This window comes from Vulpes lagopus, chromosome 12 (assembly GCF_018345385.1).
Source record: "Vulpes lagopus strain Blue_001 chromosome 12, ASM1834538v1, whole genome shotgun sequence".
Classification (NCBI taxonomy): Eukaryota; Metazoa; Chordata; class Mammalia; order Carnivora; family Canidae; genus Vulpes; species Vulpes lagopus.
This window is the reverse complement of record NC_054835.1, coordinates 36,293,058-36,363,053: the sequence shown is the minus strand read 5'-3', so window position 1 is coordinate 36,363,053 and position 69,996 is coordinate 36,293,058. Positions and strand designations below refer to the sequence as shown.

Genomic DNA, 69,996 nt, shown 5'->3' with positions numbered 1-69,996 from the left:
ACCAGTCCCTACATGGATTCCAGAGCTTGTCAGCTCCGGAGCCCATTGGACCACACACACACTACCTGTCTGTCCACTCACCCATCTATCTATCTACAGATTTCTCCCCAGTATCCAAAAAGTGGAGGGATCCTGTGAAATCTTATGTAAGCCAAAACGGCACAAAGAGGCAATTACCATTAATTCATATGGAAAATTAGTTCAGGCCTTTCTGTTACCTTAGGACAGTTCTCATGAATTAATGCACAAAATAAATGAAGATAAAGCTCAGATTAAAACAAAACAAAACAAAAAAACAAAAAAAAACCTGGGCAGCCCATGGGTGCCCAGCGGTTTAGCGCCGCCTTCAGCCCAAGGTGTGATCCTGGAGACCCGGGATGGAGTCCCACATTGGGCTTCCTGCATGGAACCTGCTTCTCCTTCTGCCTGTGTCTCTGCCTCTCTCTCTCTCTCTCTCTCTCTCTGTGCGTCTCATGAATAAATAAATAAAATCTTTAAAAAAAAAAAAAAAAGCTTACCGACAGTGCAGAGCTGTGGACAATTGGTGCTGAGATGCTGAGTGTGGTTGGGAGGGACAAGAGGGAGGCTGTGGCTGGAGGGGCCACTCTGGTGCTGGGGGTACTTGCTGCCTCAGCAACCATTCTGCTCACTGCAAAACTAACACTGAGCAAGGGCTATTTTCACTCTTTTCATAAAAGCGAACGTCCTCTTTGGATTTCCGTGTCTATGGAGCTGTCAAAGATGGAAAGGAAGCAACTGGGCAGAGGCCAGAGCCGCGGCGTGTGGTGTGAGACTGCCCTCTAGGGGTTGCGCCAGGAAGGTGCAGGTGGGGAGGCCCGGGCCCATCAGGTCACCAGGCCACCACTCCCTCGCACCCACCTGTGCATGCACCTGTATGAGGCACCATGCACATGCTCTGAGAACAAAGGGTAACATAAACAGGAATAAAACTCAGCCATGTCCTCCAGAAGGTCACCATCTCGTTAGTGGCAAACATATAACATATGATTATAGCTCGGTGCAAAGACTGCCCTGATTAGCTGTGTGAACCAAGTTCTATGGGAGATCAGGGGTATGAGAATAAGATTAGAACAATAGGGGAAGGCATCCAGGAGATGTGACATATAACTTGGGCCTGGAAGGATGAGTAAGAGATGGCCAGGAAACACTGGGAAGGAAAGGCATTCTGGGCAGGGGAGTCTCATGAGCAAAGGCAATACTCTGTAGAGGGGCAGGCTTGTTGGCAGCCACTGAGAGGTGTGGTGTGGCCAGAGCATGTACAGTATGGAACAGTGCAAGACTGATCTACAGAGGCAGGCAGGGCAGATGGGGAGAAAACTCCCATTTGAAAAACAAAAGTGGGGATCCCTGGGTGGCGCAGTGGTTTGGTGCCTGCCTTTGGCCCAGGGCGCAATCCTGGAGACCCGGGATTGAATCCCACATCGGGCTCCCGGTGCATGGAGCCTGCTTCTCCCTCTGCCTGTGTCTCTGCCTCTCTCTCTCTCTGTGTGTGTGTGACTATCATAAATAAATAAAAATTAAAAACAAAAGAAAAACAAAAGTGTAGGGGGCACCTGGGTGGCTTAGTCAGTTAGGCATCTCCTTTCTGCTCAGGATCCCAGGATCCTAGGATCGGACCCCAAGTCAGGTTCCCTGCTCAGCAGGGATTCTGCTTCTCCCTCTGCCTCTGCAGCTCCCCTTTCTCATGCTCCCTCTGTCTCTCTCAAATAAATAAATAAATAAATTTTTTAATTTATTCATTCATGAGAGACACACATACAGAGAGAGAGAGAGAGAGAGAGGCAGAGACACAGGCAGAGGGAGAAGCAGGCTCCATGCAGGGAACCTGATGCAGACTCGATCCTGGGACTCAATCTTGGGACTCCAGGATTTTGCCCTGGGCCAAAAGCAGGGGCCTAACTGCTGAGCCACCCTGGGAACCCCAATAAAATATTTTTTAAAAATAAAAAGGAAAAAAAAAGAAAAGAAAAAGAAAAATGTGATGCTTCTGGCCAAACAAGAGGGAGGCCTGATCCAGCCAAGCAGAGAGTCCCAGCAACAAGGGGAATCAAACATACCCAGGACCACAACATCAGATACTGAGACACAGCAGCTGTCTCTCAAAGTGACACAGTTGAAAACATTAGTGCTGAGCCAATGGAAGGGGGAAGGCATGTGGGAGTGGAAGATGGGACAAAGCAGCAGAGGACCCAGGGGAGCTTCCAGAGCCCCTCTATCCCCTGGGTACATCCCACATGAAATGTCATTTTTTTTAATGATGGCAAGTTGCCACAATTCCATTCTCTTGTCTTCTGCATTAACTCCCACTCCTCAGTTGTGGCTCTCCCTTCTACCCCCATGCCTCCCCAGTCTCTCTCTATATCTCTCTCATCTGAGCTCCAGACCTTCACACCCAACTGCCCATGAGAAACCTGCACCCAAAGGTCCTAAGGGAGCCTAAATCCAATCACCCCCCCCCAAAAGGAACTTTTCTGGCCACCCTAGCACATTCTCTCTGACTTGACTAATGGCACCACCAACCACCCGGGATCAGAAGGCCAAGCTAGACTTCTCTCCCCTTCTCAGTGATTATTTGGTTCCCAAATTTCCAAACACCCCTAGAACTTGCTGCCTGCTTCCACGTCTTAGGTCTTATATTGTCCTCCTCATTTCTCCTCTGCTCCACTTCCCCTCTGGCCTCCACGGGGCTACCTAAGGATGCTCTAAATCACGGGGCTGCTCTCGGCCTGCCGAAATCTCTTCATGGCACACCAACGTGTTCCAGACAAAGGCCAAACCCCCCAGCCTCATACATGAGGGGGTGAGGTTTGGGCTCTTTCAAGGATTGAGGACCTGAGCCACACTGAAGTTACTTACATAATGAGGGTTTAAGATGGGGCCACATGGGGAAGGCAGGAGGAGAGGAGTCTCAGCCACCAAACAACCATACGACTTGGTGGCCAGGAGGTGACCAAATGGTCCATTCGGCTACAGTGCCACTGTGGGAAAGCAGCCCTTTACTGGAAAACATTCCCATTTCCACAAAAAAGTGTATGAGCATCATATGGCTGAAAGTTGAAAAATAGATTTACGTGTTAGAGGAAAGAAAGTTCTGGTCCCAGAGAGCAAAAAATATCTCAACATACCTAAATATGATCCAGAAGTGGAATAAAATAGTGACTAAGTATTGCTCACAGCCAGACGGTCCTGGCTCCATCATATTATTGTCTGAGAGATTCCAAATAAATTAATTGACTGTTCTCTGCCCCAGTTTCCTTTCTATAATAATAGCATACTACCCATTCCATACATTATGGGGCAGACTAAATGCTTTACATGTGCCAAGTGTTTAGAATGGAATGTCTGCGTAGTAACCACTCAATAAATGTTCTCCACTGTGAGTCATCAAGGCAGGATGAATTCATCAGCTCGGTCATCTCATTTGGAAGCAGAGAGGACTAATGACCCCCTAAAGTGTTCTGCGTTACCCATACTCCCTTTCTTACTGTTAGTTTCTACCCTTAAGCCTTAGCAGGATAAGTGGTAGCCCCACAGGAGACCAGATTTCATTACCGTCCTTGCAGCTAGATGTCCTGGCCAGCAGGAGGTAAGCAGTGGTGAGGTGTTCAGTCTCTGGATCCCATCCTTAGAAGAAGAAAAGTTGCTGGCTCTTCACCTTTCCTCTCCGTACTGATTGAGAAGTGGTCCAGACTGGGCAATGGAAGCCACACGTTGAGGGTGGCAGGGACTCTCTGGAAGCCCTGGGCTATTCCTTCTTACCACTGCTGCGAAAGAAAAGATCTCTGACCTAAGTCACTGTGCAATGGGGCCCCTTTGTTACAGCAATGTAGTGCCTACCTTTAAAGAATACAGCATCTTTTTCTACAATAATCCTTCCCTGTTTAAAAAAAAAAGGGGGGGGGTGGGCAAAAGCATGAAGTGATAGTTTACCTACACACAAAAAAAGATCTGCAAACAGCCTGTAAACATAGGAAAATATGGTCAATTCGCTCCTTGAGAACTGCAAATTTAAAACCCATGCTGTGGGATCCCTGGGTGGCGCAGCAGTTTGGCGCCTGCCTTTGGCCCAGGGCATGATCCTGGAGACCCGGGATCGAATCCCACGTCGGGCTACCGGTGCATGGAGCCTGCTTCTCCCTCTGCCTGTGTCTGTGCCTCTCTCTCTCTATCATAAATAAATAATTTTTAAAAAAATAAAAATAAAACCCATGCTGTAATTCTATCTCATTTATCAGGCTGGCAGAGAAATTCAAAGGCTTGACCACAGAGCCTGCTGGTGAGGGAAATAGGTCCTCTCATGCTCTGCTGGTGTGACATAATGAAAAATATCTATTCAGTCTCTGCCACAGGTTCTTAACACTGAAACACTGAAGCTCCTAAAACTCTGGGAATTTCCTGAGCAGACAGGTGAAAGGGGCATCTTTTGTTATTTCAACCCTACCTGAGCTCATGCTAAAGAGGTGGTTCTTGGAGGTTGGGGCTAAGTTGTCTGAAGAAGGCACCAGATCAGAGGGTTAGAACTTTCAATCCCATGTCCCACCCCTACCTCTGGGGAGAGCAGAGTCTGGGGATGAAATTAACCACCAATGGCCAGTGATTTCACTCATCGTGCCTATGTAATGGAACCTGCATTAAAACCCTAAACAAAGGGTTTTAGGTGCATATTGAGGTTCTGGGTGCACCTGGAGAGGGCCTGGAAGCTCTGCCCCTCTTCCCACATACTTTGCCCTGTGCATCTCCTCCCTCTGACTGTTCCTGTGTTGTATCCTTCATTATAAGTCAGTACCAGTAAGAGATGTATTTCCCTGCATTCCCTGAGCCATTCTAGGAAATTATCAAACCTGACGACCAATCATCCCCAATTTATAGCTGGTCAGTCAGAAGTATAGGAGGCCTGGAATTGCGATTGGTGTCTGTAGTTGGGGCCAGTTTTGTGGGACCGAACCCTTTACCTGCGGGGTCTGCCCTAACTGGGGAGTTAGTGTCAGAACAAAATTGAATTGTAGGACATCCGGTGGGTGTACAGAGACTTGGAGAATTGGTCATTGTGGGGCAAAAGTCTGGCACATCTGGGGACAAATGTGAAGAGAGGTAACAGTTTTCCTTTAGCTGTTAGAAGTCTAAAATTAAGTGACCCCTATGGAGGAGGAATCGGTGATCTCTAACGAGATAGGCATTTATGCATTTTTTTAAAGATTTTATTTATTTATTCATGAAAGACACACAGAGAGAGAAAGGCAGAGAGGCAGGCTCCCCGCAAAGAGCCCAACGTGGGACTTGATCCTGGGTCTCCAGGATTACACCCTAGGCTGAAGGCAGCACTAAACCGCTAAGCCATTTGGGCTACCCTTTTCTTTTCTTTTTTCTTTTTTTTTAATATTTGGCATTTATGCTTTGACCTGACAGTCCCGCTTCTAGAATTCACCCTGACTACAACCCTCCAACAATATGTGGAGAAAAAAACCCAACAACATATTAACAAGGTTTTCCAGCATTATTTATAGTAGCAAAGGTTGTTTTGTGCGTTTTTTTTTTTTTTAAGATTTTATTTATTTATTCATGAGAGACACACAGAGAGAGGCATAGACACAGGCAGAGGGAGAAGCAGGCTCCATGCAGGGAGCCCAATGCGGGACTCAATTCCAGGATTCCAGGATCACACCCTGAGCCAAAGGCAGATGCTCAACCACTGAGCCACCCAGGCGTCCCTATAGTAGCTAAGTTTTAGAGACAACTTAAATGCCCAAACATCAGAGACTGGCTAAATAAATCACAGTACATCCATACATGGTGTCCTACACACAGCTATAACAAAAGAAACAGGATGTTTGCTCTGAACTGGTTTACAGTAACAGCCAGGATATATTGTTCAGTGAGAAAAGCGAAGCACAAAAGACTGTGTATGTGTAGAAGGCTTCCATTTGGGTAAGAGAAATAATCTCTGCCACAAATGGGAACAAGGGAGCAGAGCATTCTACACGGGGAGTGCCAAAGGAGCAGACCCGCTATCTAGATGCAGCCCGGAGGTAAAGTGCTTCTGGGAGGCCAGGCTTGACCTTGTAGAGACACATAATGAAAAGCCAATGGAGAGGAGGGTGGAATTAGCAGCAGCTGTAAAGAAAATAAAACAACCGGGCACCCCCGGTAGCCCAGAGGTTTAGCGCCTGCCTTTGGCCCAGGGCGTGATCCTGGGGACCGGGATCAAGTCCCGCGTCGGGCTCCCTGTGTGGAGCCTGCTTCTTCCTCTGCCTGTGGCTCTGCCTCTCTCTATCTGTGTCTCTCATGAATAAATAAATAAAATCTTAAAAAAAAAATAAAGAAAAGAAAAGAAAACAACCAAAGAAATGAGACTATTAACTCCAGGCAAAACAAAAAATTGCATAAAAAAAGAAATGTGACCATAATATACTCGGTAGCTCAGCTGGGAGTCACAGTTAATTTGCCATAAAATGGAAACATTGGAGTGTCTGGCTGGCCCAGTCAGTGGAGCGTGTGACTCTTGATCTTGGAATTGTGAGTTCGAGCCCCACATTGGGTTATATAGATGGTTTAAAAATTTAAAAACATTAAGTAAATATAAATATATTAATATTAAATAAAAATAAATGTTAAGGGGCACCTGGATGGCTCAGTGGTTGAGCATCTGCCTTCAGCTCAGGGCTTGATCCCAAGGTGCTGCAGTCAAGTCCCACATTGGGTTCCCTGTATGGAGCCTGCTTCTCCCTCTGCCTGTGTCTCTGCCTTTCTCTCTCTGTGTCTCTCATGAATAAATAAATAAATAAAGTCTTTAAAAATAAATGAATATGTTTAATAAAAAATAAAGAAATAAAACGTTAACATTAAGCCAAATATTAATAAAAAATGATGATACACAGAATATGAGAATATGCATAAAAGCTACTAGACGGTCCAGGAGATTGGAAAATCCACCTCTGTTCTTACTCTGTCAGACCACATTCTATCCCTCTGACTTCAGCAAGGTCAGCACAGAAGAAAATCTGACTGGCAATTATCTGACCATATTGGGAGATGCTCAAGCTTTTAAGACACAAAAGACTTAACTTGGGCTCCCCCAGAGGCCGACACTGAGTCCTTAAGAACTCTTGAGGACAGATGATGCTACTGGGTGTCGATCTCAGGAAGCATGGACAAGGAGGGGAGTGGGGAAGTGACGGAAGGAAGCCAACGTAGGGTCTGTGAATGGTCGTATGACTGCTGGGGACAGCTGGGGCTCAATCCTGCATAGAATCAGGCAGCCTGGGTGGCCCAGCGGTTTAGCACCGTCTTCAGCCCAGGGCGTGATCCTGGACACCCATGATCAAGACCCACGTCGGGCTCCCTGCATGGAGCCTGCTTCTCCCTCTGCCTGTGTCTCTGCCTCTCTGTGTGTCTCTCATGAATAAATAAAATCTTTTTTAAAAAAATACTCTCCTTTCAAAGGCTTAGGATGGCAAGCCCCTTGCCTTATATGGTAAGATCAGAACATGTAAGATGAAATTACTGCCTGTTTATTCCATGCACTATTGATCTTTTGAGCTCTTTCATTTACTGTTTCCCACTGTGTGTTTCGTGAAGGGAAGACAGGCCCACCATTTTACAGTGGTCTTCTGTTGAGATTACCTAGAAGGCCTCAGCTCACCCTCCATCCTAGATTTCTAAATGGATTAACTATTAATCACCCCCTTGTGGTGTCAACTTTGCCTGAAGACTCTTGGCTGCCAGGCAAGTACAGCAGTTGCAGGCATAAATCCAGGCAACAACACCCACAGCAAGTAAAGGGATCATTTGGGTGCTTGGTGGCTCAATTAGTTAAGCGTCTGCCTTTGACTCAGGTCATGATTCCAGGGTCCTGGGATCAAGCCCCACATCAGGCTCCCTGCTCAGTGGGGAGTCAGCTTCTCCCTTTCCCTCTGCCCCTCCTCATGCATGTTCTCTTTCTCTCTCTCACATATGCTTGCTCTCTCTCAAATAAATAAATAAAATCTTTTTAAAAAGAAAAGAAAAGTGATCATTTATCCATTTTGTATCTCTTTCTCGGGAACCCCTAGCAGAATTTCTCTATAATCATTGGCCAAACTTGGGTTCCATGTAGAGGGACCGACCATCCTGCTTTGCCTGGGACTAAGAGGTTTTCTGAGGTGTGGGACTTACAGGCTAAAACAAAGACAGTCCCAGGAATACCAAGCTGGTTGGTCACCCTAGTCCCATCCTGTAGTGGATGCCATTGGTGTTGCACTCAAATCCCCTTTGCTGGGTTATGGATTTTGCTGAGGGTGGATTGCTCATGACTCACGGCTATCTCTAACTCCAAAGTCTTGCGTTCGGCTGAACCAAAGCCACCTTGCTATGGAGCTTCCACCACCAGCACCATCACCACCACCACCACCACCACCACCACTGCACCTCCTCCGGGGAGCCTGTAGCTAGTGATAACTGACGGGGAGAGGAAGGAGGTACAATGGGTTGGCCCCTGGTCCCAAGATGGGAGCGACTATGTGGTAAATTTCACACCCCAGAGCTCCCCATGTGCTCAGACTGAAACTAATCTCCAAATGCGACCACATCCTCACTTCCCTTTACCCAGTTTCCTCATTTCCTGAGGGTAATCAGCCCTGCCTCAGGCTCTGCTCTAGTGAACCCAATACTTGCCCGTTGCTACACCAGTCAACAAGGGAAGTGGAACTGCTGTGATTCACTTCAGGTTCTGCCCCAGCCTTGGAATGAAGTCCCCTTCTGACACACATGACACTGTGGAGAAGGAACACCTGGTCCAAACAGGTAGACCATTAAGAAGGAAGGAGACGAAGACATGATTATTGGTAAACCCATCAAACCCAAAAAAAGAGCCTCTCACAAATAACTTTTGAGGGAAGGAAAGAAGTAATTTTGTCACATCTGGGCTACCCATTGTATAAGGAGAAGAATTTGGGGTTTTATGAAAGTTAAGGCCCCTGTGAAATAATAAATCCTTCCAATGGTTTAATAAATTGCCTTGGAGTCTGTTCCTTGTAACCAGGCAGTCCTAGATGACACAGAAATGAGAATCCAGAGGAGGGTTCACAGAAACAACCCTGGGAGGAACTATGGACTTGGGTGAGTGGGGGGATCGGTGCAAGGACAGGGAACCACAAAAAGGGAAGTGGCGGTCCTTGCCATGGGGTAGGGACGTGATTGCTTAAGTGCTTCCCTGATTTCTTCTGTGTTCTGTTCATGTGTCCTCTGTGACTGAGGCTTTGGCAAACAGGGTGCGTGGGTCATTGCTGTGGGCTGCGGGAGGGTGCTGCCAAAGACAATCTGTTACCCAGCAATGACCTCGTTGACAAAAGATGGTAAAACCCAGGGTAGCCTAGCTTTGACTGTTGCAGGCCAGATCAAAAATTAGCCTTGAGGAGCATCTGACTGGTTCAGTGGGAGGAGTGTGTGACTCTTGATCTCTGGGTCGTGAGTTCAAGCCCCACACTGGGTATAGAGATTACTAAGAATAAATGAGTAAACATAAGAAAAAGAATTGGCCTTCTCCATACCCAAGAATGAAGAGCATTGATTAGAAAACTTTAAGATCTTAGCTTTGGGAATGAGGGTATTGATGGATCCACTCACCACAAATGTATTGAGCACCTATTCTGGGCCAGGTACTGTTCTAAGCACTGTGAAAAAACAAAATCAACCAAGTAAATTGGAAGATCGAATCGGCTTTATGAAACGATTCATAATTGTGGCAGCATCCCATCTAGCCAGGAGAGGGCTGCTTCAAGGAGTTGTACAAAATGGAAGGTTTTTATAGGAAGGAGGATGGGGGAGAAACGTATAAACAAAAGAAAAGAAAAGATTGTTCTAGGCAAGGTCACTTTGCTTTAGCGGGAAGGGCAGAGGGTCCTATGCAGATTACCTCATCTTCCTTTGGGGGATGGAGATGGCCTATGCACACCTGACCTCGTTGGTGCTTATCAGAAAATTCCTGACTGACCTTTCTGGAGGGGAGGTTGAAGATGCAATTAGATTAAGTATGAACGCCTGGTTTGGTGACTTGGCCTGGCACAAGTGACGCGGTTCTAGGCCTGTTGGTTTTCCTCTGAACCGCAGAGTGAACAAAACAGGCAAAGATCTGTGCCCTTGAGGAGCTTAAACTCTAGAAGGTGAAAGATGATACACAGTCAATACAACAAACAATTACATTTGTTATAGTGTGAATAAAACAGTATGTTAGATGGTGCTAAGGGGCACGGACGGGGGCGGGCAGTCAGTCAGTTGAGCAGCCCACTATGGATTTTAGCTCAGGTCATGATCTCAGGGTCCCTGGGTTTGGGCTCTGTGCTCAGCAGGTGGCAGAGAGGGCAGGTGTCCTGCTTAGAATCCTTTCTCCCTCTGCTCCAACCCCTGGCTGTCTCATAAATAAATAAATAAATAAATAAATAAATAAATAAATAAATAAAATTTTTAAAGGTGCTAAGTACTATAAAGGAAATACTCGAAAAAACTAGAGGAGTTTGGGGAGAGTGGGGGGTGGTGGTTGCCATTTTAAATAGGCATATCAGGGCAAGATTCATCAAAAAGGCAAGCTATGAACAAAGATAGGAAAAAACAAAAACAAGGAGTGAGTTCCATGGACATAAAAGGGAAGAGCAAGAAGAAGTCTGGGTGTTCAAGCAACAGGAGGGGAGCTCTGGGGATGAGGCTTAGGAGCAGTCAGGCAGACATGGGGGGCCAAGCGGGATGGGATTTAAAGATTTTAGCTTTCGTTCTGAAAGAAATGGGAAGCCATTGCAGGATTCTGAGCACAGAGTGACCTGAAGTATGTATATCTTTAAAGGATCTCTGGCTGCCAGTGGGAGGAGGATGATGATAAAGATGCAAGGGAAGCAGAGCAAGTGTTAGGCACTCTCTACAGGGATCCAGATGAGAAACTGTAGGAGGCTGGGGCCAGAATAGTAGCCCTGGAGGTGTAGAGAAGTGGCCAGTCCCTGATGTAGTCTGGAGGCAGAACTAGCATGGTTTCTTGGGACTAGATGTAGGGTGTCAGAGAAACCAGCTTTGTTTAAAAAACAGAAACAGGGATGCCTGGGTGGCTCAGCGGGTTGAGTGTCTGCCTTTGGCTGGGGCCCTGATCCTGGGATCCTGGATCGAATCCCGCATCGGGTTCCTTGCGGGGAGCTTGCTTCTGTCTCTGCCTTTCTCTCTCTGTGTCTCTCATGAATAAATAAAATCTTTTAAAAATAAATAAATAAAAAACAGAAACAAAACCCCTAAAATCAAACTTCAGGTCTCTCCAAAGTATCTTCCATTGAGCCCCCTCTGCTGGACAAATGTGAAATTGCCTCCCTTTTAAAAGACCTTGGAGAGCTGTGGAATGCAGAAGTGCAGGGTTAAGTAACCTTCCAGGCAGATTAGTCGAGAAATGCTCATATTAGACACTTCCACTCCCCATTACTCACCATTCATACCCTGAAGCTAAGACCCTTAACTGAAGAGGAATTGGTATAGATGAGCAGAGCACCCCACCCAAGCCAGGTTCTGACTCTTTCCCAGGCCTGAGAATAATTAAAGAAAGATAAGATTTCCAGTTTGGGGGTGCCTGGGTGGCTCAGTCGGTGAAGCATCTGCCTTCAGCTTATGTCATGATCCTAGGACCTTGGAATCGAGCCCCACATAGGGCTCCCAGCTCAGCAAGGAATCTGCTTCTCCCTCTCCCTCTCCCTCTGCCACACACTCTCTCTCTCAAATAAATAAATAAATAAAATCTTAAAAATATATATTTATGGTTTGGGCTTTATAGCAGAGACCCCCAAATAAATAAAATGCTCAGGCCAGCAAGGTTTCATGGGAATTGTAGCACCAATATATATATATATATAATGCTGGCAAGCAGAGGCCTGAGATTTTTTCTTAAACCAATGTTGCTGGAAGACTCTGTCCCAAACCACATAAAAAGGGCACCAGTAATAGTAGAAAATGAATGGCACAATCTTCACAACTCCCTGTAGGACACCCTACCCACTGATCTTCTCTGGGACAGCCTTGAGGGATGCTGGTTATATAAGAACAGTCCTCCAAGCAGATAGATCATAGGGACCAAGGAATTCACTCCACTGCCCAGAGAGTTAGCTATGTGATGGCACCCGTGAGATATACTGGTTCTCATTTACCTATATGGACTTGTTCAGAAAGATACAGCACAGCCTCCAGACCAATGTACTCCAGCCAAGTACTGTGCTTTCATAGAGCCTTCCCACTAAATCCTTTATTCTTAAGGGTAGCTATTATGATTGTCCTTTTTTTTTCTTTTTTCTTTTCCACTAATGTATATGAGTAATGGTTAATGGTAGATACTTCTAATCAGAACTAAAATTGGAATTTTGTTATGGTCAGTAATACATAGAGAAATGCACCTTATAATCGACGCTAATGTGAGCATAGATGTTTAGGAATATTTTGGGTCAGGAAAAATTCAGTAAAATTAGATGAATTTTGATGGTTGCACAACAATGTGAATGCGTTTAAAGATTTTATTTTATTTTATTTTATTTTATTTTATTTTATTTTAGGCAGAGAGTGTGTAAGAGAGCACAAGCAGGGAAAGTGGCAGGCAGAGGAAAAGGGAGAAGCAGACACCCTGCTGAGCAGGGAGCTGATGTGGGACTCAATCCCAGGACCCTGAGATTATGACCTAAGCGGAAGGCAGATGCTTAATCGACTGAGCCATCCAGGTGTCCCAATATGAATGTATGTATGTATGTATTTATTTATTTATTTATTTATTTATTTATTTATTCATTTATTTTTAAGAATTTATTTATTTATTTATTCATGAGAGGCACAGAGAGTGACAGGCACAGAGATAGGCAAAAGGAGAAGCAGGCCCCCCTCAGGGAGCCTGATGTGGGACTGGATCCCTGAACTCCAGGATCATACCCTGAGCTGAAAGCAGAGCTTAACCGCTGAGCCATCCAGGTATCCCCCAATATGAATGTATTTAATACCACCGAATTGTACATTTAAAAATAGTTAAGATGGAGGGGTGTCTGAGTGGCTCAATTGGTTAAGCATCCAACTCTTGATTTCAGCTCAGGTCATGATCTCAGGGTCCTGGGATTGAGCCCCACATCGGGCTCCCTGCTCAGCGGGGAGTCGGCTTGTCTCCCTCTCTCTCTTAAATAAATAAATAAATCTTTTTAAAAATGGCTAAGATGGAGGTGCACCTGGGAAGTGTAGTTGGTTAAGCATCTAGCTCTTGGTATTGACTCAGATCATGATATCAGGGTCGTGAGATTAAATTCCACATCAGGCTCCACCCTCAGTGTGGAGTCTGCTTAAAGTTTTCTCTCCCACAACCCCTCCTCCTGCTCACACACACTCTCTCGCAAATAAATTAAAAAAAAAAAAAAAACGGTTAAGGGGCACTTGAGTGGCTCAGCAGTTGAGTGACTGCCTTCAGTTCAGGGCATGATCCCAGGGTCAGGGATTGAGTCCCACATCCAGCTTCTTGCAGGGAGCCTGCTTCTCCCTCTGCCTATGTCTCTGCCTCTCTGTGTCTCTCATGAATAAATAAATAAAATCTCAAAAAAACACTTTTTTAAATGATTAAGATGAGGAGGGGAGTGGATTTTTAAAATGGCTAGATGGTAAGTTTTGTTTGTTTTGTTTTGTTTTTAAGATGGTAAGCTTTATGTTGCATGGATTGCAATGCAATAGAAATTTTTCAAAAAAAATAAATGAATGTGTCTTCATCAACAACATGCTGGGAGTTGCAAAATTGATTTAGACGTAGATTGTATCATGTGACATTTTTTAAATCATGAGAGAGGGAGGAATTGAGCCGGAACTTGGAAGAAGTTTGTGCAAAGATAATGACTGAACAGAGGTGTAAGTTGTGGATAAACTGAAACACAGTAAACCCAGTTGCAAAAGGACTTGGCACTACATCTAGACAAATGAACCAAATGTCCACGCATCTGCCTTGATGCTTGCACCATCTGAGAGTTTTGCTCAAGGAAGGAAACCTGTGTGAGTGTCAGGGAGCCAGATTTCCTGTCGCCTCATGGGTCCTTCTAAGTGGGCTAAGAATCACATTGACATGAGACAGATTAACAGGAGAAAATCAAGTTTAATAGTGTATGAGTGGGGAATCCACACAGACATGGAACTTCCAAAGACGATCAGACAAAATGTCATTATGTCATTCCACACTATGGAGAAGAGGTTGGAATGACTATATGTCATTCCACACTAAGGAGAAGAGGTTGGAGTCTGGGGCTTCAGAGGGAAGGAATGCAATTCACAGGAGGGTGGAAGAGGTTCCCTGCCATACAGATGGGTTACTCAGATAATATTCCTCAGATAATAAGCTAATAACCCTTATTCTGGAAGGATCCTCCAGTTTAGATTCTTCTTTGCAGTTAAGGGAGGAGCGAAAGTCTCTCTCGAGCTCATAGGGTCTCCATTGCCTTCAGAATAATCTTCATGCCAAAGTGGCCATCTTGGGGTGGCCCACCCTTGACCCCTACATGAGCATAGTGTGGGGCAGGTAGACATTATACTTGTTTACTCCATAGATGACAGAGTGATATAGAGTCATACTGAAGTGAGATTGAGCCTGAACTACAAGACAAGACAGTAGTAGATTATGTACTTGGTGGGGGATCCCTGGGTGGCTCAGTGGTTTGGCACCTGCCTTTGGCCCAGGGCGTGATCATGGAGACATGGGATTGAGTCCCACATCGGGCTCCCTGCATGGAGCCTGCTTCTTTCTCTGCCTGTGTCTCTACCCCTCTCTTTGTGTGTCTCTCATGAATAAATAAATAATTTTTTTAAAAAAAAGATTATGTACTTGGAAAATAGTTACCTCATCGTGTTGCCTCTGGAAACTAGCTGGATGTGGATGATTTTAAGTTTGGGAAGATGAGTTGTAGTTATCGTGCTTAGCGGGCTCATCTTGGGCTGTATTAGGAGAAAAGTGTGTGTGTGTGTGTATGTGTGTGTGTTTGCACAAATGTGCATGCATGTACTAGACAACATGGCCTACAATATAGTAGAGAACTTTTGGGGTGTCTGCTTGGTTATGAGTCTTCACTTAACCTTTTCCAAATACTATCCTCAATTCTTGGTATGACTCTAAGTCACATTTGAAAGGGTTTTGTGTGTGTGTTTTTTTAATGTCTAATCACATAGCTTTTAATGTCTTGGTTTCTTATTTAATTACATTGTGGTCTGAGAATGTGGTCTGTGTGATATTGACTCTGGTATTTATTGAAGCTTATTTTGTGGCTCAGTAAGTGGTCAATTTTTATAAGTGTTCCATGTGTGCTTTTTCTTTTTTTAAAGATTTTATTTATTTATTCATGAGAGACACAGAGAGAGAGGCAGAGACAGGCAGAGGGAGAAGCAGGCTCCCTGCAGGGAGCCCAATGTGGGAATCAATCCCTGGACTGGGATCATGCTCTGAGCCAAAGGCTCAACTGCTGAGCAACTCAACTGCTGAGCCACAAAGGCATCTCCCATACGTGCTTGAAAAGAATGCAAACTCTCTAATTACAGAATGCAGAGTTCTATGTAAGTTAAATAAATGAAGGTAGTTAATTGTGCTGTTCAAATCTTCTATACCCTAGTTAATTATTGGCCTGCTAGATCTGTCTTTTACAAACAGAGATGTGTTAAGTCTCCCATCATGCTGATGAATTTCTGGATTTCTCCTTATAATTCTGTCAGTGTTCACATCACATGCATACTATTAGAAGCATACAGTTCAGAATTACTACAGTCTCTTTATGAATTGAACCCTTTATTGATATTTATATGATCCTCTTGTCTGTAGTAGTGCTTTTTGCTTTTAGGGATATCGTGCCCAATATTAATATAGTCACCTAAGGCCAGCTCCTCTTGGCCACTTAAGAGCATTTCTTTGGACGTCCTCCCCTTTCTCTCCTTTATCATCAGTTTTTTGCATATGTGTTGGTGCATTCCAATCAGCATAAAGTCATGCTATTTTTCTTTTTTTTTTTTTAAGAATTTATTTATTTATTCATGAGAGACACAGAGAGAGGCAGAGACATAGACAGAGGGAGAAGCAGGCTCCCCACGGGGAGCCCGATGTAGGATTCAATCCCAGGACCTTGGGATCACGCCCTGAGCTGAAGGTGGACAGACGCTCAACCACTGAGCCACCCACGTGCCCTCACTCTTCCCTTTTCCAGGAAAATTCCTCAAAACAAAGATGTTTAGTCCTCTCTCCCCATTCCCCTCTTTTTCTCATTTGCAGTCTTTTCAGTATTTTATATTCAGTATTATGTTTTTAAAGAACCTGCTATTATTCCAAAAGACATACACAAGCATTGCAGAAAATGAGAAAATGTAGGGAAGCAAAAATAATAAAATGGAAACATCATATTCTAACCACACTGAGAGTACCAATGTTAATAATTTGGTACTCCAGTAATACCTGGATCTTTTAGATATATATTTTTTAATGTATGGGTTTTTTTAATCAATGTGAGATCATGTTGATACTATCTAATAACCTCTTTTTTATCAATCATCTCTCTTTCCAAATTAGTAATTTTTCCTCTCATTTAATACCTAAGCCATAATAAAAATTTCCCAATTATCCCCATCTAAAAGGTATTTAGGTATTTTAGATGCCTTTCATAACTGCTTGTTGAAGGCATTAGCCCAGATGTCCTAACTCCTGGATTTGTCTGGTTGCTCCCCTGTGGTATTGTTTAGCTTGTTCCTCCTATCACCTGGATTTCTTATAAACTGAAAATTAGGTGTTTGGGATACCTGAGTGGCTCAGTCGGCTGAATATCCAACTCTCCGTTTGGGCTGAGGTCATAATCTCAGGGTCATGGAATTGAGGCCCACGTCAGGCTCTGTGCTAGACACAGAGTCTGCTGGAGGTTATCTCCCTCTCCCTCTCCTTCCCCCTCTGCTCTTCCTCCTCCTTGCTTGTGCTTTCTCTCCCTAAAATAAATAAATAAAATCTTTAAAAAGAAAAGACTTGGGGATCTTTGGGTGGCTCAGCAGTTTAGCGCCTGCCTTCAGCCCCAGGCATGATCTTGGAGTCCTGGAATGGAGTTCCGCATCCCTCTCCCTGCATGGAGCCTGCTTCTGCCTCTGCCTATGTCTCTGCCTCTCTCTCTCTGTCTTTCATGAATAAATAAATAAAATCTTTTTTAAAAAGTAAAGACTTCATGGTTTCAAGGTAAATAACTTTGAGTGGATATATGATGAATGATATATACTTCATACTGCATTTCATCTCACACAATATCGCATTGTGACACTGATTGTGATAGCGCTATTGGACACTGGTTCAGGGTGAGGACAGCCTAATCCTTCCATTGCAAATTACATTTCCCTCTTGTGCCTAGAAAGTACCCGTATGCTATTACTTCGGTACTATGTGAATATTCGGTTCCCTAGCTGCTTGTTCTCCTGACAGTTTCATACCAATTAATAATCCTTGTAGGAGTCAATAATTTCAGAGGGAGGACTCCTGGGTGGCTCGGTGGTTGAGCGTCTGCCTTTAGCTCAGGGCAGGATCCTGGAGTTCTGGGATCGAGTCCCACATCGGGCTCCCTGCATGGAGCCTGCTTCTCCCTCTGTCTATGTCTCTGCCTCTCTCTCTGGGTCTCTCATAATTAATAAATAAAGTCTTAAAAAATAATAATAATTTCAGAGGGTTTGCAAAATGTTGGTGCTCAAATTCTAGATTATGCAATAAAGGGTTTTTTTTTGTTTTGTTGATTTTATTTATTCATGAGAGACACAGAGAGAGGCAGAGACACCCAGGCTCCATATAGGCAACCCCACGTGGGACTCGATCCCAGATCTCCAGGATCAAGTCCTGGCTGAAGGTGGCGCCAAACCGCTGAGACACCAGGACTGCCCAAGTCTTTCTTTGTCAATTGATCTACTACTTGATTATCCTAAAATACATTTCCTACTAGAAAGACAAGATAAATGCTTATTTTTCTTTAATTACCATTTTTATTTACTTTTAAAATATTTTATTTATTTATTCATGAGAGACACAGAAGGAGCCAGAGACTCAGGCAGAGGGAGAAGCAGGCTCCCTGCAGGGAGCCCAATGAGGGACTCCAACCCAAGACCCCAGGATCACGAAGTGAGTGAAAGGCAGCCACTCAACTGCTGAGCCACCCAGGCGTCCCCCCCAATTACCATTTTTAAAATAAGTTTTAGTTGAACAGCCAGATGAAATGGTGAAAGTCAAATGAAGAGTGTTTTAAGGAGAGAGTGATCAACTAGATGAGATTTAGACTTGACTTATCAATGTACAAGCTTAGATCATTATTAATTTCACAAGAGGAATTTTGTGGATACCTGGGTATGAAAGTTGATTGGAGTGGGTTTAGTCATTTGTCACCATTTTACCTTAATTATCCTCCTACTTCACTAGCCATTCCTTCTCAGCCTTCTTTGCTAGTTCTCATTTCCCCGATCTCACAATATCGGAGTGGCCAAAGCTCCTTCCTTGAATTTCTCTATCTATACTCATTCTTTTTTTTAACCTTGAGCCAAAAAGTAAGTGGTTTTTTTTTTCTGAATCTGTATGCTATTTATTTATTGGTAAATTTAATTTTTTTTAGTATAGTTGACACACAATGTTACACTGACTTCAGGTGTACAACATAGTGATTCAACATCTCTACATTATGCTGTTCACCCAAAAGGTACATTTTTATTGTTAATTTATATATTTGATCTTTCAAAGTAAATGTGTAATATATATTATTTTGTACAACTTAGACAATGTAAAGAAGTAAAAAATAGATTAATTAAAGCATCTGTTACTTTATAACCTAAAAACCCAGAGGAAACCATGATGTATTTTTCAGATTTTTCTATTTCTCTCTGTGTGTCTAAGAGTCATGATATGCCATTAAAATATTTACACATTACTTGGATATTTTTTCCTCCATGTTGTAGTGTATATGTGTGTTGCATATATGTGTGATATACATGTATACATTTTAATTGTAGTAAAATATACATAATGAATGTACCATTGTAACCATTTTTAAGTGTACAAATTAGTGGAATTAAGTACATTTACATGGTTAGGCAGCCTAAAAAAATATTTTTGACCCTCAAAGAGTTTTCATAATTCACATGACATATAATTCACCCATTTGAAATTTATAATTCCAGGATTTTTAATATATTCAGAGTCGTGCAATCAGCACCACAGTCAAGTCTAGACATTTTCATCACTTTAAACAGAAGCCCCATACCCCTTAGCATCACTCCCACTTCCCCCTCAGCCCCTGGCAACTGATAATCTACTTTTCATCTCTATAGATTTGCCTATTCTGGAAAAATTCCATATAAATAGAATTTACACAATATGCAACTTTTTGTATCTGGCTCCTGTCACTAAGCATAATGTTTCTAAGGTTTCTCCAGGTTGTAAAATTTATTAATATTCATTCCTTTTTATGATCAAACACTATTCCATGTTATGGATATGCCACATTTTGTTTATTCATTTATTGGTTGATGGAAATTTGTATTATTTCCAGTTTATGGCTATTATAAGTACAGCTGCTATGAACATTTATGTACAAGTTTTTTTATGGACATACGTTTCCCTTTCTCTTTCATTTCTGGGTATATACCTAAACAATTTTTTTTATTATTTATTTATGATAGTCATACAGAGAGAGAGAGAGGCAGAGACACAGGCAGAGGGAGAAGGAGACTCCATGCACCGGGAGCCTGACGTGGGATTCGATCCCGGGTTTCCAGGATCGCGCCCTGGGCCAAAGGCAGGCGCCAAACCGCTGCGCCACCCAGGGGTCCCCATTTCTGGGTATATACCTAAAATGGAAATGCTAAGTCATATAGTAATTCTATGTTTAACATTTGGAGAAACTGGGATCCCTGGGTGGCGCAGGGCGCGATCCTAGAGACCTGGGATCGAATCCCACATTGGGCTCCCGGTGCATGGAGCCTGCTTCTCCCTCTGCCTATGTCTCTGCCTCTCTCTCTCTCTGTGTGACTATCATAAATTTAAAAAAAAAAAATTTGGAGAAACTGCCAAACTATTTTCCAAAGTGGCTGCAGCATTTTATATTCCTACCAGCAGTGAGTGAATGAGTGTTCTGATTTCTCCATGTCTTCACCAGCACTGGTTATGATTTGTCTTTTTGAATATAGCCATCCTAGTGGGTATGAAGTGGTATCTCATTGCAGGTTTTTTTTCATTGCAGTTTTGATTTGCATTTTCCCAAAAGCTAATAACTGATTATCTTTTCATGTGGTCATTGGCCATTTGTATATGTATTTTTTAAAGATTTTGTTTACTTGAGAGAGAAAGAGTGTGAGAGAAAAAGCATGAGTAGGGGAAGGAGCAGAGAGAAAGGGAAAGGAAGAAGCAGACTCCCTGATGAGCAGGGCTGACACAGGGTTGGATCCCAGGATCCTGAGATCATGACCTGAGCCAAAGGCAGATGCTTACCTGACTGAGTCACCCCATTTGTATGTTTTTGAAGGGGAAATGTCTCTTCAGATCTTTTGCCTAATTTTTTTTAAGATTTTATTTATTTATTCATGAGAGAGAGAGAGAGAGGCAGACACAGGCAGAGGGAGAAGCAGGCTCCATGCAGGGAGCTCGACGTGGGACTCGATCCTGGGTCTCCAGGATCAGGCCCTGGGCCAAAGGCGGCACTAAACCGCCAAGCCACCCAGGCTGCCCCTTTTGCCTATTTTTAAATTGGATTTGTCTTGTTTTGTTTTTACTGAGTTATAAGACTTCTTCATATATTTTAGACTCAAGTCCCTTACTAAATATATGATTTGCAAAAATTTTCTTGCATTATGTGGGTTGTCCTCTCACTATCTTGATGGTATTCTTTGAAACACAAAAGGTTTTAATTACATCCAATTTATCTTTTTCCTTTTGTTACTTGTGCTTTTGGTGTCATATCTAAAGAAATATAGCCTAATCTAAGATCAGAAAGATTTATACCTATTTTTCTTCTAAGAGTATTATTGTTTCAGCTCTTATATTTAGATCTGCCATGCATTTTGAACTAATTTTTGTACCTGGTGTGAGGTAGGAGGCCAGCTTTATCCTTCTGCATGTGGATATCCAGTTACCCCAGTACCATTTGTTGACACCAGTATCCTTTCCTCCATTGAGCTCTCTTAGAAAAATGAGTTGTCCTGTTGAAAACAAGTTAACTGTAAATGTAAGGATTTATTTCTGGACTCTTACTTCTTTTACAATGATCTGTCATCTGTCCTCATGCTAGTACCATACTGTCCTGAGTACTGTAGTTTGTAGTAAGTCTTGAAATTGGGAAGTATGAGTCCTCCAACTTTGTCCTTCCTTTTCAAGATTGTTTTTGCTGTTACAGGTGCCTTGAATTTTCTTTTGAATTTTAGCATTAGCTCTTCAATTTCTGCAAAGAAGCCAGCTGAGATTTTGATAGGGATTGTATTGAATCCCCATAGCAAAAATTCCCTCCTGTTCCAGTTTATTGAATAATTTTATCATGAGAGTATGTTGCATTTTGTCAGTGCTTTTTCTTTTTCTTTTTTTAAATATATTTCTTAAAATTCTTCTTTATTTATGATAGGCACTCCGTGAGAGAGAGAGGCAGAGACATAGGCAGAGGGAGAAGCAGGCTCCATGCACCGGGAGCCTGACGTGGGATTCGATCCCGGGTTTCCAGGATCGCGCCCTGGGCCAAAGGCAGGCGCCAAACTGCTGCGCCACCCAGGGATCCCTTATTTCTCCTTTTTTAAAAGTTTTTTTCTTTATTTAAGTAATCTTTACATCCAGTGTAAGACTTGAACTCACAACCCCAAGATCAAGAGTTGCATGTTCTTCCGACTGAGTCAGCCAGATGCCCCGAGACTTTCTTTTTAAAAATTTTTTTTTTATTTATTTTTGATAGTCACAGAGAGAGAGAGAGAGAGAGGCAGAGACACAGGCAGAGGGAGAAGCCGGCTCCATGCACCGGGAGCCCGACGTGGAACTCGATCCCGGGTCTCCAGGATCACGCCCTGGGCCAAAGGCAGGCACCAAACCGCGGCGCCACCCAGGGATCCCGCCCCGAGACTTTCTATTTCTTCTTTTTTTTTTTCTATTTCTTCTTAAGTCAGGTTCAACAGTGTGTGTCTTTCTAGAAATTTGTCCATGTCATCTGAATTATCTAATTTGTTGGAATATAATTATTCATAGTATTCTCTTATAATCTTATAATAATCTTATATAATAATCTCTTATAATCTTATTTCTATAAGGTCAGTGGTGATATTTCATCTTCCACTCCTAATTTTAGTAATTTGAATCTTCTGGTTTTTTAAGATTTTTTTGAATTTTTGAATTTTATTTTTTAATTTATTCATGAGAGACACAGAGAGAGAGGCAGAGACACAGGCAGAGGGAGAAGCAGTCTCCATACAGGGAGCCTGATGTGGGACTCGATCTTGGGACTCCAGGATCACACCCTGGGCTGAAAGTAGGCACTAAACCACTGAGCCACCCAGGCGCCCCTGAATCTTCTGGTTTTTTTGGTTAGTCTACCTAAAGGTTTGTCAATATAGTTCATCTTGTCAGAGAATCAACATTTATTGTTTTTGTTGATTTTTCTACCATCTATTTTCTATTTCACTTATTTTCATGTTATCTTTATTATTTCCTTTCTTCTTGCTATGGGTTTGATTTTCTCTTTTTCAGGTTTTTAAGGTGGAAGAGTGGGTTATTGATTTGAGATCATCCCCTTTTTTTAAAGTTTTTATTTATTTATTCAAGAGATACACACAGAGAGAGGCAAGACATAGGCAGAGGGAGAAGCAGGCTCCCTGCAGGGATCCTGGTGCAGAAATCAATCCTAGGTCCCCAGGATCATGACCTGAGCCAGAAGCTCAACCACTGAGCTACCCAGGTGCCCCATCCCTTTCTTTTATTTTTTTTTTTATAAATAAATTATTTATTTTTATTTTTTTATTTTACGATAGTCACAGAGAGAGAGAGAGAGGCAGAGACATAGGCAGAGGGAGAAGCAGGCTCCATGCACCGGGAGCCCGATGTGGGATTCGATCCTGGGTCTCCAGGATCGCGCCCTGGGCCAAAGGCAGGCGCCAAACCGCTGCGCCACCCAGGGATCCCCCTTTCTTTTAATATAAGTATTAACAGCTATAATTTTACCCCTAAGAACAGATTTAGCTGCATCCTATGAAGTTTGGTACTTATGTTTTCATTTTCCCTTATCTTAAAGTATTTTCTAATTTCCCTCATTTCTTCTTTGACCTACTGGTTATCTAGGAGCATATCATTTAATTTCCACATACTTGTGAATTTTTTCTTTTGTGTCAAATAGATATTTCTAGTATGTCATCTTAATTCTCCTGAGGATTTTTTGCTGTATGTTTTGAGTTATTACTTAATGGCTGCTGTGGGGATTACAATTAGCAGCTTAACGTAAAAAATCTACTTTGAACTAACACTAACTTAATTTCAAAAGAATACAAAAACTTAGGATGCCTGTGTGGCTCAGCAGTTGAGCGTCTGCCTTTGGCCCAGGGTGTGATCCCGGGATTGAGTCCTGCATCAGGCTCCTTGTGGGGAGCCTGATTCTCCCTTTGCCTGTGTCTCTGCCTCTCTCTCTCTCTCTCTCTCTGTGTGTCCCTCATGAATAAATGAATAAAATCTTTTAAAAAAAGTATACAAAAACTTTACTTCAATTTAGCTTAATTCCCCCACTCTCCTTTGTACTATTATTATTGTACAAATTACATCTTTAGAAATTACAAACCCCATTAACATAGCTTTGCAATAATCTCTTTATGTAATTTTCTTTTAAATGAGATAGAAGAGAGATAAGTTACAAATAAAAACACATTATATTGTCTTTTATATTTACCTGTGTTTACATTTGCTAGTACTCTATTTCTTCATGTGGATTTGAGTTACTAGTGTCCTATCATTTCTTCCTGAAAGGCTCCCTTTAATATTTCTTGTAGGGAAGTTCTGCTAGTAATTAATTTCTACTATAGTTTTTGAAGGATAGTTTTACTAGATATAGAATTCTTGGCTGATAGTCCTTTTCTTTCAGCACTTTGAATATGCAATCCCACTGTCTTCTGGACTCCATAATCTCCATAGTTTCTGGTGAAAAATTAGCATAAATCCTACTGAGGATACTTTGTCCATGATGAGCTGCTTTTCTCTTGCTGCTTTCAAGATTCTCTCTTTGTCTAGGTCTTTTCACAGTTTGGCTATGATATGTCTACATGTGATGCACTCTTTCTTTTTTTTTTTTTTCTTTTTTTGATGCACTATTTCTTTAATGGTCTCATCCAATCTCAGAATGTTAAATACCGACTATTTACTGATTTTATATACATATTTCAAGCCTAGATTTCTCTGGGGCCCCAGATGCATATATTCAAAAGTCTACTTGTCATCTTCACTTGAATATCTAACAGTTACCTTAAACTTAATATGGCAAAAGTGAAATCCTAATCCCACTTTCAAAAACAAAAACAAAACCATGGGCAGCCCAGGTGGCTCAGTGGTTTAGCACCGCCTTCAGCCCAGGGCCTGATCCTGGAGACCCGGGATTGAGTCCCGTGACCAGCTTCCTGCATGGAGCCTGCTTCTCCCTTTGCCTGTGACTCTGTGTGTATGTGTGTGTGTGTGTGTGTCTCATGAATAAATAAGTAAAATCTTAAAAAAAAAAAAATAACCTGCTCTAATTACAGTCAAGACTCATCCTGGAAAATCTATCATCCCATCTGTTCAGGCTAGAAACCAGTCTTTAACTCTTCTCATTCTCTCATCCTCATCATCCATTAACAGGCTCTACATCACCTTTACCGTTATTTTTTTTCTAAGATTTTATTTATTTATTCATGAGATACACAGAAAGAGGCTGAGACACAGGCGGAGGGAGAAGTAGGCTCCATGCAGGGAGCCCGATTTGGGACTTGATCCAGGGTCCCCAGGATCACGCCCTGGGCCAAAGGCAGGTGCTAAACCGCTGAGCCACCCAGGGATCCCCCACCTTTACCTTTAAAATAAAACCAAAATCTGATTATTTCTTATACTTCCACTGCTACCATCTTAGTCCAAGTCACATTATCTCTTATCTAGGTTATTACAATAACCTTCAATTGGTGTCCCTGCTTGTCCCCTTGCCTCCCTACTTCCACCCAAATATTCTATTATCAGAGCTATCCTTTTAAAACATAAATCAGGCTGTGTCACTCTTCTGCTCAAATGGGTCACCATTTCACTCAGAGTAAAAACCAAAATTCTGGGGTGCCTGGGTGGTTCAGCAGTTGAGCATCTGCCTTTGGCTCAAGACGTGATCCTGGGGTCCAGGATCGAGTGCCACATTGGGCTCCTGCAGGGAGCCTACTTCTCCCTCTGCCTATGTCTCTGCCCCTCTCTCTGTCTCTCATGAATAAATAAATAAAATCTTTGAAAAAAAATTTTTAAAAAGCCAAAATTCTTATAAGATCAACATTTCAGAGGCCTCCTCTCCCACCCCAGCTTCCACCAGCATGCTCTCTCTGACTTCATCTCCCATGACTCTCACTCTTGCTCCTTCCTCACTATTCCTAGAACTTGTGTGTGTGTTTTTTTAAAGATTTTATTTATTTACTCATGAGAGACAGAGAGAGAGAGGCAGAGACACAGGCAGAGGGAGAGGGAGAGAAGCAGGCTCCACACAGGGAGCCTGACGTGGGACTCGATCCCGGGTCTCCAGGGTCACACCCTGGGCCAAAGGCGGCACCAAACTGCTGGGCCACTGGGACCACCCACTTTATTTGAAAATTTCAATCCTAACTCCCTTTCTTAGACAGGCCCCTAACCCTTCTGTCCTCATGAAGGATTAAAACTCAAGCCTCTTAATTCCTGCAACTCACTCTCCTTTCTTGATCCCACCATATTCCCAGCCATGGCTGCTTCAGTTTAATATTACATGTTTACTGCTCTGGTTTTATGTTCTTCCTTTGTTTCAGGTCCCTAAGGACTTTCCTTACTTTCTTGTGAGCCCAGTTACACATTTAAAAGCTAGCATTTATCACCATGAGTCATCTCTCCCCTTCCCCCCCAAAAATCCCTCCTTTTATATTTGTTACTATTGCTGTCCCAGAATATATCATCACCAGCTGGGTCATTTAGTAGAGGAGGTGTTTTTTTTTCGGACTGTGGAAAATTGGTAATTTAATATAATAGAGATCACATTTTATTTTAGCTGTCAAAACAAGGCCATGCATTTTTAAATATATTTGTTTTATTTTATCTTTAGGTAGAATCTTTAGGTGTTGTGGCAGGAGGATTTTCAGAATATTTAATTTAGCCATATTGCCAGAAATGGAAACGCAGCAGTCACATTTGCGCTGTGTCCTGGCCGTGGCTGACTGGTCTAAGATTGGATACACCAACTCTCCTGTGTTTTTATACATGTTGTTCACTCTGCCTGGAATAGCCTCATCCATTCTCACCCTCTCCCCTGACATATCTAGTTAACTTATATTTATCCTCAAAACTTAGCCCAGAAAAAAAATTTTTTTTTCAAAAAGGCCTTCCTTGGTTCTCTCCATATGAAGTCAGTCTCCCCCTTCTTTGTATTTTGTAAGTCGTTTTCTTGTGGTGCTCATTAAGATGATTAGTTTCCATTATTTGTCTGCATAATTATTTTCCTGCTAGTGTCAAGTTTGTCTGGAGTGGAAACTGGTATTATTCATCTGTGGTCAAAAATGTTTGTTGAATTCTTAGTGAGGAACTGGGCTTGAGGGAAAGGGAGATCTTGTGATAAGACTCTAGGTAGAAGAGGAGAGTTTTGTTTGTTTGTTTGTTTTTTTTTTTAAATTTTTTTTTTTATTTATTTCTGATAGTCACAGAGAGAGAGAGAGAGGCAGAGACACAGGCGGAGGGAGAAGCAGGCTCCATGCACCGGGAGCCTGATGTGGGATTCAATCCCGGGTCTCCAGGATCGCGCCCTGGGCCAAAGGCAGGCGCCAAACCGCTGCGCCACCCAGGGATCCCAGAAGAGGAGAGTTTTGGAGAGTCTGAAACGCCTTTGGAAAGGGGAACCAGACTCCTGGTTTATCACTCGCAAGTTTGCTCTTTGCCACTTTCATCAGGAGCATTTCTGCCTACGCAGCAATCTTCTAGGAGTTCCCACAGCTTTTTGGCCTCCAAGATAGCTTATCTAACCCCAAGATGTCAGTTTCAGATTTGGGTTTCCCACTGCCTTTCACTTCACACACTCACTCCTGGTTTACTAGTACTTTTTATTTCAATAATTAAAAGACTACCTCCGCATATACTATCTCATTTACTCCTTATAATAATCCTGTTGAAAAAGGAATATCTCCCTTTTATAGATGGAGACTGAGTCTTAAATATTAAGAAACTTGCCCCAAATAACACAGTATTAAGTGGCAGTGCCAGGATTTGAAACCTGCTAGTTTGGCTCCAAAATTCACATTGTAAACATGACATTGAACTGCCTGATTTCTAGTATGTCACAGGATAAACTTAACAACTTTGAGTGTATGCTAGGAATAGAGCTATATGACAAATCTGTGTGAAAAAAAATACACATAGAGATAATCCCCATGAAAATATAACTTTTCTTAGAGTACGAACAAAAAGAGAGCATTCACCAACTACCAATCTATGCATTGCATTTATTTTATTTTTATAAGACATGTATTTCTATAAGGCAAATAGTATTAACTCTGTTTTACATGTCCCTTGCTTTTAGGAGGCCCAAGAACCTCCTTAGCCGTTAGGTTAAGAGCTTCGCCTTGGACCCAGATAGATTTGGGTTCAAATACTGAGTTTACCTTTTAACCAAATATGTCAAACTGAAGAAAGGTGTTCTGTGAAATGAAATAATCTGTAAAGTGGGGATAATAATACCTACTTACAGGGCTGTTATAAAGATTAAATCATCTAAGAGTTGAAGGAACTTAACACGGTGCTTGGCGTACGGTGAGGCCTCAATCAATGGTAGTTTATAACACTAAAGCCAAGAGAGATTTGGTAATCTCAGAAATATCTATATCCAGTTATATGGTAGAGCCATGATAGGAACTCAAGTCTGTGTTATCTCAAAACTCCACACTCCTTCCCTTACACCATGTTGGCAGTCTCTCTTACATCTAGATCTTAAAATATTTTTCTAAGAGTCCAGAGGTCTAACTTTCCAGATTGGTATAATTTTAAATATTTTTCTATTATATAGACTCATAGAAATATAAATCAACCTTACTACTCTATCCAGAATTAACTATTATTTTATTTTCTCCCAATCCATTGTTTTCTGGAAAGGTTTCCTAACTCATGCTTTCGCCAACAATAGTATATAGGACAGTGCCTGGCTCACATGAATAAAAATAATTGATTGCTTCTCCGCCTTTTGGCTAAGATCAAGTGTAGTATGTTATTAGTTTAATATGTGATACGTCCTGTAACCTAGGACTATATATATATATATATATATATATATTTTTTTTTTTAAGGTTTTATTTGTTCATGAGAGACACAGAGAAGCAGAGACACAGGCAGAGGGAGAAGCAGACTCCCTGCGTGGAGCCCAACGTGGGACTCGATCCGGAGACCCCAGGATGACGACCTGAGCCAAGGGCAGGCACTCAACCACTGAGCCACCCAGGCGCCCCCAGGAACAACATATTAAACGGATTTTTGTAACTAGGAGCTTCTAGAACGGGAGCTTGCTTCGTCCACTTGAGGCATAGACCTGGTATTGCAGTAATTCCAGGAACCGTGCAGCTCCTCGGGCGAATAAAGGTTGTCCAAAAGAAAGGGGGAGGGGGGAGAAAAAGAAACAAAAAACTATTCTTCTCTTTGATAAGTGCCAAGTGATGCGCTTAATCTTCTATTTCTTTGATGAGCTAAGTTACATATCCTTTCTTTTAATTTCTATTTTTCTTTTTTTTTTTTTTTTTTTAAATTTCTATTTTTCTTTAGCGGACTGCCTATTCCTATCCTTTGCTCGTTTTTCTATAGGAGTATTATTTTACCCTTAGTTGTTTTTTTACAATTAAAAAAAAAAAAAATCTGGCTGGTAGTCCAGGGCTGCTGAGCTCTGCCCGAGGCCAACAAGGCGCTCGCCCACTAGCGAACTTTCCAGGCCAGCAGGCGGCCTTTATTCTCCAAGGCGGAAGCAAGGGTTCCACGAATCAGGAGAGCGCGAATTGCTGCAAAGGCGTTGGCTCTCCCGGCCTCAGGAGGAACGTCTCGCGGGATCTCAGCCCTCCTTGGGGCCTCTGACCCGACTACAAATCCCGTCATCCAACGTGCCTGAAGGCCCAAGCGCCCGAATGAAGGCGCAGGTCCAAGGTCATGTGTCTGTCTGCGTAAGGCGTCCGGTCATCTCTCCCACGCCTTTTTTTTTTTTTTTTTCCTGCAGCTTCCACCTTGGCCGCCATTTTGTGCGGGAGATTCTGGAACCTCTGAGCTCCGCCGACTCTATGGTTGAGCATTTCAGGGATCGACCAATCCGAAGCCAGATCTCGGAGGAAAACCCCGCCTTCGCCCGCAGGGAGGCGGGAACTGCCACGAAGCTCCTGTGGAGAGAGAGGAAGAAGCTGCCGAAAGCCAATAAGAAAGGAGGACTTGAGGACGTTAACCAATGAGGATGCGGGAGGATTGCAGCCAATGAGAGTGGGGGGATCCCGGGACACGTGGGTGGGGAGCGGAGCGCTGAGACCTAGAGCTAAAGCCGGGAGGTGAGTCAGTCACCTTGAGCCGGGCAAGCGCCGTGGTCGGATTAGGGGCCGCGGGGCTGTGGGAGTGCAGGTGACTTGGGGCCGGAAGCCAGCGATCGGCAGGGGTGTGGGCTGGGCCGTGTGGGGGGCATTTGCCCCCAGGGCCGGGAGAAGCGCTAGGTGCCTATATCCTTAACAATTATTGTTAATTACCAACGGTACTGAGCGATTAGCTGTCCCCACCGAGGCGGGCCGAGGACAGCTGTGTAAAATGGGCAGCACTCTGCCCGGCACCGACCCAGTATCTGCCTCCTAAGGCCTTCCCGGGAGACCATTCTCTTTAGCAACATTTCCTTCCTGGGGTTTGGGCCTCCTTCCTCTGCTGGAGATCTACGTGACCTTCCTTTGCAGACCCCTTTCGCGCTGTTCCTCTGACCTCTAATGCCCTCCTCAGCTGGGGCACGGTGCAAGGAAGAACGTGGTCCCGGGAGGGCGGGCGGGGTGAAGGGGACGCCCGAAGGTCGCCACTAAAAGCAAACGACTAGGCTGTGGATGAATCTTTTTTTTTTTTTTTTCTTTCCTCTGCAGACTGAGAAAATGCAGACCACCGGGGCATTACTCATTCCTCCGGCTCTGGTAAGCTGCGGCTCCGGGGTGATCTGTAGTGCCAGGTGTGGGACCTGTCGATGTTTAATGAATGAACTGAGAGGAGCCTGGCATCCAGAGGACGTTGGCTCTTTGGGGAGGCTGTAGTGATGCAGCTAGCCCCCGGTTTATTTAGACCTGTAAACCAGCCTTTCTTGGCTTTGGAATGCGGTCAGATCTGGAGATGATCTTTACCCCCAGTCTGGCTTGGCGGTAGGTAGCAAGGCAGCCTACCTAAGCAGTCCTGCTCAACCTTGACTAGTAGTCTCTAGATGATTCCCATGTTCAGCCATGTTTGGGAACCACTGCATCAGGTTGACATATTTCAAGGAAGCCAGGTTACAGGGGGCTCTACTTAGTAGATGGTTGTTGGAGGAACCTCACCAGGCTTACTGGCCCTGTCCATTCAGGGTGTGTAACAGTGAGTACACTCCAACAAAAGATTTCCCCTTTCTGATTCTTTTGGTGATCTGGGTACAGACCCTTCCTGTACCTCCTTTCGTATTAGCGTGGGTTCTTGTTCCATTCTGGGATACTGATAAGGGCTGTGCCCATAAAAATGAACTTTGGTACCTGGTTTTTAATGGGAAAGTTGCCACTGCTAACTACACCTGGGTCTTAGGACAACTGTCTTCTGGGCAGGCCTAGCTGGTAGAAACAGGAATGCATTAATCGACCTTGAAATACTTTGAGTTTTTTTCTTGATACGGAGGAACATGTCTTTCTGATTTGACAGATCCGCTGCTGTACCAGGGATCTTATCAGGCCTTTGTCTGCCTCCTTCTTGAGTAGGCCAGAGATCCCATCTAAACAGGTAAAGGAATATGGGCCCTCTTCTAAATTTCCTCAGGGGCACCTGGTTGGCTCAATCGGTAGAGCATACGACTCTTGATCACAGAGTTGTAGGTTGTACACTCCACATTGGGTGTAGACAGTACTTACAAATAAAATCTTAAAAATTTCCCCAGCAAGGGATTTTTCAAGATAGTGGCCTGTAGGCCCAGGTGGGAGGACAGTTACAGAACCTGTAGTGCTTTAACAGTGCTAAGTACCCCAAGGTGAGAGTTGTAGGTGAGAAGTTTGCAAAAGTGAAGTTTCCCTAACCCGTAAAATTTCCCTGGTCCTGTCCGAAAATAGGCCCTCAGACTAATTCCCAGCATGCTCTGCAGTCTGAGCATTTTATACCTGTCCGGCAATTTGCGAAGTTTCAGCCTGGGTGGGTCAGGTGAGGGGATGGAATTAGCCACCTGTCCTTATGCCTTACCACCTCTCCTTCCCTACTTGCCTCTCTAGCCATCCTACAGCAGCTCCCCACTCCAGGTGGCCCGACGGGAGTTCCAGACCAGTGTTGTCTCCCGGGACATTGACACAGCAGCCAAGTTTATTGGCGCTGGGGCTGCCACAGTTGGTGTGGCTGGTTCAGGGGCTGGTATTGGGACAGTGTTTGGCAGCTTGATCATTGGCTATGCCAGGTAAGTTTGGGGGGTGGCCTAGAGCATCCCCTACCACAAATTCCACCCCATCTGGGAGAAGCCTCAGCAGGAGCTCCCACTAGTTTAGGATTGACTTCATTAATCTTTTGTTTTCTCCAATGATCTCTGGATCAGAATTTAAATATTTCCAACCTGGCCCACTTCTCCCATGTTGGTATTCTGCTTACCTGTCCAAATCCCCAGGATATAGGCAGGCTAGGCCCTCTCCCAGTTTCAGCATCCCCACCCCAGGCATTGACCTAACCTATCTGTGTCTTCCACCACCCGTTCCCTTACCCCTTCCTTTCCCCTGCCTGGCATCGATCTCTGTCCCTGGCAGGAACCCGTCTCTCAAGCAGCAGCTCTTCTCCTATGCCATTCTGGGCTTTGCCCTGTCTGAGGCCATGGGGCTCTTCTGTTTGATGGTCGCCTTCCTCATCCTCTTCGCCATGTGAGGCTCCATGAGGGTCACCTACCCGTCCCTGCTGCTTCGACTTCAGGCCATGCCTGGTGCTGGAGTGTGTTAAGCTTTACCATTAAACACAACGTTTCTCTAAACCCATATGCCTTCGCCTCTGTCCTTTGCCCCTGCATAGGGCCTTGATGGAATGGGGCGGGGGGGGGGGGGGGGGGGACAAGGGAATGGGAATAGGTCAGCCGTTGGTGGTTTGGAACTCCTGGGCTGAGAAGTGGCACTGCCATAACCTGAGAACATGGAGGGTTCCCTTTATTTCCCAAAGGGAGCATGGATTTGTGTAAGTAATGATAATTGGTGCTTTTTTCCCTTCAAATTTAATATAATGAGATAAAACATTCTTAAGGGGCTTAATTTGCACCAAGCTCTGTTTTATGTTTGTTACTTCAACAACTTTATGAATGAGGAGTACAATGGTTTATACCAATTTGCAAATGAAGAGACCAAGGCTTAGGGCAGCGAAATAACTCATCCAACATCACAGAGCTGGGAAGTGGAAGAATTGGGGATTCCACCTCAGGCTAGCCTAACCCATTAACTGCTGTGCTGTCCCATCTGTTTTCATGATGGCACCTCAAATAAGGTGGCACAAGTAGGAAAACAGTCCCAAAGAAGTGATGTAGCCAGTTGGACATAGTGGGCCCCCATCGGCCTGCATTTAACCCCACTTGCAAGTTTCACTTTCATCCTTAGATGAAAGAATGAAAGACTCTTAAGAGCGTCTAAAGGCCTAGAATAAAGCAGATATGGTATAGTTCCTGTTCTTGGAGAATTTACAATCTTAGCCTTGCTAGGGGTAAAGAATGAGGTTTTTGGGATCCCTGGGTGGCGCAGCGGTTTGGCGCCTGCCTTTGGCCCAGGGTGCGATCCTGGAGACGCAGGATCGAATCCCACATCGGGCTCCCGGTGCATGGAGCCTGCTTCTCCCTCTGCCTGTGTCTCTGCCTCTCTCTCTCTCTCTCTCTCTCTCTCTCTCTCTCTCTCTCTCTCTGTGACTATCAAAAATAAATAAAAATTAATAAAATAAAATAAAAAATGTTTAAAAAAAAAAAAGAATGAGGTTTTTTTGGTTGAACCAACTAATAAATTGCTTAGAGAGCCTCATGCAACATCTTCCTTGTGGTCTCAGTCTGTGCCCGGCAGGCTTCCCAGCTTGGCTAACGTGGGGCTAATAACCCAGGGAAGAGAGTGCTAGGCTGATATATCCAGTCACTGCTCCTCTGAGCCCTAGCACGAGGAAACCGTGACAAAATGAACATGGAAGTGCTGGTTAACACAATCTGTCTCAAACTGGATGGTTTCAAAAGGAGTAAAAGTGGGATCCATTTTGTGAAAACTTTACCTCAACTAACTTCAAGACTTTTGTGAAATAGCGAAACCAAGAATATTCCCATCCAGGTAAAAGACAGCTAGCAAAGAGGGTTAAAACATGAAAAAAAAAAAAATATATGAGTTAATAAGAATGGGTTGAATTCATCTGTAACATAAGGGCAGAGATGCCTGGTGGCTCTGGTTGAGCATCTCCCTTTGGTTCAGGGAGAGTCTCCATATCGAGTCCTGCATCAGTCTCCCTGCATGGAGCCTGCTTCTCCCTCTGCCTGTGTCTCTGCCTCTCTCTGTGTCTCTCATGAATAAATAAATAAAATCTTAAAAAAAAAAAAAAAAAGAATAAGGGCAATCTGCAAGTATTTAGGAACTAAGCATCCTCCTAGTAGTCTTTGTGAAGGCAGAGAAATCCAAGATCCTGCCCTTAAGGAGTTTGGGGCATTAAGAGTGGAGACCTTGAACTATATCACACACTGAATGCGTGGGTCCAGAAACCATGTGCTATAGATGAGGAACAGCAAGGACACTACTGTGGTTATAACCTCAGCTAACGTTTGAGCACTTGTGGGTCAGGCACAGTGCTAAGCACTTTCTGTGGATAGTTTCTGACCTCTCTACGATGAGATAGGTCATTTTATAGTCCAGGAAAAAGAGGCTCAGAGAGGTAAGGCAACCTTTGAAGGTCACACAGCTGATCAGTAAAGCTGGAATTCAAACTTTAGAATCCGTGTTCTTATCACTCTGCTGACTCACCTATGTTTCACACAAGTTCACTGACATGCCCGATTATCACACAGCAGGCCAACGATTCCAGCCCCAAGTCCATCTGACATTCAACAGTCATGGTCTCAACACAGGAGTTTTCAACCTTGGCACATTTGGGGCCAGCTATCCATTGTGGTAGGTTGTCCTGTGCATTGTATGGTGTTGACAGCATCCCTGGCCCCTCAACACACTAGATGCAGGTAGCCACCTTTTACCCCTAAGTATGACAACCAATTGCTGAGTACCCGATACTGACAGATGTCTCCTGGCTGGAGGCGAAAAAAAAAAAAATCACTTCCAGTTTAGAACTACTGGTCTACCATAATCTGTTGGGGGTCTTTTTGTTGTTAGCCTCTTTACCTTAAGTAACTCTCTCAAGGTTGTGCACGGTGAACCAACCAGTGATAGAACCCAAAGCAGAGCCCAGGAATCTTAGGGGCAAAGAGAAAGAATGGAACTCAGGTTGAACTGGAAGCTGAGGTATCTGCAAGGCAGCAGTGGATTAACCGGCAATGTTACGAAAACGATGTAGTAACCATTCAGAATGTCAGGCTGGCATCCTTGCCAGGCCACTATCCTCTAATGCTAAGTCAAGGAGCAGCCCCCAGGGAAGGTGATTCCCTTTACTTTCTGTGAAGCTCCAGGAATCTAGTTTTTGCCAAGGGGCTGGCAAGAATTTCCATGATCATGAGCTCCAATTGCTCATGATCATAGCCTTCGAATTGCTGAACTTCTAAATCCAAATCAGCAAGGTTGGGAATATAGTTGGGCCTGTGGAACCCTAGAGAGTTGAGAGAGAATGCTTCCCCACACCAAACAGGGCTAGTTAGTCCATGACCATGGAGATTCTTCAGGTTCTGTGATCCATGGGTGGATGGAACCATTTTGCCTAGTGCAAAATAATTGTGAGTAGATACAGAGGTGTATTTTTTCGAGAGTATCCATTGTTTTCATACATTCTCAGAGGTAGTGACCAAAAACAATTAGTAAGGCTCTTTAAGAGTTCAGTGTGGTAGCAAAGAGCATAGTCAGAGGGGAATGCAAGCACCATCCCTGCCACTTCCTAACTGGGTAATTCTCTATCCTGAGACTTGAATTCCTCATCTCTAAAATGGGGATGAGAACAATTCCTGGGGCAGCCCCGGTGGCACAGCAGTTTGGTGCCGCCTGCAGCCTGGGGTGTGACCCTGGGGACCCGGGATCAAGTCCCACATCGGGTTCCCTGCATGGAGCCTGCTTCTCGCTCTGCCTGTGTCTCTGCCTCTCTCTCTCTCTCTCTCTCTCTCTCTCTCTCTCTCTCTCTCTCTGTGTGTGTGTGTGTGTGTGTGTGTTTGTGTCTCTATGAATAAATAAATAAAATCTTAAAAAAAAAAAAAAGAACAATTCCTGGTGGTTGGGACAACAAAGTGAGATGATAATAGGGCAGCCCGGGTGGCTCAGCGGTTTAGTGCTGCCTTCAGCCCAGGGTCTGATCCTGGAGACCCGGGATTGAGTCCCATGTCGAGCCCCCTGCATGGAGCCTGCTTCTCCCTCTGCCTGTTTCTCTCATGAATAAATGAAATCTTAAAAAAAAAAAAAAAAAAAGGAATGTATTCAGAGAGATGTAATAACACATGTATTGCTAAATTCTTTAAGGGGGTACCTGGCTGGCTCAATTGGAAGAGCATGCAACTTGATCTCCGGGTTGTGAGTTCAGCTCCACATTGGGCGTAGAGATAACTAAAAAATTAAACCTTTTTTTTTCTTTTTTTAAAATATATCTAGGGGATCCCTGGGTGGCGCAGCGGTTTAGCGCCTGCCTTTGGCCCAGGGCGCGATCCTGGAGACCCGGGATCGAATCCCACGTCGGGCTCCCGGTGCATGGAGCCTGCTTCTCCCTCTGCCTATGTCTCTGCCTCTCTTTCTCTCTCACTGTGTGCCTATCATAAATAATAAATAAATAAATAAATAAATAAATAAATAAATAAATAAATATATCTAATATAGGTATTATTACTTTAATCAGAAGTCTCGAACCCTCAGTCCGAGTTCTGATTTTTCCTTTTAGTTCAGAATTTATGACCTGGATGGGAATTCATCATCTCTCCCTGGCATTGAGCCCAGAACAAAAGGTTGGAGCCTGTAGGGGAAGGACAGCTTCTAAGGGACACAGAACTTTGGGGAAGGGGAGAAAGATCTTCATGATTTATTTCTTTATTTATTTGTTTTTAGAATTTATTTATTTGGCAGAGAGAGCACAAGTAGGGGGAGCAGCAAGCAAAAGGAGAGGGAGAAGCAAACTCCCCCCGGGCAGGGAGCCCCATGTGAGCTTGATCCCGAGACCCTGGGATCATGGCCTGAGCCGAAGACAAAAGCTTCACTGACTGAGCCACCTAGGCACCCCATAATTTCTCTTTTTAGAGAGAGTTGAGGCATAGTAGTCACCTGCACTTTAAAGCACTTGCTGGCCTCTGTCTTTGGGGGAGGATACTTGCCTTGTTGCCATGAGCAAGGGGCTACCAAACTTTTCTGCACCCAGAGATGGCTCAAGGCAGGCAGTCCAGTGCTGTGTGGGAGAGAGAGGCTTGGATCCAAATTCCTGTAGGAAGATGGCTTAGTTCTGTCATCCATCCCCAGAGGATATGGGAGAGGCTCCAGAAGGCATACTCCTGCCCTCTAGCCAAGCTGCCAGAAAAGCAGCCAGGTGTTGCCTTGAAAAAGTCAGTAAACACTGGGCTAAGTAATGCCAGCTTCTAACATTCTGCTGCTAGCCTCTCCCTGGCCCTTCCTCTTCCTTGGTTTAGAGGCTTCCTGGAGTTCCTTTGGGAGGTGGTGAGCTGGTCCTTTAAGCAGCTGCTATGCTCTACAGCCCTTCAGGCCTTGACTTGCAAATTCTTCGCACAGGCTTGGCTGAGCCCTTTGGAAAGAAAAATAAGCATATGCGTTTGGGTGGCTCAGTCAGTTAGGCATCTCAGGTTGTGATCTCTGGGTCCTGAGATCCAGCCCAGCTCAGCGGGGAGCCCGCTTCTCTCTCTGCCCCTCCCTCCCTGCTCATGTTCTCTCTCTTTCAAGTAAATAAATAAAGTCTTTTTTTTTTTTTTTTTTTTTAAGGCATATCTGAGGAGGAGGAGGAGGAGCTGAAATTCTAGAGATCCATAGCCAGGGGAAGGGCAACTGGTTACCATGGCCTCATTTCTGTTCTGTTCACCCTGTCTGCAGCACTCAATGAATTGTCAGTTCGAGATGAAAGATAGGTGCTCCATGTTTTCTGCCCTAGAGTATGTCACATGTAGTAGCTAGACAGGTAAGTAACCACACCAGTAAAATAAGAAGTAGTATGTGCTACAATGAAGGTATGAATTACTCCAGAGGATGGAATAATTTTAAATGACTAATTAATAGTAGTAGTAGTAATAATAATAATAATAATAACAATACGCCTGGAGGTGCTAAGGTTTGGCAGAGAAAGTAGTATTTCAGCCTGCCTTGAAGATGAGTAAGAGTTAATAATTATTGAGAATTTACTTTGGCCAGGTATTGTGCACATTATTACATTATCTCTTTTTTTTTTTTTTTTTTAAAGATTCATTTATTTACCCTAAAGAGAGACAGTGTACATGGGCAGGGGAAGGAGCAGAGGGAGGGAGAGAATGCTCAAGCAGACTCCCTGCTGAGTGCCAAGCTCTACACAGGGCTCAGTCCAAGGACCCCAAGATCAGACCTGAGCTGGCTGCTTAACTAATTGAGCCACCCAGGTTCCCCACATTATCTCTTCTTTAAAACTACTATCATTTAAAAAAAAAAAAAAAAAAAAAAAAAAAAAAACTACTATCATTTTACCAATATTACTGATGAGGAACAGAGCCTCAGAGTTCCAATAACTAGGACTCCTGCCAGTATAGTAGAGGGAAAGACTAGTCTAGTTAGAGAAAGTATGAGCAAAGGCCTGGAGGAGAGATGGTATATGGGCAAATAGGATGTCAATTATTTGGACAGTGCTTGCCACTCTATGAAACACTTGTGTTGTTGTCACAGGAGGATTAAGGTTTCTCTTAATCCTCAGAGAAACCCTAGAGATAAGAATTATCACCATTCTATGGATACAGAAATAAGCTCAAAGAGGATATTTGCAGAGTGGTACTGATCAAAAGCTGGAACCTCTTTCTCCTGGATCCAAGGTAACTGTTTTCTGTCCATTGAAAACAATAATCCAGTAGTAAGGAGAGGAACACACTGAGGAATCTTCTCCCCTCATGGGCCATCTTTGGGCCTCTGCAGTCTGGAGCCATAGAGCAGCCATGGAGTCATGTTTTCTTTGTGTGAGGTTATCAGTGAGCTTACTTTTGACCAGCTTACTAAATAAATAATATCTAAACAAAATTCCAGTATCCTTTAAAAATGAATAAAACCTAGTATTAATAGACAATAGATGCGTAGTACAATATTTAAAAGGTACATGTACAGGGCAGCCCCGGTGGCGCAGTGGTTTAGCGCCGCCTGCAGCCTGGGGCGTGATCCTGGAGACCCTGGAGTCCCACGTCAGGCTCTCTGCGTGGAGCCTGCTTCTCCCTCTGCCTTTGTCTTTGCCCCCTCTCTCTCTCTGCGTCTCTATGAATAAATAAATAAAATATTAAAAAAAAAATTTTTTTTAAAAGGCATGACATATACACCCTTTGGCCCACCTTGTCAGGGATTAAACCATCCAGAGGAAACCAATTACCAGTTTTTTTGTATATCCCTTCACAGATATTCTGTACCCTTACTATTATAGAATGGTAAAATGCTATACCAACAGGGGCAGCTGGGTGGCTCAGTGGTTTAGCAGCTGCCTTTGGCTCAGGTAGTGATCCCCGAGTCCTGGAATGGAGTCCCACATTGGGCTCCTCTCAGGGAGCCTGCTTCCCCTCTGTCTGTGTCTGCCTCTCTGTGTCTCATGAATAAATAAATAAAACCCTAAAAAAAGAAAAAACAAAGAAAACACTTTACCAACAAAACATGAAATCTGTATAAAACATTGCGTTGAGTCATTTTTGCTTCAAGTTAAGTACCTAAGCTGCACCAAGCCCTCTGCTGGATTCAGACAATACCTGCTCAAGAGCCCCCGAAGTACATGTGTGGTGTGTGTGTGTGTGTGTGTGTGTGTGTTGTGGGATAGGGGTTGGAAGCAATAGGGAACAAAGGACCACATGAAATAAATCCAGTAAATGTGGGAGAGCTCCAAGCTGTGATACTATCACATAGTAGTTAGAACTTTTTCTCTGGTGTTAGACAGATTTGGCTCACATCCCTGAATCTGTTGCTTGCTCTCAGTGTGACCCAGGTTAAGTGATGGAACCTCTGTAAGCCTGTTTTTCCATCTGTCAGAATACACTAATAATAGTACTTACTTCCTAGGGTTGTTGGAAGGAATACATAAGACAAAGTATACAAAGTGCTTGGCACATGCTAAGCACTCAATAAATGTCAGCTGAAGAAACAAATTTTTAGCTCAGCAAGTGTTGGTGATTACCCTTATTGGAAAAATCAGGAAGCAGTGAAAGCTGGACTTTTCTCCTAAAAAACAATTTTTTTTTTTTTAAATTTTTTTTTTTTTTTTAAATTTTTATTTATTTATGATAGTCACACAGAGAGAGAGAGAGGCAGAGATACAGGCAGAGGGAGAAGCAGGCTCCATGCACCAGGAGCCTGACGTGGGATTCGATCCCGGGTCTCCAGGATCGCGCCCTGGGCCAAAGGCAGGCGCCAAACCGCTGCGCCACCCAGGGATCCCCTAAAAAACAATTTTGATGGCAGAAAGTGTAATACCGAGTGAGGCTATTTGCTTGGCTCGGTAGGACTATTCATAAATGTATCCAAATGAGGATGAATATTCATACAATCTGCTGTCGAAACATCAATGTTTGGTTACTGGGTGCTGCCCCAGACCTTACTGGGGTGTTCCTCTCAATTCCGAAACACATCTGGCCAAGAGTTTCCGGACATGATTATGAGCCTGTGTTTCTGCTAGGGAGAAAAAGGAAAAGTCTTTTTTAGAAGGCAGTTTTTCTTAGTCCATAGAAATCCCTGGAAAGCCCTTAAGGAATCCTCCCAGGATTTAAACTCACAGCCCCTTGATTCCTGTATATTCAAGGAAGTGTGGGAAGAAAAAAAGGCTGAGCTTGGAGTCAGGAGGCCTGATTTTCTTCCTTTTACCAAGCTTCTCGAGGTCTGTTTCATTATCCCTATGGCAACGCCTAGCAACAGAGCCTGGCATCTAGTAGCCCCTCCATAAATGTAAATCAACTCTGAAATGAGGTGGTTTTCCACTCGCAGGTTGTGATTCCTTCCCCTGGTCCTGCTGCAGGCAGGGGGCAATGGCAGTCTGCCCTCGGTGGGGGACGGTGCGGGGAGCGAGGATAAATTACGGAGGTTTCCAGAGAGGAAAGAGCCCTGAGCAAGTTGCCCCCTCTATTAAGAGCCTCCCCTAAGGAAGCTCGATCCCCCAATCCGGACCCACCGACGCGACTGGGGGGGTCTCTCGTTAAGGGTGGGGATATGACCCTTCCTTCCTCTCCTTGCCACACTGGAAAATAAAACGCTGCCGGGCGCAGAGCTCTCGGCCGCCCCGGGGCGTCCCGGCACGCTTCACAGGCTCCCCACCACCCCCACCACCCCCACCACCCCCGCACAGCGGGGGCCCGCGCAGGCCCAGTTCCCACCCCCTCTCGCCCTGGAGGACCGTGGGTGGACGCTCTTGCAGAACGCCTCTCGCTGGTCGGGCGGGGGTGGGCGGAGCCAGCGCCGCCCGGGCTGTGGAAGCGGAGGGTGGGGACACTCTGGCCCGGCTCTCGGTGGTGCGGGAGCGGGAGGGAGCAGCGGCCGCTCTGGTCGGCGGACGTGCTGCCGAGCAGTCCCGGAAGCGAAGCAGCGATGGCGGAGAGTCCAACTGAGGAGGCGGCGACGGCGACGGCGGGCGCCGGGGCGGCGGGCCCCGGGGCGAGCGGCGTCGCCGGTGTTGTTGGCGTTAGCGGCAGCGGGTTCGGGCCGCCTTTCCTGCCGGATGTGTGGGCGGCGGCGGCGGCGGCGGGCGGGGCCGGGGGGCCGGGGAGCGGCCTGGCCCCGCTGCCCGGGCTCCCGCCCTCGGCCGCTGCCCACGGGGCCGCGCTGCTTAGCCACTGGGACCCCACACTCAGCTCCGACTGGGACGGCGAACGAACCGCGCCGCAGTGTCTACTTCGGATCAAGCGGTGAGCCGGGGTTTTTCCTCCCCCAGCCCCGAGCTCCGGGGCTCGACCTTCCCCGCCCCCCCTTTTCCCACTACACCCCCCACCTCGCCCGCTGCCTCGCGCCTCCCTCGCGGCGGCCCAGCTCCAAGGCCCACGTCTTGCCAGCCCAAAGCGTCGCGATCCAAGTCCCCTCTCCCCCCCGCCCGCAGCTCCACACGCACCAAACCCCTCCTGGCTTGCCCAGGTCCGACCCCGCCCCTCGGCTACCTCCCGGGAGCCCTCCCGTCTCCTTGCCGGACACCCTCCCCCACACCTCGCGCCCGAAACCCGACCCTTTCGCGCTTCAGCAACACCCCCTCCCGCCCTCCGCGCCGCCTCTCTTCCCCCCTTCCCCACTCCAGCCTTGCTAGATGCTGCCCGGAGGCCCCACCCATTGGCCCCCCCTCCCCGCGTCGTCTCCTCCCGAGCCCCGTTTGTAACACACGTAGAGAGAGAGCTTGCCTTCCGTGGCTTCAGAGTCGAGGCCAACGTTTCTTTTGATTCCCCATCTCCGCAAGCCGGCTCCCCAAATCTAGATCGCTTCCCTTACATACCCGCAATCTCCCCTTGAACCACTTCTCCAGAACCCCAAAGCTATCCACTCTCACACCTGTTCCAGCAATGCAGGCTTTTTCCCCCACCCAGTCTCACTCTGGCTTGTATTATCCCACTCAAGACTTTCTTGTATTTTTTTCCTCTCGCTCATCTGGTTTAGTTTTCTGTAGCAAATATACCTAATTCAAATATAGGAACAAAGGCCCAAGTCCTTTCTGTGCTTATTTCTTGGGTGACTGATCTTAGATCCTATCATTTAATAGATAATGTTTCTGCAAAAATGCTTAGTGTAGTACTTAACTGCATAGGAAAAGAGTAATGCTTTTGAGCCGCTATTCAGCCTGAAACCTGTTTCCTGATGACCAGTCTCTGCCTCTCCTCATTCCTGCCCCCCCTCATTACAGCCATCCTCAACTAGGTGTTCTCACCCCCCCACACACACACTGCAAGTCCCTTCAGATGTCTCTACCTACCTTTCAAGGTTGTAATAAAAATTAAGCAGCACATTGTGTGTAAAGTACCTGGCCCAGTGCCTGACACAGATGCCAGCTCCATCAGGGTCACCACCTCTAACTTCAGAACCTCAGCACTCCCTTCTACTCCTGTTCTCCATCCACTTCAGTCTGCCAATCCTGATTTCTCCCTTTGAGTTCTGCCAATACTTTCTTCTGCTCTCCCACTTGTTTGCAGTTTATGTCCCTATGTGCCCTGCCGAGTCTTTTCCCACCTAGAATGTCCTTTAGACCCTAACTCACAACTGATGGATTCTATGGTAGCTACTAGATGTCATTTTTCAGATGTGGGACTCTCAGCAATTGCAGAGGGTACCTTCTCCAATCTGAAGCGATCTCTACACTGTCGGTGTTTTGGGCAAGAAGACCATTATTGCTTTTTGCTGGCTCACTTGCTTTGTGTATTCCTCTGGCCAACAGTGGCTCACTGTATGGTTTATGGGATTCGTTTTTTTAGTGGAGTTGATTATGTCTTCCCAGTTACTGAACAGTCTTCATTTAGCATTCAGTTGTAGTACCTGGGAATCTCGGAGGTGGGGAGTGAATGAATTGCCCTGTGGGAGGAAGAGAGAGTAAATGGGATGTGGCTTTTCCAGGGTGACATCTGATGCCACTGGGATCTCTGATTTTTCCCCCCTCCTCCTGAGGAAACAATGCCCTTTTGATAATAATTTGCTCTCTGCTTGCCTGACAAGTACTCAGCTGAGATTTCTCAGCCAACAAGACAGTGCAGACGTTTGTGGTACCAAGCACCACTTTCTCAAGCCCTGGCCTCATTGAGGTGTAACAACTGTCCTGCTCAAGGGATTCCCCTTTTTTCCTCTCTCTCCCTCACTCCCTTCCCTACCTCCTCTTGATGTTATACAGGGATATCATGTCCATTTATAAGGAGCCTCCTCCAGGAATGTTCGTTGTACCAGATACTGTTGACATGACTAAGGTATGTAACTTGGAGGGGGCTGGGGGCTATTGGGAAATTGGGTCCAGAAAGATTATTCAGCTCACATTTCTGATTACGTAAATGAATAAATTAAGATCCCAAGAGAGTAAGTGGCTTGCCCAAGGTCACATAGTGAGGTGGAGCAGAGCCTTGAACAGGTGTCTTTTATTCAGGTGCCAGTAGGTCTGGTTGGCTTGGAAAATCCCTGTTTATGCCTCTTGTCCCAGATTAACTATTATTAGGGCCACTCATTCACTCTCAAAAATGCTCCACTTGGGATGTTAGATTATATAGTCATCTTATTCATTTTTCTACTCCATTCTTCCCCTACCCTGTCACTTTGGACTCAAGTATGGTGCTCTAAGTCTGATGCAGAGAAGGTTGGGCATGAGGCAAACCTGAGTGAATAGAGTTTATACTCAAAGGACCTTGTTCAGACTTCTGTCCTAACTGGTTGTTTTGGTTTTTTTTTTTTTTTTACTTTTTTTTTTTTTTTTTTTTTTTACTTATTCATGAGAGACACAGAGAGTGAGAGAGAGAGGCAGAAACACAGGCAGAGGGAGAAGCAGGCTCCGTGCAGGGAGCCCGACGTGGGACCCGATCCCGGGTCCCCAGGATCACGCCCTGGGCCAAAGGAAGGCGCTAAACCACTGAGCCACTCAGGAATCCCCTAACTGGTTGTTTTTGTGGGGTTGTTTTGTTTTGTTTTGTTTTGTTTTAAGATTTTATTTATTTATTCATGAGAGACACAGAGAGAGAGGGAGGCAGAGACATAGGCGGAGGGAGAAGCAGGCTCCATACAGGGAGCTCGATGTGGGACTCAATCCCAGAACCCCAGGATCATGCCCTGAGCCAAAGGCAGAGGCTCAACCACTGAGCCACCCAGGCATCCCTAACTGGTTGCTTTTGGTTTTTTTTGTTTTAAAGATTTATTTATTTATTCATTCAGAGAGAGAGAGACAGGCAGAGACACAGGCAGAGGGAGAAGTGGGCTCCATGCAGGGAGCCCGATGCAGGACTGGATCCCAGGTCTCCAGGATCACGCCCCGGACTGTAGGCGGCGCCAAACTGCTGTGCCACCGGGGCTGCCCAACTGGTTGCTTTTGAATGTCCTTTCTGCTCCAAAGACCATTCTTGTCTTGTCCTCCATACACAAACAATTCCCCTGGCATAGATACCTAGGCCTCTCTGTCATTGAGCGCTCTACCCTCAGAAGTGAATTTTTCACTTAAACTAATGTTGGGAAGAAATCAAGATTTCCTAAATCTAATATTGTTTAAATGAAAACTCTTCCATGGTTTCATGGTTTCAGATTTCTTACGGTAAAAGTTCTGACTTTGTAGTGTAGATATATGTATTTTGTTTTGAATAAGTTTCCCTTAAATTGATTTTTTTTTTTTTTTTTTTTTTTTTTTTTTTTGTGGTTGGAAATATTTTTCCTGGGACATCTTGTCAAGTATCAGTGTTAATATGCTAGTCCCTAGGGTCCCAGAATTGATGTCCTGTTGATGCCATTTGAGCTTGCTATTCCAAATGCCTGAGGGTTGAAAGATATTCCTGGGTGCCACCAAGGGCAGAGTAGGGACTGAAGCATTGGATTGCTGGTCCTTTTTCGTCTTGCTGCTTAAATTCTGAGCAGATTTAAGTGGCTAGCAGCCTTTGTAGGAGAAGAAATATAACAGGGTCAGTTCAAATTCTCTTCCTTTCAGGAGGGGAAAGCTTGTTCAGTGATCCTGGTTGGAGGACAAAAGTTGAGTGTTCTAAGTGCTGCCGATTTTTTTTCTTTTTAAGTTAACCAACAGTGTTGGGAAGATTTCTGGTGATGGTCTAAGGGCTCCAAATGGACCCTGAGTTTTCCCCGCTTTTTTTTTTTTTTTTTTTTTTTTTTTGTATCTTTGACACAACTGGCTGCTGCCTGAGCCACATCCTCCCACAGTAGGTTTGCTCCTTTGTGGAGGCAGCAGAGATCCTAAGCCTCCATCACAACCCTCAGCTCTGCACTGTTAACTGGCACTGTGGCCGCCAATCCCTTTGCTCTCTTCCATTCATCTTACTCCCCTTTGTGCCTCCTAATTGGAGGGTGGGGTTGCCTCAGACACATGTTTAACCTAGGCAAATCCAAACAGACATGCTCAGTAAAAGTATATATTAGATTCTTAAAACTAAACGGGCTAGGATAATATTTTACAGTTGCATATTTTAGTTGGTGCAGTGGTGTTCCATGTGTATTTGTTATATGTAACACTGATCAGGGAAGTCTTAAAAAAAAAAAAAATCTATGCTGTCACAGGGAGTTTTAAGGGACATTCAGGGTGATTTTTGACTACATTCAGTTTTCATCTTGGGCTCTAACTTAGAAGTTAACCACTGAGTAAGATGCCACTCCACCGTAATGGGATTTCTTAAAATTCCAAACATATTTATTAGCATGAGTGAGTACAGGCTGTTCATTCCGCATGGTGAGGATATGGAATATGGATACTAGATGAAGGTCCTGCTGCTGGTGTGGGTAGCAAGTGGAAGCCAGGAGGGGTTGGGATGGGACATCACCTCACAATTTTGAGATGGGGTTTTATTTTGCAGATTCATGCATTGATCACAGGCCCATTTGACACTCCTTATGAAGGGGGTTTCTTCCTGTTCGTGTTTCGGTGTCCGCCCGACTATCCCATCCACCCACCTCGGGTCAAACTGATGACAACGGGCAATAACACAGTGAGGTTTAACCCCAACTTCTACCGCAATGGGAAAGTCTGCTTGAGTATTCTAGGGTAAGAGGAGACTTCTAAGTGGCCAAGTTGGTTGTTAGCAAATAATTACTCTAGGCCAGCCTTTATCAACCGGGGTTCCTCATCTGAACCACAGAACCCAGAAAATGATTGGAGTGACTGTTTCCTCAATTTTCCCCAGGATGGTACGTGATTAGTATCATTCTAAGTGCAAAAGAGAGAAGTTCATTTATGACCTACAATGGATGCCTTAGTGAAGTGGTTCTCCCTGACCAGCAACAGCACTTGGAGAGCTTGTAGCCCTACAGATTCTGGGGGTCCACCCTAGACGTACTATATCAGAAACTCTAGGGGAGGGCCTAGCAATCTGTGTTTTACAAGCTCTCCCGGTGATTTCTGGCGCATACTTCAGCTTGAGAACCACTCCCTTAGGGCATCAGGGCTTCATTCTCTCCTGAACAGGTTGAGAAAGGCTGCAGATCTGTGCCATTTAAGATTGTGGGTGTCTTGTTTCTGAGTCTCTCAATGAGTGGCTTTGGAGGCGGCGGTGGTGATGAAGATGATCATGATATTTTAACAACTGAATGAAAAACGTCTAAGGTTGGAAATCATATCAGATAAGAAATCCAAGTTTCAAGTACATTTTGTTTCTGGGTGCTACTGAGATTTTGCTTCATGCGGTTCTCACTCGCTCCCTTTTAACTGCCTTTGGGGGCTAAAAATTCAGAATGGAAACGATGTCTTCTGGATTGGAGGTGTTTGTGTGGTCTGAGTTTCCCTGGGGCAGAGGACAAGTGCAGGTTGAAGTTGGGAGAGTTGCCAGAACTGGTGATACCTTTTTCTTTCCTGTCCAGCATATTTCCACGTGTGTGTGGGGGAAAGGCAGCTGATCCAAACTGGAGGCAGGAGTTAGTTTATTTATTTATATTTTTAATCTCTCAGACCCAGAGACATGTTCTGTGGTGGTGGCAGTGAGGAAGTCCTTCAAAGGAGGTTGTCCTTAAAGCAGTCCTTTATGTTGTTAGGGTATTTATCTGGTAGGATAGTGGTAGATATAGCCCACAGTGGTGAGGATATTCACTTGTTGTTTCTCCATGACATTTGTGTGTGATAGTGTTTTTGTACTAGGTTCTCCATTGGGCCAGTATAAAACGATTTTGAACAAAACGATTTTGAACGATTTTCAGCTCACAGTAGAACCAGGGGAAGTAAGACGGCGGGGTAGGAGTAGCAGAAGTGTGTTGGGTGGGAAAGAAGCTACCCTGAAATTGAACATTAACCACAAGGACTCACAGGATAGAAAATTCCCATGTGTTCCTAGTTGACTCTTCCATCAGCTTCAGTCCTTTCCTTCCTACTTAGAAAAAAAGATTGGGGCTGCCTGACAAAAGAAATGTAATGAAAATTTACGTTGTTGGCTTGACTCCCGGAGTATGTGGAGTCTTAGCACAGGACCTGGCGTTCCTGGAGGAGCAGAGCTGAGGGGAGCAGGCTGAGAGGTTCTGAAGAGCAAGCCTTGGTGGTGAAGGTGGTGATGGTGATGATGAGCTTGCTGTGCCACACTACTTAACTGGGCTTTCCTCGAGTTAATAGGAAGAGGGAATGGGCCAGTTAACTTGAGCAAGCCAGTCATAGCTTAGATTGTGTTCCACTTCCAGATCAGGTGCCTTCTCTTCAGTTAATTGAGCTAAAAAGAAATGTCATGAATGTCCAAGCTGCCCTCCCTCTGCGGAGTACTCGATCAGGTATATGGAAGAGAGGAGCAATTTTGGTGCTTCTCTTTTATTCAGGACGGTTTCCATATGTTATTTCAGACCCTTCCCAGTCTAGAAGTGCCCCTAACTCCCCTCCCTGTCCTCTGGCAGAGTTCCGTGGTCTTCAGAGAGCCTGACATTCTTCAGGGGCTGGCTACAGAGCAGGACTCTGGGTCATCAAACCCCACCCACTGCCCCTGACCAGGTGGCTTCAGGCCACCCCCTTATGCACCACCCCCTCCGTGCCTCTGTGCTGAGCTTTTCTCCCCTCACCCCTTCACCACCCCTAAATAAGCCAGCTCCAAGATCCACAGAGCTTAACACTTAGATTGCCTTTGGTGTTTTCTTACCTTATTTCTTCCATTTTGATGAATAGAACCTTCCCTGGCTACTGTTTCTTTCCTAGGCCCAATGAAAATCCCTTCAAAGTTTTCTTGCTTGCTTTACCCTCTTTCCTTTTGTCCCACTTGATAAGAGGATTAGGCAGTTGACTGATTTCTGGTCAATGAGGGTGAGAGACAGGCTGGGAAATTCCAGAGCATTAATAGTGAAAGAGAAACGTTGACTCACTGACTCACTGAGCGGGTGCTGCCAGGGCCCAGGGTGCTGGTGCACTAGTCTTTTCTGTGGCGGCCTCTACCATCACTCTCGGCCTCACCCTCTTCCCTCCCTCTGCTGTTTTGCAGTACGTGGACTGGCCCCGCCTGGAGCCCAGCCCAGAGCATCTCTTCTGTGCTCATCTCCATCCAATCCCTAATGACTGAGAACCCCTATCACAATGAACCTGGCTTTGAGCAGGTAAGGCCAGAGGGGCCAGCTGGGGAGTAGAAGACGGGGTTTGAAGAGATCTGAGAGGTCTGCTTAAAGGTCCCATTTGTTTGCTTGCTTGTTTGTTTAATGTCACCATAGGAGAAAAAAGGAGTTAGTGTGTGTTCCTTAAAAATGATTTTTTTTTCCTTGTATGTTACAATAACAATGTCCAGTTATTTCCATTTGACTTGTGTTATCTACAAGGTGGGAATCAGTAGAGTCATCTGGACACTAATTCTAAGCCTGCTTTGGGGGCTGTAGCAACTGGTGGGTTCTGTATATGTCCATCCTCCAGTATCCCTTTAAGGTACTCCCTGTAGTGACTACTGCTCAGCTAGGTGTTCTGGAGTTACAAAGTTCTGTAACCTGAAGAGCCAAAGGAGCTAGTCATCAGCTAGGGGAAGAATATTTTAGTCAACGCTGCCAAAGAGAAGGGAGAGGAGAGTTGCATTTTCCAGGGGTGTGCTATATGCCAGCCGCTGCCAAATTTTTATATATGATAACTATGTGTGTGTGTGTGTAATATATAATATTCCATTTAAGCTTTACACTAATTTGAGGTAGGGGCAGCTGGCTGGCTCAGCTGGAAGAGCCTGCATCTCTTGATCTCAGGGTTGGGAGTTGAAACCCCATGCTGGGTGTGGAGATTACTGTACTAACTTGGGGTAAATGTTATCCCCATTTTCAGATGAGGTGATGGTGACACGGAGAGGTTAGTTCACTTTCACAAAGATACATAGATCATGGTAGAACCCAATATTGGCCTAGGAGCCCAGAGTTCTTCCATCCTTTCAAAATGCCTGCCAAGATTACTTGGGAAAGAATTCCAGTGATCATCCCCAAAGATGATAATTCTGTCTAGGTGGTTAAAATAGTTTAATTTTCGCACTATTTGAAATAATGATGCCATTCCTGGTTCATTTATCGACCGGAACAGCGGGGAATACCCTTTAAGAATGAACAACAAAAGTTATTCCCAAAACCACCTTTCCAAACAAATAATGTATTTGATTTTAGGATTAGGTAGAAATGGAAAAGGAGCTCATTTGCTAACCAAAGAGCTAATTTTAGGGTCTTTCCTTTGGGAATTTAAGAGATGGGACATTGATTCTTAGTACTCCCAAACATTATTGGATCACAGCCCCTGGTGTCTAGGTGGCTTTTTCACAGCTCCCCAGGCAGACAGAAGTGCCTGGCTGTTCTGTTTCTTAAGCAGTTAGGTCCAGACAACTTCTTTCTTAAATAACTAAAATGGTTTAATGACAGGAAGGGTACACTTGTTGGGTACCACACAACTTTGAAGATCTTGGAATCCAGTTGGATCCACCACCCTCATTACTCTTCCCTACTCTTTATGTATGCTGCTTGCTATTTACCAAAGTAGTGATTGACAGTCCAGCTTCACAAAGATAATGTGTCATTGAAAGGAATATCATGCAGTCTAAGGTCAGAACTGACCCACTGAGCTCAAGTTAGTGGTTCTCACAGTGTTTGACAGGTGGTGAATACTGTGGTTTTCCTCAAAAAGTTTAAATCCCCAGCACCCCCTGTGATCTCGCTGTGGTGCATTTTGGAAGCCATGGTGGTAAACTGAGGGTATGTTATCTCTTTCCTGTTCATGATGAATATCAGTCAGGGCCCAAGGTTCTGGTTGCTGGGTTGGTGATGAGGAGGAGCATTGAAGAGTAAAGGAGGAGTTAAGAGATTGGAAGACTGTACCCCCTTCCATTTATACCCACACATTCATAATGGCTTTCTCAGCATTGGAGTCTTCTTTTGGAAACTTCAAGTTTTACTTCAAGTAGAGTCATAGTAGTTGATTTGAGTAATGGTGGAACCCTGCAGAATAAAAGGGAGTTGGCTGGGAAGCATCCAGATATTTATAGGGTTTTTTACTGAGACTCCTATTGACATGTTTATGTTTTTGTCCCACCACCATTCTTAACATTGGGTTCTTTCCCATAGAATCTTTACTTCAGAGGCCTCTCATTTCAGCCTTAGGAAAATTTGATGCGTCTAGTTGGCTGCTTACAGGTTAAGTGACCTCTAACAGAGGATGGGTATTGGCATGCATGGGGGGAGGTTGATGATCTCGAAAATAAAAACTGAGTTGGAAAAAAAAAAAAAACTGAGTTGGATCTTCATGGATCTGCCATATAGTTGGAAAGGTACCCTTGTTTGCTTGGGTCACATACACCATTATTAATCCTGAAGCCTCCTCCTATTTACTTTTTCTTTGCCTAAATTTTGTATTTGGACACCCAATGTCCTTTACATTACAGGAGAGACATCCAGGAGACAGCAAAAATTACAATGAATGTATCCGGCATGAGACCATCAGAGTGGCGGTCTGTGACATGATGGAAGGAAAGTGTCCCTGCCCTGAGCCCTTACGGTATGTGTGTGCCAAGAGCGCCCACTTGGCACTTGGTATTACTGTTGAAGATTTAGCTGGTTCATACCATTGAGAACCTTTGAGCCAAAATCCACTGTTGGGCACCAGAGGAGATCAGAAAACGAAAGCTGTGTGGTTCATGCTTTTAAAGAGTGGTGGCTGAGGGTCACTTGGAAGTTCAGAGAGCTGTTTGATTCTAGGAGAGTGCCAAACCTAATGGGAAAGACATAGTCCACACCCTTAGGGAGACTCCAATTTGATGAGCGCCTGGACCTGTTGAAGATCCTTACTGTTCTACAGCCAAATGAGGTGTAGAGCCCTTCACAACAAACCTATTTCTCAGTGTTTGAGTTTATTTGTAACTGTTCAAAGTAGATGAACAAAGTCACAGTTATCAAAACAAACTTGGAAGAATTTTGAGTAAGGTTTGGGATTAGGGATGGTCTATGAAAAACAAACGAGATAGAGGCACAAGTTGTGAAGTTGGGATTTAAATGATCAGTATTAATGGTTATCCTTTTTTGTTTGTTTGTTTATTTCTTTATTTCATGAGACAGAGAGAGAGAGGCAGAGACACAGAGGGAGAAGCAGGCTTCACTCAAGGAGCCTGATCTGGGACTCGATCCCGGGACTCCAGGATCACGCCCTGGGCAGAAGGCAGGTGTTCAACCGCTGAGCCACCCAGGCATCCCGGTTATCCTCCTTTAATAATACCTAAGGAATATGAGAAATCACCTTCGGCCATCATCTATTCCTTTTTCCATTTTCCATTGAAAGATCTTTGTGAGGGGTGTACCTGGGTGACCCAGTCGGTTAAGTGTCCAACTCTTGGTTTCAGCTCAGGTCATGAGATCGAGCCCCATGTTGGGTTTCACACTGAGCATAGAGTCTACTTGAGATTCTCCTTCTGCCCCTCCTTCTTTTGCTCCCTCTCTCTCTCTCTAAAATAAATAAATCTTTAAAGAAAAGAAAGGGCTTTGTAGGATATCACATCCGGGCTTGGGAGCTCTATTTGATTTGGCAGTAAGTTAGATGGTAAAGGGATGATCCCGTGCACACTGTGTCCCTAACTTCAGCTTCTCTGCTTGTTCTCCAGAGGCGTGATGGAGAAGTCCTTTCTGGAGTATTACGACTTCTATGAGGTGGCCTGCAAAGATCGCCTACACCTTCAAGGCCAGACTATGCAGGTAATGCAGCCCCTTGCCACTAAGGCCAGAGGCTCTGCAGGAGACCATGTAAAATCCCCCCACAAGGATAGCCTCTGCATCTCTTAAGAGAATTCAGAGCCAAAGGGATCTTGGTTCATCTGAGTCTCTATAGCCCAGAGAGGAGACAAATGTGTCTCATTCTTGTGGAGTTGCTTCTGTCTTGGCATAAACTAGATGTTCATAAGTAGAGTCTGAACCATCCTTTGTACCTCAGAAGGCCTGCCCTTCTTAGTAGTCTTTTCAAACCAAGAACATTCAGCCCTCTCTGAATCTTAGAGATTATAATGGTGAGTTCTCTACTGGAGTTCTGTCCCTAGCTCAGAAGGGTACTCGGAGAACAAGGCCCAGGAAAACACTGGGTATGTGGTGTTATATGTTGAAAGATTGCTGTTACAGATGACAGTAAGTGGTTGTTTACTCTCTGCCTCAACCGGAGAAATGTGTATCCACTTCCAATAGGAATACAGGATTGATGCTTGTTTTAAAGAGGAGATTCTAAAAAAAAATAAAATAAAGTGATTCTTGGGGGGAGCCTGGCTGGCTCAGTCACTAGAGCATTTATCTCTTGATCTCAGGGTTGTGAGTCTGAGTCCCACCTTGGGCCTGGAACCTATTTAAAAAAATAAGAGGAGATTCTTATTAAACCAAATTGTAAATGGGCTCAAATATAAAAAAACGTGGTTGTTAAGAGAGTGAGACTCCTCCTGTCCCTAAGGACTAGTTCTTATGTTTTTTTTTGGCTCATTTACTCATGGTCTTGCTTAGAATTGTACAGACTTGGATGAGTGACTGAGGCCTCTTGAGGTTCTCTCCATTTCTTGCTGAGATGCTTTGCCCACCCAGGCTCCCCCAGCAGCATTTACTGCAGTAGCAGTAAATGTGTTCTGTCCTCAGCTGCTGCTTAGTAATAGTAGTTTCCCTGTCCTTCCTTCAAGGACTTCCCCACCCATCTGCCACATGAAAACTCAAAGGGCAAGGGCGCCTGGCTGGCTCTGTCAGACAGGCATGTGACTGTTGATCTTGGGGTTGGAAGTTTGAGCCCCACGTTGCATGTAGAGATGACTTTAAAAAACAAAACACGGGATGCCTGGGTGGCTCAGCAGTTGAGCATCTGCCTTTGGCTCAGGGCGGGATCCTGGGATCCGGGATCGAGTCCCACATCAGGCTCCCTGCATGGAGCCTGCTTCTCCCTCTGCCTGTGTCTCTACCTCTCTCTCTCTCTCTCTGCCTCTCATGAATAAATAAAATCTTTAAAAACAAGACAAAACAAAACCTCAAAGAGCAAGGCCCTCTCAGGGTTAACTTGCTCCTGACCCCTTTTGCAGAGTATATCGTATGTGATACCTGCCATGGTTCGTTCCCCATCAGGAATTCTCATTGCTGATATTCAAAAGCATTTCCCAATATTCACTCTGTGGAGGAAAAATAACTCATGATCAGAGAAGGAAAGGGAAGAGCGAGCAGCATCTGGGGAGGAGGGACGTGGGTAGAAATGGAGCCAAGGATGAAGAAAGGAAGATTTGAAAAATTGACAGCTCCAAAGTAAGTTTGGAGTTCAGCCTTTGGGGAGTGTAACTTTTGGAAGTGAAAAGTGTGGGCTGTAATTACAATGATTGAGACTTGTGTACACTGGTCCCTAATCATGAGGGTGATATGTGGGCAGAAGTGTGGAAATAGTTAATGTGGAAGAAGCAGAATGTGAGAGGGAAAAATGGTGTACCTTTTTGTGACTCTCAAGGAAAGAGGTCTCCACTTGTCTAAACCCTGCCACGTGCTACTTTTGTTGCCATATTCTCTGTACAGCATTTTAAGTTCTTTTGTTTATCTCCTCTACTCCAACCCTAGTTGTTTTTGAGACTTTCAGAACAGTTAACCCCTTACTACAAAATGTCTGGAAATCTTTGATCTAGAATAACAAGGACTAGGATCAAGGCTGGGTGGCCCTGGAGCGATGCCTAGAAACCTGACATGATGGTAGTGACTGATCTCTCTGAAAGAGTGTATGGGTACTTATCTGGTTCTGAAAGTTAGAACTCCTGAGTACTAGACCCTCCCATGATGTTGGAAAAACAAATTACCCTTTTGGATAGAGGGAAAGCGGAATAATATTTCCCTTGTATGTCTTTTAGGAAGTTAATTGAAAACACAGACATACTTAATGATTACAGTTCTGGTCTTGAATTTCTGTTTCTTACCTATGTCGTTTTCCCCATGACCCCCTTCTCCACATTGGCTCACTTTCAGGGAATACCAGCACATTTTAATGTTGGCCCAAGCCAGACCTATCTGGGGTGGTAAACGTGCCATAATATTCCTCATCAGAGGGTATGCGATCTGCGGTCAGGGACTGTAATGCCACAGCCTCTTCTAGTCTCGTGCCTGGGAAGTTGAGCGAGTCCAGCACGGACCCAAAGCTGCACTGTCTAGGATGAGCTGCCCAGATGAGAATCTTCCATCCCGCTTGTCTCCTTTCCCCCACAGGACCCTTTCGGAGAGAAGCGTGGCCACTTTGACTACCAGTCCCTCTTGATGCGTCTGGGACTGATTCGTCAGAAAGTGCTGGAGAGGCTCCATAATGAGAACGCCGAAATGGACTCTGATAGCAGTTCGTCTGGGACAGAGACAGACCTGCACGGGAGCCTGAGGGTTTAGACCCTGCTCCCCTCTCCCCTCCCCCCACTCAAGAGTCCCAGCCAAGTCCCTCCCCCCCACCCCAGGGACGGAGAGGCACTGTGTATCTCCCTCCAAACGTGACGTCATCCCGCAAGATGGCAAGAACCAAGCCAGCTCGGATCCCAGGGCGCAGGAGTGGGGAGGCTCTTCCGCTCTGACCTCCCCGGCTCTCCAGCCCCCAGGGCTGTTCATCCCGTAGCAGGGGCCACGGTACCTATGCAGGAGCACCTCCAGGGCGAGGGCCTCTGGCAAAAACAAAACAACCAACACACCTCTGCACAGGGCCAGCTCCTTAGGGACAGGTGGGGGATAGAAGCCGGAAGTCCAGGAGGGAGTGTGCCCGAATGCTTTATGGGGATATCTGGAAGGGAGCTCTGGGTGGGGGGCTATCTGTGACACTTAAGCAGTCTGGGTGGTTGTCTGTCTGTCTGCAGTCTTGAAGCAGGGCTTCCCGATGCCCTTTTTCCTCCCTGCCTCCTCTGCCCTTACTTCCCATGGGCCAGCATAATTTTGTTTTTCCTAATTTATAGTCACTGTTCTAGACAGACCAAAGAGAAGGAACAGTGGTGGAGTCTAGGCTGCTGATCAGTAAGCTTTACCTAGCACCTGAGCACCTTTCTCCTCTGCTCCCCACCCCCCATTCCCTCGCCCATTTCTAGATTTAAGACAGAAGGTAAATGTGACCAGGACTGAACCGAGGTCTTGGTAAAGCCTGCACAGGCAGCACGAGAAGCTGATTTTGTTCCCGCAATCACTGATTTGAAAAGTTCCCAACACAGCCAGCCACTGTGTGTGGGGAATGAGAGCCACTATGTAGAATAGTCTCTTTCAGATTTTCGTAAATCCTAGCCACGATGAAGGGGTTCCCCTGGGGGCGGGGTGCAGTGGGGAGACCGACGCTAGCCCTGTTGTGTTCTGTTTGGCTGTCCTTGTGTATTTTTACCCCAGCCTCCAGTGCCGCCCCCCCCTTCACTTCAGTGCCCAGAAACGCGTGGGGAGCAAGGGTCGCCAAGGGCAGAGGGACTGGGGCTGGGACTCTGGGCTCCTCCTGCCTCCCTTCCTTCCCCCACCCCCCCTGCTGCTCTGTCACCGGCTCCCATGGGCATTCGCCTGGCTGTGTTGCTTCTCTGTATCTAGCTGCCGTGGTCCTTTAGTGGGCTGGCTCAGAAAAATGTGCTTTAGGCGCCCCATTGTACTGGGCACCAAGGATATCCAGCCTTCCCCTTTTTGGTGTGTTCTCCCCCATACTTTCCAGATTCTTACTGTTATGGCTCCCAGTGGGGTGTTGGTGATCCATGTGACGCAGGGCCTCGGTCAGTATCCAGCCACGTGTAAGGGAGAGGATAACCATACCTGCCCTGTCTGCTGCTGGGGAGCCCTCTGCCCAGGGGCCGGGGGACTTCCCTGGGGGAGCTTGGGACGGGTTGGGCGCAGAGGAAAATGTTCTACTTGGGAGGGCAGGAAGCAAAGAAACTGGACAGGAAGTGGGCTTGGGGAACGGAAGTTTATCTCGGATACTTAAAACTGGGTCTCTTAATAGGGATATTTCAGAAAGGGACCCTGCTTCCAATTTCCCTCTTCCACTCCCAGAGCTTGTACAGGGCTTAGAAGAATGCCCTTGGTCTGTTGGTCCAGTGGTCGTCTGTCATCCATTTAAGTGTTCCCACTTTCAAGTGACAATCCTCTCCTTGGCCCTGCCATGGGCAGAGCATGTCTGGCACACCAGCCTGACTTTTATGCCCTAATCTTGAGTTGAGGAAATATATGCACAGGAGTCAAGAGATGTCTTTATATCTGACTGTACATAAATGAAGTTTTTTTTTTTTTTCTTTTTGGTGCAATAAAGTTTGTTTTGGCAGAAGGAGGAAGCGCCTATGGGTGTGGGAGGGTTTGTGTAAAGGGAGAATGGGATCCTCTCAACAACCACACCTCTTGCCCAAGTCAAACTTGTCAGAGAAAGTGCTCAATGGTTTGTCTAGAAGCTGAAAACTAGTTACATGACGTGGGTGGAAGCAGGGCTGCTGGTGACGAGTTCCCCACCAACCAGAAGTAGAAGAGCCTCTTTTGAGACCACCTTTGGCAGTCAAGGAGAGGAGTGCCATCTTGGCCTCAGTTGCTTCCAAAGGGATCCTTCTGCAGAAACTGGGAAGTGAGTGTGTCCTAGGAAGACTGGCAGATGTAGACTGTTGCTCTGGGTAAGGAAAGGGTGTCTTAGGTTCTGGGTAATCCAAAGTGAACTGGGTTTTCAGATTTCTGGCACTAAAGCAGTCCTTAGGAATTCAGGACTCAGGATGGAGACAGCTTCATACAGCTAGCTCATCACTCCCTTCCCTAGTTGCTCAAGAATTTTTGCTGCCTGGCACAGAGGCTTGTCCTCTTGGCTGACCACGTGTAGAGTGTCCTGCCAGCCTAGGCCATGTGAAGCCACGATACAGGCACGTAAGGGCCCTGGCACCAGTGAACATGGGCTCCAGCTCTTAGCTTTGCTTTGTAAGCTGGTGGCCCTGGGGAACGATTATGTCAGTTCCTCGCCTGAGATGTAAGGAGACCTTGCTGAGCCTCTGAGAGTGGCTGTGAGGGGATTAGGTGTGTTCATAAAATGGCACAGGGTACCTGTTCAGTAAATGATGCCCTTCCCACCACTAAGGCTAGAGGGACCTGGTGATCAGCACAGGAGGGAAAGCAAAGATGAAACTTGATGACTTGTGGCCGCTGTTGGTTGATTGTCCTAGGTTCCATTGTTTCTAACACCTGTTTCCTTCACACTCAGCCAGGTCCATCAGAACCCAGAAGGTCTAGAGCAAGCCAGAAGGACTGAGCGAGTGGCTCTTACTGGTCCTTTAGGGTCTGCTTGTCTGAGATAAACCTTTTTATAAGGACAAGGTTTGAATTAATGGACTATAACTTAAGTCCCAGGGTTACAGAGATGAAACTGTCTAGCCAGGAAACAGACCACCTTCATTCTAGACGCAGCTCTACCATGAACTTGCAGATGACCCATGCAGGTCATTTCATACATGCTTGCTGTACTCTGTATTACTCAGGTTATCCTTACTGGATAAATGAAGTTTTCTCCAGTAAAGATGCAACGTGAAGGCACTTTAAAATAAAATTATGGGTGAAGAGTATTGAGGGAAGAAAAAACTTGGAACTTTCTTTAAAAAAAAAAAATAACAAAGTTATTCAGGTTTTATTCAGCAGCAGCTCCTCCCTCCCCCTGCCTGCTGCTGGGGCCCATTCCATACTCCCAGAGTCAAGGGAGGGCTTCTCTGGCCTCCTCAGCCGTAATCTCCTGGGAGTAGAGGTCAGTGAAGAGAGCTGGCAGCCAGTAGTGGGCCTCCCCTGGGGCCTGCAGGTCCAGCCAGGCCAGCCCTTCCTTCAGCAGGTGTTCCTGGAGGGAAGAGTCATTTATGAAAATGGAGTTCCTGTAGGGTGGATAAATGACCCCCAAACCTATTTTGGCTTCAGTGGGGTTTTCACACTAAATCTACATGAGTGCCTTCACATATTTATTTACACAGCTAACCTGGAATCCCTGGTTCTGTTTGACCCTGACCTTTGCCTGTGGTGTGAAAAATGCCACCAATCTGTGCTGCTGGGAAAGAGGGTAAAGACAAGTAGAGTGGGACATTGTAGAAAGAATGGAGAGCTACAGAAAGGTCCACCCTATGGCCCTAAGCAAATCCTTGATCCCTTTTGCCTGAAGCAAAATAGGAGACCACTGTTCCAATTACTGTTCGGGTAACTTAACTTGCGGGTAAACCTTCATGGAGAAGTTAATGGAAGGACTGTATTACTTTAGAATGGACTCAAAATTCCTACAGCTGGAATTAGGCTCAAGACGGGCTGGTTGTGCCCAATAGCATTAAACAGATGTTTGTGTTACCCTGCTTTCCAGAAGAAGTCTGTAGTTTAATTGCCTGGATAAAAAAGAAGGTATTAAAAGCCAGGGTTACACTTGACTGCTACTCCTTCTTCACACCAGCCTTTCATTAGTTCCAAGAAACCTGTATATATAAAACGCTAACTATATAATACAGTATAATAGTATATAATTATAGATATGTAATTAAGTAGGTAACAGTTCCCTTCACTGTATTAACAGTGTTACTTCCAATATGAACCATATGAACCCTCTGACCGGGCTCTATAGGTCGGGGGAGACAGCAGGTATTGGTGACTGGCCTACAGCAGAGTGAGAAGTCTGCCCCGGAGTGCCACCTTCAGAGGGATGCGGGGGTTGCTTCTGAGTGGTGACCGCAGCTTTCAAGGCAAGGGGCAAGCACAGCAAGGCTGCAGTTTCTGCTGATGTGCTATCTATCCACCCATCTGGGGCCCATCTCTTCTGGGCCACTCCAAAATCCACATACCAGCACTTGCCGGGCTCGCTCGGTCTCCCATTTAAGACTGGCTTTGATGTCACTGACAGTCACGTAGCCGTTTTTCTGAAGGAAGGAGGAACAGGGAGTCAGCTGACTTTCCTAAGAACCCAGCATCTGCCCAACAATACCTGATTTACCCAGATTGGGGGGAAGAACTGCCCATAGGTGAAGCCTAAGAGAGCACAGACAAAATGTTTAGGAGTCTCAGCAAAGGGAGCAAGAGAAGCAACTTTCAGGGTGACAGGTTGGGGAAGAGTGATTTATGAAAATGGAGGTCCTGTAGGAGTGGATAAATGACCCCCAAACCTATTTTGACCTCAGTGGGGTTCAATTTTAAAAAGTGGGGTCCCTGTTATTAAAATATTAGACTTTCTCAGAAAACTTCAAGTATGGTAAAAGTTCAAGATAATTAACTGACCGGAAGAAATGGCGACAGTTCCCTGCCTCACTTTACCCATTCCCCAAGAAGAGAAGCTCCTTGCTTAGTTTTGTTCTACATTATAGAGAATTAGGAAAACTTAACATGTCTTCCCTAAATCCAGGAACAGACTCGGGGTGGGGGTGGGGTGCGGTATACTTACAGAATGGGAATGCCAAACCAGATTAAACACTGTTTTGAAGAATCCATTCATAAAGTAGTAGTAAGACCTCAACTAATCTGTCTACCCAAGAAAATACAGCTCACTGTCTGCATCTCTGTCTCCTCCACTAGACTGTAAGCTCCCTGAGAGCAGGATCTCTGGTGCCCCTCGTTCTACCCCCACAGCCTGGCCTGGTGCTCTGCACTGTAGCTGCTCAATAAATGTCTTCTAAACAAGCACAGCTCTGAGTAGTGCGTCGCCTAGACAGGCTCCGCAGAAGACCTGTTCGACGGGCAGGAGGTCAGAGCTGCTCCCGAAGTCCCTCCCGACAATCCCGACTGTCGCCCCACCCCCGGCCAGAAAGGCACACCAGTACCTCCGCCAGCTGCAGCACCACTGTGTGATCCATGTTGAGCTCAGCTGGAACAGACTGAATGAGGTAGGTGCCACCCACGGGGATGATGCCGAAGCCAGTACCGAGCGCCTTCAGCTTCTTGATGGCTCTGATCAGGTCATCTCTGAAGTGAGGAAGAGCGGCTTCAGGACCTCTGGCAGACCACACCTAGCCACCCTGCAGTCTCGGCTCTGCCCCGGCCAGGACACCCTGACAGAAGACTAAAAGGCTGCGTAACAATCAGTGCCGTCCGTGAAAAGGCGGGGCCAGGGGGCACCAGGCAGTGCTTGGACAAGCAAGGGAGAAAGTACAGGTATGGCGCTCTCCACTCAGCAAACCACGCTAACCCCGGACAGAGGTCAAAAATATGCCCATGGGAGCCCATCAGGAAATGTGAATGAATGAGCTGAACGCAGGAGACAAAGGGAGCTGCATGAACAGTGGCAAAACAGAAAAGGTTTCTCCATTTTACAGAGGGCAACCCAGCTGATTACTGCCATTTGGAAAGTCAGGCCCGTCATGCCAGATTTTCTGGCTTCCGGTTAACAACTAACTCAAATTAGGGAAATAGAAAGTCCACAAAATGTGTAGACCATATACCCAGCTCATATACTGACAGCCTTTTCGTTTTTTTTTTTCACCTTTTCTCAAATTGAGGTCACACAGAGAAGCTGGTGAACCAGATCAACTAACACGTCACCTTCTGAGCCCAACTGTTCCCCAGCCTTCCTCAGCACGTGTGCTACTCTCCAACCTAAGATAATCTCAAGATTAAGCCCCAAGTATGTTACAAAATAGTAATACACATGAAAAAAAAATGCTAAGAAAATACACCAAAATGTCAACAGCTGTAATCTCTTAGTTGAGAAATAATGGGTGGTTTTTTGTTCTTTATCTCTCTATTTTCAGTTTTCTAAAAAATATGTTTTCTGATGATAAAGAATAAAAATTATTCCTAAAGTAGCCTAGACATGTGAGCAGTAAGGAGAAGACGTCCATCTGATTTTTAAAGACCTTTCTATACTCCAGGGATTGGGAGGCAAGACCTACTGGCTGACGTCCTGTGCGAATTTGCCCCTTCCTTTTAACACCTGTTGATGTAGCTCCTCCAGAGTTATCAGACCTACAGGAGCGGGGAGGAAGGCAGATGGAGGATTACCTTTATGGCTAAGCCAAACAAAACAAAATTATAAAAACAGAGGCAGCATCATCTCTGGAAAACTATAAACACTCCCTTAACATTGAGGCTGTATCTGTTGATTTGTAACTGTTTTTTTTTTTTTCTTTCTTAACTTCAACATAGTGCTTATTAAGATGACACCACTGGATGCCGATTTTTAGGTCACGTTTTGGGGGGGGGGGGCATAGAAATGTGGCATCACTCCACCTTGGAGCTACAGGACAGACCTAATGATAAAATCGTAACCCAGATGCATAGTGTATCAAGGGAAAAGGTCTATTTCTTCTCTATTATTTTCTGTAATAACCAGGAGCTAAGACCGTCCTGAGTGAAGATCTCTAGAGAATAGAGACAATCATTCAAGTAACTCCATTCACACCTGGCTATGGAGACCTGCCAGAGATTGAACCACATGAAGCCACTAAGGTGCTTCTGTAGACCTAACAGCTTCTCCAGATCTTATCAGCCTGCAGATCACAGGATGGACAAGATCACCTTTCAAGGGTTTCTCCCTCTGAGAAGTTCAAAGCCTCATCTGCAGGACTTAGCCAGCCTCACCTCCATTCCGGTGCTTCAGAGCCAGGCACACTTCGATAATCTGGACACCCAGCTCGTAATAGAAATCTCCCACGCCTAGCATCTCAGACCAAAATCCTTTTCCAGCTGAAAGACAGAAAAACAAAAGCTAAGTTATATATTAGTTTTTACTGTTTCTTATCTTTCAAAGCTAGATTAAAACATCTATCCTATGGGAAGTCTTCCCTGCCTAACCAAGCCCTTATGTGCCATTTACTACTCAGGATCCTCAAGATGGTTGAACTCTTGGAAATTCCTCTTAGGAAGCAGGCTTGGATGGCTATAAAGGGTGGGTAATCTATCTTTTTTTTTTTTTTTTTTTTTTAGTTTTTAGTTTTTTTTTAAATTCATGAGAGAGACAGAGAGAGAGAGGCAGAGACACAGGCAGAGGGAGAAGCAGGCTTCATGCAGGGAGCCCAATGTGGGACTCGATCCTGGGTCTCCAGGATCACACCCTGGGCTGAAGGCAGTGCTAAACTCCTGAGCCACCCAGGCTGCCCAAGGGTGAGTAATGTAAAAGGCATTTCTATTTGGCTCATTCTGGCTCAAAATACTATAAAAATGAATTTTCCTTTCCTGAATTATACAGTGAAATATAATGGGACATATGGTCTAACAAGGCTGAGAGGAAGAATATGCAGACCTGGCATTCAAAAATCCATTAAAGAGAACAAACAGTTTATCAAGTAAAAAACAATAGAGGTTAGAATGTAGTTATTATAGCATAATTGGACATGTTAAAAAAAAAAGTTTATAAATATGAGGGTATCCAGAAAGATTATCTTACACTGTTAATAGTTATTTCTGCAACTATGGGACAGAGTCAAATGACTTGTACTTTCTCTTTTTCTCCTTTGTTGACTGACCCCATGATTACGTGCTGCTTTCATTAAAAATATCTTGGGGTGCCTGGGTGGCTCAGTTGGTTGGGCATCTGCCTTCTGCTCCGGTCATGATCCCAGGGTCCTGGGGTCGGGCCCCACATCGGGCGCTCTGCTTGGGGCAGGGGGGGCGTCTGCTTCTGCCCCTGCCCCTCCCCTCCATTCATGCTCTAATAAATAAAATCTAAAAAAAAATAAAAAATAAAAAATTTAAATATCTTTTTAATAAAGGGAAAAAATAGGGCAGCCCGGGTGGCTCAGCAGTTTAGCGCTGCCTTTGGCCCAGGGCATGATCCTGAAGACCCGAGATCGAGTCCTGCATCGGGCTCCCTGCATGGAGCCTGCTTCTCTCTCTGCCTCCCTCTCCCTCTCTGTGTCTCTCATGAATAAATAAATAAAATCTTTAAAAAAGGAAAAAAATAGCTATGGAGAAACTCCACCGTAGGTCACTCAAGAGAGGATCACGTGGGATCCCTGGGTGGCACGGCAGTTTGGCGCCTGCCTTTGGCCCAGGGCGCGATCCTGGAGACCCGGGATCGAATCCCACATCGGGCTCCCGGTGCATGGAGCCTGCTTCTCCCTCTGCCTATGTCTCTGCCTCTTTCTCTCTCTCTCTCTGTGACTATCATAAATAAATTTTAAAAATTAAAAAAAAAATTAAAGAGAGGGTCACGTATGCTGGCCACTAGCCTACACACCGGCATCCCCAGTGTCCCTGTCAAACTGCTAGGCACTCCCTGCAGGCCCTTCTCGGAGGGCCTTCTGGAAGATGCCCTACCTCAGTCGTCACACCTAGATGAGTTGCTGTCCCTCAGGCACCCTAGAAAAACACAACAGCCCCGCAGACAACTCCTTACAGGCAAGAGGATCCACCCCAATGGTGGCACACATGTCCTGGAACTGCACTCGGAACTCCGGATTCTTCCGGATCTCCTGCTTGTGCTTGCTGGCAAATTCCTCCAGGTTGGTCTTGAACATGTCCAACTGCTTCGACATCTGTAAGATGGACCAGGAGGAGGTTACGGGGCAGCCCCACCAAGGGATCATCAGATGGCAAAAATAAGATCCCGATCCACTGGCAGGGCAAAGGCTGAAACAACCTATCTCCTCCAGGCCTACCATTAGGCTATTTCTTGTTCCCTCTGTTTTGTTTTGTTTTTTTTTAAAGATTTATTTATCAGTTTGAGAGAGAGAGAGAGAGTGAGAACACTCCTGCGCGCTCCTACAATGTGGGGGAGAGCCAAAGGGAGAGATCTTCAAGCAAACTCTCCACTGAGTGAGGAGCCCAACTGGGAGCCTGATGAGCTCATGGCCTGAGCCAAAACCAAGAATCGGACACCCAACCAAGGCACCCAGGCACCCCTACTGTTTCCTCTCTTTTTATCCCTAACTTTCCTTCGTGGTTCCGTTGTTGGCTGGGTTGGGATGCCATGTTTCCTCAATTCTAAAACACACATTTTTGGGGGCACCTGGCTGGTTCAGTTGGTGGTAGAGCATGCAACTCTTGATCTCGGAGTCTTGAGTTTGAGCCCCATGTTGGGAGTAAAGATTACTTAAAAATAAAATCTTTAGGGATGCCTGGGTGGCTCAGTGTTGGGCGTCTGCCTTCGGCTCAGGGCATGATCCCCGGATCCAGGATCGAGTCCCGCATTGGGCTTCTTGCAGGGAGTCTGCTTCTCCCTCTGCCTCTCTCTGTATGTCTCTCGTGAATAAAAATAAAATCTTTAAAAAAATAAATAAATAAAATCTTTGGGGGCACCTGGCTGGCTCAGCAGGTTAAGTGTCCTATTCTTGGTTTCAGCTCAGGTCATGATCTCAAGGTTGCGACATCAAGCCCTGCAGCCCTGCAACCGGCTCTGCGCTCAGTGGGGAGTCTGCTTACCCTCTCCCTCTGTCCCTCCCCTGGCTTACACAGACACACACACACATTCTCTCTCAAATAAATAAATAAATCTTTAAAAAACTAAAAATAAAATCTTTAGGGAGCTTGGGTGGCATGCAGTTAAGCACCCATTCTTGGTTTCAGCTCAGATCGTGATCTCAATGTCCTGAGATCAAGCCCCACCTCAGGCTCTGCACTCACCTTGTCTCTCCCCCTCCCTCTGCCCCTTCCCACCCACACTTTGTCTCACTCTCTGAAATAAATAAAACTTTAAAAAATAAAATCTTTTAAAAATAAAAATAAAAAAGGCACCTCAGTGGCTCAGTTGGTTAAGTGTCTACCTTCAGCTCACTTCATGATCCCAGAATTCAGGGATGAAGCCCCAAATCGGGCTCCCTGCTCAATGGGGAGTCTGATTCTCTCTCTGCCCCTCCCCCTGCTCCTTCTCTCTCTCTCAAATAAATAAATCTTAAATATATATATATATAATATGCATCCTGAATTTCAAACAAGAACATGTAGGGGGAAAAAGTAAGTAAAAATAAAACACATTTTTCCCCTACATGTTCCTGTTCAAAAGTCAGGATGCATCTAACAACCAGAATGCACATCTAATGTGGTACTTTTTTTCTTCTTTTTCCCAGAGAAACTGTTAGTAGAACAAATGTGCACCACAGAATCCATTTTGACTTGGGACACCTGAGTGGCTCAGTGGTTAAGCGTCTGCCTTTGGCTCAGGGTGCGAACCTGGAGTCCTGGGATCGAGTCCCACATCAGGCTCCCTGCAGGGAGCCTGCTTCTCCCTTTGCATGTGTCTCTGACTCTCTGTGTCTCTCATGAATAAATAAATAAAATCTTTAAAAAAAAGGATTCCATTTTGACTTAAAAATGAGGGAATGCAGCATTCAGGAAGAAAGAAATCTTCAGCCACTAAGAGAAAGGCTACCTAGGAGAAAAAAGGCTGGCTGGCATGAATTAGGGGCCTTGAGTTGACTGTGTTGACTCTTTCAGTCATGGACCTTCTTAGGAATCAACTCCAAATGAAAAATCCCAAAGGGAGAGGTGGCTCTACCAGATTTTTTCCAAAGCTAAATACAAATGGTTTGGGGCTTTCAGACTTATTTGTAGTATTCTTCCTCTTTCCCTAATTAACAAAACCTGTGTTCTACCCACCATGAGTAACCACTCCTGGCCCAGCGTCTCCTCATTTGCTATATATTATGAACTTATATCATTTCCAGTTGACTCCTGTATGTCATCTCCCCTATGAGGGGGAGCTTTTGTTTCTTTCTTTCTTTTTTTTTAAGTAAATAAATATTTACTTAATAGTAATACTAACTCTTAGAGAAGGAGAAAGAGAAAGTGGGAGGGCCACAGGGAGGAGAGAATCTCCAGCAGACTCCTGCTGAGCGAGGAGATTACAACCTAAGCTGAAACCAAGACTTGGACACTTAACCAGCTGAGCCACCCAGTCGCCCCAGTGGGAGCTTTTGAATAGCACAGACTGTGTCTATTATCTTTCCTTAGTAAAGGATCCATTCCCTTGCTTAACTCTTTCCTCCTCTTCCTTACCACTCACAATAACTGAGTAAACTCAGGACACGGACAGAAAAGCAAACTGCAGGCACCGCACCCCATCCCTGACACATACTTCTGGTAGCACCTAGATGTGACAGTGACGGGTGGCACAGAGTAAGCAGTATTTTCACGTTATTCTCAGGCACTTCAAGTGAAAGCCCCCAAAGACCTAAATCAAACAGCTCTACCACCTACTACTCATGTAACTTGGATAAACCACCTTGAACGTCCTCAATTCTAAACCGGGAAGACGACAGTTCCCTCCGGATAGGACCATCAGGACGAATGAACATGACAGTGTATGTAAAGACAATGGACGCGTGTCTGGGGCGATAGAAGCATGTAATGACTCAAAGATGCGAGCTATCACTGTTATTAGCAAGTTCCGTAAAAGATCTGAGCAGCCCAGAGATCGAGATGTGCCAAATACCTCTTCTTAGTTCAATCCAAACAATCTAGTTTACGTGAAAGGTGTTCTCTCCAGCCTCGTCGGGTCTCCCTTCCTGCCTGGAGCCCTCCAACCGACTCACCTGGGCCAGCTGGTCCTCAGCCAAGACAGTTCCTCGCTCCTTATACTTGGCCTGTCAGACAAAGAGACCAGCGTGAGTTGAGAGTGGGCGCTGGGGGGCTCCCACTTGCACTGCCTCCGATGAAGGATGAAGAGGGTCTCTCTTAAATGGTTTTTGTTAGGGAGAGGGATGAGGATCTAAAAGAGACGGCTCGTCTGTAGTCCTATTGGGGAACGCGGGAGCAGAGCGTTGGGGGATCTGGGGATGCTGACACTGCAATCCACCGGAAGCCGAAGACGCTCAGTTCCCCGGGACCCGCGGAGCCTGTGTCAGATTCTGATGGGGGGCGATCTGAGGGTACAGAGCTCGGCTCCGAGACTTTCCGTGTCTCTCGGGTCGGCCTTCTGCCCCTCACCTCCGCAAGCTTCTTCTTGGCGATGGCGCCAGCTCCCACCCCGCGGCGATGCATCCCCGCCCTGGGCCGGGGGCCGCCCCGCTGCCGGACCCCGGGTCTCCGCGTCCCGGGATCCGCCGCCGGCTCCCAACGCGGAAGCGCGCGGGCCGCGCGTCATCTCCGCGCGCCGGAAGCTGCGCGCCGACTTCCTGCCGCGGGGCAGCGCGGTCCCCGCCTTCCTCCGGTGGCGGGTCGGGAGAAGCCCCGCGAAGCCCGCTCTGTGTCTGCGGCGAGCTCCCCGTCCACGTGGGCGCCCGCATCCTCGCGTGTTAGCGCGGCTAACCCCCCCCCCCCCCCCGCCGCCGCTCAGCTCTGGCTCCCAGCCGGCGCTCGCGGCTGCTTCCTACCGACCAGGCGCTGACACGGCCCCGAAGCTTCCAAACGGAGCGTGAAACAACGCACCTGCTCTTGTGGAACCTACCTGTTGGAGTCACACGCGGAGATTCTGGCTAGGGCAGACCGTACAGGTTCCTGCACTCTGGAATTCAGATAGCCTGGCTCTGTAGCTCAGATCCACTGCGTGCACGGTCCAGTAACTTCAGGCGAAGTCCTGAATCTCTAGTGTTCTAGTGTCCACAGTTGGTATAGAGTAATACCTACTCGTGAGGTTGTTGTGAGGATGAAGTGAGGAAACCTGTAACAAAGCCTTTAGTGCAATGCCTGACATATAAGTAGACCTCAGCTGTGACTCTTACCAGATTTGGGGTGGCGTCAGTCCTGTGTTCAGAAAGCTCCGGGTGCTTTCTATAGCGTTGAACCTAACAAAGGAGCTAGTGAGGGGTTCTTAAGTCAGGGAATAAGATCAAATTCTTGTTTTGGAAAAATTAGTGACCAGAGCGCCTGGGTGGCTCAGTTGGTTGGGTGTCTGCCTTTGGCTCAGGTCATGATCCTGATGCCCTGGGATAGAGCCCTGCATGGGGCTCCTATCTGGTGGGGAATCTGCTTCTCTGCTGCTCCCCTTGCTTGTGCTTGGGGGAAAAAAAAAATGAATGACAACCTAGACTTAAGTCAGTCATAACAATCTGGTCAGCCCCGGGTGGTTCAGCGGTTTAGCGCAGCCTTCAGCCCAGGATGTGATCCTGCAGTCCCAGGATTGAGTCCCACGTCAGGCTCCCTGCTTGGAGCCTGCTTCTCCCTCTGCCTGTGTCTCTGCCTGTGTGTGTGTGTCTCATGAATAAATAAAATCTTAAAAAATAATAACAATCCAGCCTAGAAACAATGCAAACTGAATCTAAGTGGCCATGAGAGAGAATGGGACAGATTGGGGAGATATTTGGAAAGTGAATGCTAAAACTGATAAGATAGGGACAGACTTGGTAGGAAAAAATGCTCTGTTTTCTGTCTCGGGCAACAGGTGGTACCCTTCAGAGAACTGGGGGGTGGAGGAACGGGGCGTGACACCAGAGGATGAAGCTGGGAAAATAAAATTTTTTAAATATTTTATTTATTCATGAGAGACACAGAGAGGCAGAGACATAGGCAGAGGGAGAAGCAGCTCCCTGCAGAGAACCCAATGTAGGACGAGAACCCAGGACCCCAGGATCACAACCTGAGGCAGATACTCAACCGCTGAGCCACCCAGGCGCCCCTGAGGAAATAATTAAGAGTGATTTTGAACATGTTGAAAATTGAAGTCTCTGTGACATCACGAGAGAGATGACCAATAGTCGTTTGGATGTACTTGTATAAAGGTCTACAGAAAGAGCTGGGCAGAGAGAGCTACAGATCCAGAATCATCAGCAAGGTGAAATCACGAATGTGAATAATGTTACCAGAGATTTCAAGTAAAAGGATTAGAAGATGATGTAAGCAGAGATTGGTGACAGGATACTTAAGCCACCATTTTGGAACTTGAGGGATTATAGAGCCATAACCTGGGTCCCCCAGACCTGAGGATTTCATGGAGCAGAGCTGTCACACCACCCTTGAGCTACCTGCCTCTGGATACTTAGAAGAAAGGGAAGTAGGGGCACCTGTGTGGTGGCTCAGTGGTTGAGTGCCTGCCTTTGGCTCAGGTCGTGATCCTGGGGTCCCAGGATCCAGTCCTGCATTGGGCTCCCTGAGGGAGCCTGCTTCTTCCTCTGCCTGTGTCTCTGCCTCTCTGTGTGTCTCTCATGAATAAATAAAATCTTTAGAAAAAAAGGGAAATAATGTTTTATCTCACCAAAACCACCGTTACTTTGTGTTTCTTATTTGAAGCAGAATCTAATGTTAGTGGATGCAAGGACCAAGGCTAAAACCATCATTCAGCTTTTTGTAGTCTTACTTCAGACTACCCCCAAACACACCCTTAGACACTGAGTTGAGACAGTCTAAGTACCCCTAGAGGGCAGCCCGGGTGGCTCAGTGGTTTAGCGC

The 69,996-nt window shown here is 45.5% G+C and overlaps 3 protein-coding genes and 1 non-coding gene across 5 annotated transcripts; 3 read left to right on the top strand and 1 right to left on the bottom strand.

The window, feature by feature from the left end:
- The first annotated feature begins 28,411 nt into the window (after positions 1–28,411).
- On the top strand, positions 28,412–28,595 carry LOC121474362. The gene has a single exon (XR_005983372.1). It is a non-coding gene; the product is annotated as a U2 spliceosomal RNA (small nuclear RNA).
- A 1,123-nt stretch (positions 28,596–29,718) lies between these two features.
- ATP5MC1 (ATP synthase membrane subunit c locus 1) lies at positions 29,719–32,414 on the top strand. Of its 2 annotated transcripts, none has more exons than XM_041723833.1 (5): positions 29,719–29,830; positions 30,328–30,375; positions 31,121–31,198; positions 31,678–31,856; positions 32,197–32,414. In XM_041723833.1, the coding sequence occupies exons 2-5, from the start codon at positions 30,337–30,339 to the stop codon at positions 32,309–32,311; spliced, it is 411 nt and encodes a 136-aa protein (XP_041579767.1). In that variant the 5' UTR covers positions 29,719–29,830; positions 30,328–30,336; the 3' UTR covers positions 32,312–32,414. The 2 variants fall into 2 exon arrangements, with proteins under 2 accessions (XP_041579767.1, XP_041579768.1); XM_041723834.1 differs by having other exon boundaries at positions 29,739–29,760.
- Positions 32,415–41,198: 8,784 nt separating this feature from the next.
- On the top strand, positions 41,199–57,085 carry UBE2Z (ubiquitin conjugating enzyme E2 Z). Its single transcript, XM_041725210.1, has 7 exons — positions 41,199–41,627; positions 43,580–43,652; positions 46,236–46,423; positions 48,822–48,933; positions 51,228–51,340; positions 52,437–52,527; positions 55,030–57,085. Exons 1-7 carry the CDS (start codon positions 41,311–41,313, stop codon positions 55,198–55,200), a joined length of 1,065 nt encoding a protein of 354 aa, XP_041581144.1. The 5' UTR covers positions 41,199–41,310; the 3' UTR covers positions 55,201–57,085.
- A 1,311-nt stretch (positions 57,086–58,396) lies between these two features.
- Positions 58,397–67,744, bottom strand: SNF8 (SNF8 subunit of ESCRT-II). Its single transcript, XM_041725211.1, has 8 exons — positions 67,600–67,744; positions 67,206–67,256; positions 64,073–64,211; positions 62,317–62,421; positions 61,629–61,701; positions 60,561–60,702; positions 59,592–59,666; positions 58,397–58,612 (listed from the first exon to the last, which is right to left on the bottom strand). The coding sequence occupies exons 1-8, from the start codon at positions 67,651–67,653 to the stop codon at positions 58,475–58,477; spliced, it is 777 nt and encodes a 258-aa protein (XP_041581145.1). The 5' UTR covers positions 67,654–67,744; the 3' UTR covers positions 58,397–58,474.
- Between the last annotated feature and the right edge of the window lie 2,252 nt (positions 67,745–69,996).

Bases quoted from the DNA above. Each gene is read 5' to 3' on its own strand.
- ATP5MC1 (XM_041723833.1), top strand. From the start codon at position 30,337: ATGCAGACCACCGGGGCATTACTCATTCCTCCGGCTCTG. The intron at 30,376-31,120 runs GTAAGCTGCGGC...CTGATTTGACAG, and splicing joins TACTCATTCCTCCGGCTCTG to ATCCGCTGCTGTACCAGGGA. The intron at 31,857-32,196 runs GTAAGTTTGGGG...TGTCCCTGGCAG, and splicing joins TTGATCATTGGCTATGCCAG to GAACCCGTCTCTCAAGCAGC.
- UBE2Z (XM_041725210.1), top strand. From the start codon at position 41,311: ATGGCGGAGAGTCCAACTGAGGAGGCGGCGACGGCGACGGCGGGCGCC. The intron at 41,628-43,579 runs GTGAGCCGGGGT...GATGTTATACAG, and splicing joins TGTCTACTTCGGATCAAGCG to GGATATCATGTCCATTTATA. The intron at 43,653-46,235 runs GTATGTAACTTG...TTTATTTTGCAG, and splicing joins ATACTGTTGACATGACTAAG to ATTCATGCATTGATCACAGG.
- SNF8 (XM_041725211.1), bottom strand. From the start codon at position 67,653: ATGCATCGCCGCGGGGTGGGAGCTGGCGCCATCGCCAAGAAGAAGCTT. The intron at 67,257-67,599 runs GTGAGGGGCAGA...TTTGTCTGACAG, and splicing joins CCAAGAAGAAGCTTGCGGAG to GCCAAGTATAAGGAGCGAGG. The intron at 64,212-67,205 runs GTGAGTCGGTTG...TCCATCTTACAG, and splicing joins CTGAGGACCAGCTGGCCCAG to ATGTCGAAGCAGTTGGACAT.